The 60,948-nt window shown below is 39.6% G+C and overlaps 2 protein-coding genes across 2 annotated transcripts; both read left to right on the forward strand.

The window, feature by feature from the left end:
- The first annotated feature begins 34,490 nt into the window (after positions 1-34,490).
- Positions 34,491-60,612, forward strand: LOC129012932 (uncharacterized protein encoded by LINC01551-like). The gene is made up of 5 exons (XM_054449102.2): positions 34,491-34,559; positions 40,656-40,717; positions 41,215-41,288; positions 45,754-45,888; positions 59,786-60,612. Exons 2-5 carry the CDS (start codon positions 40,670-40,672, stop codon positions 60,063-60,065), a joined length of 537 nt encoding a protein of 178 aa, XP_054305077.1. The 5' UTR covers positions 34,491-34,559; positions 40,656-40,669; the 3' UTR covers positions 60,066-60,612.
- On the forward strand, positions 34,497-37,505 carry FOXG1 (forkhead box G1). Its single transcript, XM_054449101.2, has one exon. The coding sequence runs from the start codon at positions 35,120-35,122 to the stop codon at positions 36,587-36,589; it is 1,470 nt and encodes a 489-aa protein (XP_054305076.1). The 5' UTR covers positions 34,497-35,119; the 3' UTR covers positions 36,590-37,505.
- Positions 60,613-60,948: the final 336 nt, after the last annotated feature.

Raw genomic sequence — 60,948 nt, forward strand, 5'->3', positions numbered from 1 at the left:
AATTAAGTCTATAAGGCTATTTGATATCTTCAGATTAAAATTTATGGGAAGGTTATAGTCACAAGTTTCAATAAGCTAGAGCAAGAAAAATAATAGAAAAGGCTTAAATCCCAAGATGTGCAAAAATTTTGTAGTTTGCTTAGCATATCCCAAATATCAGGCACTTTATAAAATTTTCTACATTATTTATATTATTATTGCTTCATAAAACACAGTTCAGTATCATGATATATAAGCTACATTATGAAAGCCTTAAACTTTTCAATTACCTAGACCAGATCCTATTTTAATGAACATGTGCCAATGTGATTTGTGATGTCAAGCCAGACTTCTTGTTAAAAACCTAGGTTTTGACTTACACCAACAATGGATAGTGAATTAAAATAAGGAAATTTGATAAGGAGCTAAGGGGTTCAGTTTTGACTATGTTGGTCTGGAGGTGCCTGTAGGACATTAAGATGGGGATTTTCAGTAAGCAGTTGAATGTTCACATCTGAAATGCAAAAATAAGTTGGTCTAAAGTAAATATTTAGAATTCATTAAGAATTTATGGTAACTGAAACGAAGGAAGTAGTGAAGATCAGTCAGATGGCCTGTTCAGATGGGCAATATAGAGTGACATGAGAAGGCACTAAGACCAAAAAAAAGAAAAGAAAAAAAGAAAAAACCTGAAGAAGAAAAACTTATTATTTAATTCTTAGTCAGGGAAAGATAACAATTCTGGCTCACGCCTATAATCCCAGCACTATGGGAGGCCAAGGGGGGTGGATCACAAGGTCAGGAGATCGAGATCAGCCTGGACAACATGGTGAAGCCCCATCTCTACTAAAAATACAAAAATTAGGCAGACATGGTGGTGCATGCCTGTAGTCCCCAATACTCGGGAGACTGAGGCAGGAGAATTGCTTGAACCCGGGAGGCGGAGGTTGCAGTGAGCTGAGATCATGCCACTGCACTCCGGCCTGGTCAACAGAGCAAGAATCCATCTTGAAAAAAAAAAAAGAAAGAAAAAAAGAAAAGAATTCTTTATAGAATAATGACTTAAAGCAGCCAGGCATAGTGCCGTGCACCTTTAGTCCCAGCTACTCAGCAGGCCGAGGGGAAGGATTGTTTGAGCCCAGGAGTTTGAGTCCAGCTTAGGCAACATAGCCAGACCCTATCTTTAAAAAAATGACTTAAAGCTTCTCTTATATGAAAGTGCAGCATATTATTGGCTTTCATTTCAAGTTCATTTTCTCAGTACTTGCAAATAACATACACACACATGACATACACAGACACACACAAATGCAGACTTTATAATTGTAGTTATGGTACAATAATATCATAATAGCAATAACTTTTATAGAATACATAATATGTGCCCAGCACTGTGCTGTTTTATATACAGTAAATGATTTAATCTTCATAACAGCCTGTTCCAGTTATTTTTTACCATGTAATAAACTACTCCAAAACTTGGTGTCTTAAAACAACAACCATCATTTTATGGTTAATGAAAGTGGGTCAAGAAATTGAGTTGGGTTACAATGGGTGATACTAGTTCTACACATGAAGTCAGCGGAGATCACCAGATGCTATTCACCTGGTGGATGGGCTGTTATAAAGGATACCAGGAAGCTTAACACACGTGTCTCATGCCTTGCCTGGAATGGCCAAAAAGTTTAGCTCAGCTGGTAATGTTAACCAGAGAATCCACGCAAGGCTCTCCAGCATGAGATCCCATGTCTCATGAGTCTCAGAGTAGTCAAACTTCTTATATGATGGCCAAAGGTTCAGAATAGACAAATTTCTTATGTGGTGGCTAAAGGCTCCAACAGAAAGATTTTTAAGAGAAGCATTCAAAAAGAGATCAGCAAAAGCTTCAGAGCTTCATATGATCTAGCCTCAAAGATCTCACAATATCACTTCCATTATTGTTTATTGGTTAAGAGTGTCACAAATGCCAGCCCAGACTCAAAAGGATCACTATTAGACTCCATCTTTCAAAAGGAAGAGTAGCAAAGTATTTATAGCAATCTATATTCTACCATGGAGCTCTATTAGGTATATATGAATATTATCCCTTTTTATGGATAAGAAAACTGAGTCCACTGTGGTTAACAAATTGTCAAGATCTGTTAGTCAATAGCTAAACCAGTATTTAAAGATGGCAATTCTAACTCCAGTGCCTCAGCTCTAAACTGCTGTTTTAGAAATGCTTGATTGTCCAGCCTATTCAAGGAGCTATTTCATTTGTTAATCACTAAATTCAATGTAATTAGTAAAACTATAAAATCTTTGATAACTTGAAAGATATAAAGTAATTTCTTAAAAATATTAATGTATACAGAGCACTCACAGACTTAGCAGAAAATACAAGACTTACTAACACATAGCCCTCAAGAAGTTTATAATTTAGTGGATGGTATGAGAGGTATAAACAGTACAAAATAATTAAAACATAGTGTGATGCAAGTGCTGTAAAATAACTATACAAGGTCAGAGATGGAAAATATCCGTATTTGCTCTAATCTTTATAGAATGTGCTCTCTGCCATGACTATCCTCACAATTCACCACTCAGCCACACAAACCCTGCAAGGTTCAACCTCAAATGCCATATCCTACTGGAGGCATTCCTAAATTGCCAAACTGTGTACAAGTGCTCTATCCTTTATACCTCTATTGCACATCATTTACATTTATCTCAGGGTACTCTTTTACCACCTTATACACACTTGCCCTTGTCTAATCTCTCCTCTGTTCTCCAGCTCATTTGGCTTACCTTTGACTCTTGTTTAGCCTGTATCCTAAAGAAAAAGAATCAATAATTACTTACAAATTAAAATGACAAATGAATCTATTAAAGAGTTATTGGACATCCACTCAATAGTTATTTACTGTCTACTATACACAAGCACTAGAAAATAGCAACATTAATAAAATGGCTAAGCGTTTACAGAGTTGAAAATATAGTTATCTATTAGATCTAAATCTAAACATTAAATTTCAAGGATTCACAGCAGTAGAGTTACTGGTAGTCATGGTAATGTCTTAAATCAAATTTAAAGTATAAAAAAAAGTACCTAACACTTTTTTTTGTTTTTTTGAGATGGAGTCTCACTCTGTCACCCAGGCTGGAGTGCAGTGGCGCGATCTTGGCTCACTGCAACTTCTGCCTCCTGGGTTGAAGCGATTCTCCTGCTTCAGCCTACCAAGTAGCTGGGACTATAGGTGCGCACCACCACGCCCAGCTAATTTTTGTATTTTTAGTAGAGACAGGGTTTCACCATGTTGGCCAGGATGGTCTCGATCTCCTGACCTCGTGATCCTCCCACCTCGGCCTCCCAAAGTGCTGGGTTTACAGAAGTGAGCCATCGCTCCCGGCCCCTAACACAAATTTTTAAACTTCATTCTTTACAACTTACAAGGACCTGAACATTCAACTAATCTTACAAGCAGGGCCTATTTTTTGTCCAAATAGGGGTAAAGCTCTTCCCTCATCATACAGCCATGTTGTTTGCAATTTTTTAAAAGGTAGAACTGGTAAGTAGAAAACTAAGTAGTAGCTCAAGGGCTGAAAATGAATGATAACATTTGACTGCTAATAGCTTCAGAATATCAACAGTAGATCAATATCCTTACTAACACATGTAACTTAAATCCTATTTTACTTATTGTTTGAATTTATCACCGCTACATTTTTCATTAAAGTGCCATGAATGAAAAAAATATATTTCCATTAAAATGTTTAGCACAGATTTATAAAAATTAAATTTCACTATTTCCAATTCATGATGATTTTGTCGATGATGCTGTCCTTTATTTAAAGCAACAACAGTAATTTTCTGATTTGAAATAAAAACCAAAATATTCAGGGAATGATGTACATCTTTTGCACATAATATGTTTTTATAACGGTCATGATCAGCTCTATTTTTTCCTCTGTAAGTCAGGCAGAACTCAAAGTTCTCTCCTACAATGGAGAGAAAATTCAGAAATTAAATTCATCTTTTAAACAAAAATCTTTTTGTGTTCATTTCCATGGTCAGTGGACCCTCTCACAGCCACCTCAAGGATTCTGCTAGCTCATTTTCAAAAAACTCAACAACAAATTCAGCTAGAACAAAATATAAAATGATTATAAAGTTTAAACGGTTAATTTTTTCACAGATAATTGGGTTTTAGCAAGGTATAGCCTTAAGCCAAGATAAATAATTTCTAGTAGAGAAACTTAGACATCAGCTAGTAAGTGAGTATAGTAACAGGTGAAAACGGCCTTTCTGGATCTACTGGAGACTTGTGACATACAAAACCCAACATTACATCAAAACATAAGTGTGGTCCTAATAGAAAATTAGAAAATAATCACTATCCTACAAGAATGAACATTACTCTCTTCATTTTAAATATAGTATATCTAATATTAAATTGTAGTTGAAGAATTATTCATTAACAATAAAGGCAGCTTTGTTTAATTTCCCTAGTAAATTCCCTGTCAAAGTTATCTGTACAGGTTATTTCAAAAGAGGACACTTTATAAGCTATTTAGTAAGCAAAGCTTTTTGAATCTAATTCAGGAAAAGGGGAGATTAAAATGTATTTCAATCTACTAAGAATGTATTTTTCCTTGCAGAATTAGAGGTAGAATCTGGCCCTTTTCCTTCTAAGTGAAACTGACTAGAAACAGATTCACAAGGCGTAGGTAAATCACAAGAGAGCTTTAATATTGGTCCTATTTTCCCGAGACCAAATAAGTTGAAGAAAATAAGAATGGAGAGACTCTTATCCAATAAAAGATTATTATTTTTCACAGTATAGGCAGGTGTAAAACACAGTCTACAGAAAAATAAGGGTGGTATTATTCCTCCAATTTAAGGGTCCTTTCAGAAACCGTATCAATCTTTATCCTTTTCACAAAGAAAAGACCGCACATCATCAGGAAACTTCAATAGGGTCAACAAACAGCACAAATCGTAAAGTGGAGAGTATTAGCTGTCTACCAAAAGATACTCTCCTTTTATTCCTGCATGCAAGACTAAATGGAATATTCCAGCCTCCTTTTCATAGTTCACTTCTTTTCTCCATGGAATTTAATGTGATAGGTGTCCATTATGGACCTAAGTCTTAGGACCATGTGTATGCTTCCATGTTATCTTTCCCCTTATCACCAGCTGGAATGGCAGCTGACCCTGTCTCTGCCATGCAGAAGATGACAGTCCTAGAGGATAATACTGCAATCAATGGAAAGAACCTTAATTCCTGAATAACTTCATGGAGCAGAATTGAACCATTCAATTTGGATTGTTATGTAAAGGACAAAACCAGTTCTATCTTCTTTAACTTACTGAATCATTGTTCCCTTTGTTACACCCTAATTCAGACTAATATTTCCTGTTAACTGAAACTGTCAAAGAAATACCATCATCAGTACTTCCTTTCATTATCCTTGATCAATATAGGCCTGGCTCCAACTGGGAGTGGCCAAACATTCATATCTCCAAGTGTAAGCAATCTTTGAAAATGTACAGCTAACAGGTATTCCTACCAATGTAGCCCAAACATGGTAGAACAGCAGTTGTACATAATTAGGTTTCATATTTCCACTTTATATAAAAATTTGGAAATCTCTTATTGCTTAGGGCAGTCTGGTGACCAACTTTTTAAAAAATACTTATTAGAAAGTAACATTTGGCATTTAAAAAAATCATCTAGATCTTTTTCAACAGGAAAATATACATAACCAGTCTAGATTTTTTATTTTATTTTAGGGTTCATATGACATATAGGTGAATTGCTTCCAAACTAATTGATATTTCAGGAAATGCCTAGCTTTTCTTTAATAGAGTAAAATGTCTTTTATTACCCAATTCAAGTTAGCTTGAGATAATATTCTGAGAAGTAAAAACAATTTGAATTTATATCCAGTTATAAATGATTGGTTTCAGAAGTTCATCTGAAAACAGTTTTTAGTAGAGGATAGAGTAAGAGAAAAAGTAAAAATGAGACAGTTATTTCTTCAGATGAAATGGTATAATTTATCTACTATTCAATTTTGTTAGGATTGGTTGGCTCCACTGCAAATGAAATAGTAGTAAAAAGAAAAGAAATCAGCAGATAGTTGAAATAGCCAAAGAAGGGAGCAACACAGCATTGTTAACAGGAGATACATGATTAAATCTACAGGCTAGAATTGGCTAAACATTGGGTATACATGGACACAAAGAAGGGAACAACAGACACCAGTGCCTACTTGAGGGTGAGGTGAGAGGAGGAAGAAGATTGGAAAACTACCTATCAGGTCCTATGCTTATTACCGGGGTGATTAAATAATCTGTACACCAAACCCCCATGATACACAATTTATCTGTATAACAACTCCATATATGTACCCCTAAACCTAAAATAAAAGTTTTTTTTAAAAAATCAGCTTTATATGGAGGCAGTTAACCACCTTTTATGTTTCTTCTAGGACTTATGCAAGGAGCTCAGTTTCTTCCTCTGAAATTTATCCCACTTGATCATTGATAGCTGAAATTATTTTGTTAAACTGACAATAATCCAGGATATTTAACATCTCTAAGCCAGTTTTCCCATCTGTAAAATAACAAAAAATAACACCTACATTATAAATTCATTTTAGGGTTAAGGAAATTATATACGTGGACTGTCAACAAAATTCTTAGCCTATATTGAGAATTTTTTTTGTTTTTCTTTTCATTCTTTTAACATTACATAAAATGTAAAGATTTTCAGATACTTCCTTTGCCTAAGCCAAATACCAGAATCTAGCAAAATATTAATATATTACACAATTACTATGAATGCATCAGCTTTGTTTTGCCAAATTTTCATTATTATAATAAAGGCTTAACATTTGAAGTATGCTTACAAATTTATGCCACAATCTTTAAAAGGTTTTACAGATGCAGAAAGTGAAATGCAGATTCATTAAGAAACTTGTCCAAGGTCACACAGCTGGTAAATTGAAGAGCTGGAGTTTTTACATAGGAAATCTAACTCCAGAGCTCATGGAGATCAATTTTATTTTCATGATAGTCTATCTGGACATAAAATTGCACAGTCCTAATTCTATATTTGCTATCTCACCGTTCTTAAAAAGATCTACTCAGCCAGGCGCGGTGGCTCACACCTGTAATCCCAGCACTTTGGGAGGCCAAAGCGGGCGGATCACGAGGTCAGAAGATCGAGACCATCCTGGCTAACCAGTGAAACCCCGTCTCTACTAAAAATGCAAAAAGTTAGCTGGGCTTGGTGGCGGGCGCCTGTAGTCCCAGCTACTCAGGGGGCTGAGGCAGGAGAATGGCGTGAACCAGGGAGACGGAGCTGGCAGTGAGTGGAGATCGCGCCACTGCACTCCAGCGTGGGCGACAGAGTGAGAATCCGTCTCGTTAAAAAAAAAAAAAAAAAAAAAAAAAAAGATCCACTCTACAGCTGGGTGTGGTGGTGCCCATCTGTAGTCCCAGTATTTGGGAGTGAGACTGTAGTGCACTATGGTCATGCCTATGAATAGCCACTGCACTCTACTAGGCAACAGAACAAGTACTCACCTATTAAGTAAATAAATAAAGGTCTGCTCTGAACCTACGTCTTTATAATCCCCTTATTACACACAGCCTTCTATTCACAATTATTTTCATTTCATCAAAATATTGGCATTATTATGTTTATCAAATATTGCCACAATTAATCTAAGAGTCAACTTTCTTATTGTAAGTATAACAAAGGAGATGGTTTTGAAACAATTAAACTTCAGAACTGAAGGGAGTTAAAAACAAATCTGCAATTTCTCTTTTTGCTTCTAAATTGGGCATTACCCTTAACCAATTAGAACAGATTAAACAGCAAGGATTTAAATCTCAGTTACTCTGCCAAGCCCATCATCTTACAAAATTAACTATTTAAATGATGCATTTTATGGACATCAGGTCCACAAAATTATAAGAGAATAAAGTATTTTCTTATGTTTTCTTAATGAACAGGGGCATTTCATTAAGACAAAATATTGTCTTAATGAACAGGGACATAGTACATTAGGCAAAAGTAGACAGAGACTAGACTTTAATTATAAGCTGTGCCATATTTTATTTTAGCATTTTTAGGATTATCATTCTATTATTTTCTGGATTTCATTATTCATTTTGAGAAGAAAGGTAACACTCTTATTTTGCCTTTATTTGCTCCTTTGAAGGTAAAATATATTGTTTTATTATCTGTTGGCTGTTTTTAAGGTTGCTTTTTTTCATCTTTGGTTTTTGGAAGTTTTATTGTGATGTGACTACATGTGGTTTTCTCTGCCTTTATCCTATTTGGGGTTCTTAGCATTTCCTGTCTTCATATTTTTACTCAATTTTGGAAATTTATTCTGTACTATCTCTATTATTTCTGCCTCATCTTCTCTCTGATCTTTCTGCTTTGGATCAGATCTTTATCAGCAACATAAATTCTTTCAACAGGCTTCTAACTGTCCTCCTGGCCTCTAGTCCTTAAATATATCTTTTTGACAAGATCATACTATTTTCACAATTAGAACATTCAGTGCCTGTAAGATAAAAGTCCAGTGTCCTTAATAGAGTGTATCTACAAGACCCCCCATGATACGACACCTAGAAATTATTTCAGCAGGCTGGGCACGGTGGCTCACGCCTGTAATCCCAACACTTTGGGAGACCAAGGAGGGTAGATCACTTGAGGGCAGGAGTTCAAGACCAGCCTGGACAACATGGTGAAACCCCATCTCTACTAAAAATCCAAAAATCCAAAAATTAAAAATTAGCTGGGCACGGTAGTGTGTGCCTGTACTCCCAGCTACACTGGGGCGGGGGGGGCTAAGCAGGAGAATCGCTTGAACCCAGGAGGCAGAAGTTGCAATGAGCTGAGATAGCACCACTGTACTCCAGCCTGAGTGACAGAGTGAGATTTGAGACTCCATCAAAAAAATAAATAAATAAATAAATAAAGCAAATTGTGGCCCTACTGTTTCTAGTTTGTTACTTTAACCCTAAAACAACCTGTTGCTGCTTATAGTTCTGACTCAAATTCATACTAGGTCTTAGCAATACATCTTCTCTCTCCTGAGACAGCACTAAAATAAAAACATAAATGCACAAAAATAGAATTAATATGTAACTAAGAAGAATGTAGGAAATAAGTTTTCAAAAAATGAGGAATAATAACAGATCTCTAACAACTGGAAAATGCAGAACAAACTACTAAATGGAATTAACAGTAAAGATCTAGAAAATAAAGTAGAGAACTCTGCTACAGTGTAAAGCAGAAATGCAGAGTCAGAAAGCATGAGGGAACAGATAAAAGACCTATAGAAACGGTATGGAGGCCCCATATCTGAGTAATAGAAACCCAAAAACAACGTGAATACAGAAAATGGAGAAGAAGAAATCAACAGAGAACTGATAGAATCAAATACTTCCAAGTTGAAAGATATGAGAATTTAATGTGAAAAATGCCAAGTGGAATGATTATAGTAAAGACCCCTATCCAGAGATAATCATAAAAGCTTCCAAGATTAAAAACAGGTTATCTAAAAATAAATGAGTTAGCCAGGTGTGGCTTACACCTGTAGATCCAGCTACTTGGGAAGCTGAGATGGGAGGATCACTTGGGTCCAGCAGCTCAAGGCTGCAGTGGGCCATGATCACACCAGTGCATTCCAGCCTAGGGGACAGAGTGAGACCCAGGTTCTATTAAAAAAAAAAGAGAGAGAGAGAAAGGATTAGTTTAAACTTATCACCAACATTGAATGCTAAGAAAATAGACCAAAACCTTACAGTTTTTGAGAAAATATTTTTGACTTAAAAATGATATACCCAGTTCAATCACACGCATACAGATACACATGCATACACACACACACACACACCAGAATAAAAGCATTTGCTAATATGGTATGTATTTACCACATACCTTTTAAAAAATAAATAAAGAAATTAAAGAAAATAACGAAAAATAAGAAACAAAACAAGAAAAAAAAAGGAGTAAGAGAATAAAGAGAAGAAAGAAGAGGAGAGACAGGATAAAAGTGTCGGTCACACCCAGGAAAACAATGCAGGATATTCCTGTATGGCAGGTAGGCTGGATGGTGTCAGGAGGAAGGCATGTGAGAAAAGACCTCCATTTGAGAATCAGTGGGAGAATGTGTGAAAAACGCAATAAAGACACGTTACCTCTTTAAAACAATAATGTGCTAATATAGTGAAGCCAAAAAAGACAGAGACAGAAAGAAAGAAAAGTTGATGGCTAACCTAAAAAAAATAAAGGAAGAAAGTTGTGTAAAAGGCTATGATACAAATGGAAAAAAATTAAATCTCTGGCATGGTTTTAAGCAACTGATAGTGAGAAAAGAGAATGTATTCTGTCATAGCACAATGCATGACTCAGCATAGTCATAAAAATGTAAATTTCCAGACTTAATTCATGGAGAAAGGGTGAAAGATTTGGTTGCTGTTTAATTTCAAAGTACAAATTATAATAGTCTTAATAAAATAAAAATAGTTTAGCTAATAAATGGTGGGAACTAAGGGAGGTAAAAGGTGGATGAAAGAGTGGGGATGATAATATCTCATAATGTGTTAGGGTATTACTATTATCACAAAAGTAACCTGTGGAAGTCATGAAACGATAAATAACTCTAAACCACCCAAAATAATTATAATATAATTAGCATCATGAAGGAATCACAAAAAGAAATGCAAACGAAGTATTTAAAACTCTAGCCTGGGCAACATGGCAAAACCCTGTCTCTACAATTTTTTTTTAATCAGCCAGGTATGGTGGGCTGCACCTGTGGTCCCAGCTAATCGGGAGGCTGAGGTGGGAGGATCAATTGAGCCATGAGGTCGAGGCTGCAGTGAGCTGTGATCGCACCACTGCACTCCAAGCTGGATGATAGAGTGAGACCCTGTCTCAAAAAAAAAGAAAATTTAAAAAAGGTGTTTAAAAGAGTTCACAGCCAGGAATCCAAATAGCTGTTGAAGAGAAATAGTTCTGTTATTTTTATCATAAGCTCTTCTAAATTATTTGATTATTATTACATTTTCATGTATAATATCGATAAATTTTTAAGATAATTTTTGAAGACAGAGATTAAATGACATTTCTTCCATGAAACAATCTGAAGACTCAAGTGGCTTTCTTCTATACTTCCATAGAACCCACCCAGTACATACCTCCAGTGTGGCACTGATTTTATGCTATACATACGACTATGTGTTCATCTCCTCCACCAGACTCTGAGTCCCATTAGAGTAGGAACTAAATTTTATTCAACACTCTATCTTCCTCATCTCATATAGTATCTGGCACAGAGTAGATAATGATTAAATGTTTAGTTAATGAGTAAATAATCAACCATATTGCACAATCTATATTAAAGTTAATATTTAAATCCATTATGGGAATTAATAGACATTTATCAAATACACTACTGAATTCCTTCTTTACATCATTTCATGTTTTAACTTTCTAATAACAGTATAATGGGATAGAGATAATGTAAAGCTACATGCTTCCAAGCCACCAGCATTTTATCAGACACCCCAAACTTGAACCATTAATGTAATATTTAAAATTCTTCACAACTAGATTTTGAACATTATTCTGAAGTTGGTTACAAGTCCATCTGGTTTTAAATCAACTTATCGTGTTCAAAAATGTTAATATCTCTCACTAGCTCACAGCATGACACTATCAGCTTTAATTTGGTATTATTTCATAGCAATGTTGCAATTAAAATTTGGTCCACATTGATCAGTAAAAGTTAAAGGGCAAAATTAATTAATGGAAATAGTAAAAGGGCAAAATATTAATATGATGACAGATCCAAAATGCTTGGAGTGTAGAGAGGCACTGTTATTTTGAGATTATCCATGTTGATTTGCAGAAGAACAGAAGGAGAAATCTGTGAATAGAACTGAATTTCAACACACAAAATTGTATGTCAACATTTTTTAAAATAATTACTAAAAATGATGACCACAAGTAAGTCTCATTATAGATGTGAAACTTCTGACTAACAGACCTAACAATGACTAATGACATTACAAATAAGCTGTGAAGAAAGTGTACAGCAGCTGTATTAGAACTATGCCTTCCAGGTTGGTGTGTGGATTTATCTCAAAAACTAATAAAAAACCATGACTCATTTTCTATTAAAGTGCATAAAAAGTTTTAGACACCATATCATATCAAGTAGATAATTTTTTAAGTTTAAAAGATTTTTCTGACAAATTTTATTTGAATACATAAGAAACAATATAATATTCAAATAATTCAACATATTTGAATAATACATGGCAACTTAAGATCAATCAAAGCAGTTGGTGACAGGGAATATTCTTATTTTTGAAGGGTTTGTCTGACTTTCAGAGTTCCAACACAAACTCAATCCAGAAATAAAATTAGAGAGTCTTACATTTGCTATTTATAAACCTCCATTACTTACAGTTCACTTGCTCTTGAGAATAAATTTCAGGGTTACACCTAGCAGGTGTTTTGAACTTCATTTTAGATAGACGGAACATGAGAGATGGTAGAGTAAGAAACCAATGTCAAAGTTATTAAGTATTAGAATGAAGTATAGGATTTGGGTCTTTTGAAGTTCTATAGTCTTTCTACTAACTGCTAATTTCCAGCTCTTTTCAGCTACTAAAATACACATATCCTATCAGGTCTCAATTAGGAGTTATTTTGTAAAATACTTAAATGTGTTATGAGCCATGATTATAGCCTACCTGCATTATAAGCATCAAAAGCCCCTTTTATTGTCAAACTGCAGTCCATCAAACATTAGTAGTTGGTAAATAGCTTAGTGAGTCTCAACCAGTAAGTTTTTAAATAGAATAGAATAGAATAGAAACTATCAGAGTGTATCACAAGTAATAAGGGTATTTTGGAAAATTTTTGTTTCAGCTGCGTATGTGTGTATGTAGATACATGTATTTGTGACCTAGGTCATGATGTAACCTGTGTTTCTTACTGTGGGTTGAGGGAAGAGCATACTGAAAACTACCACTCTAAGACAGATAACAAGATGAAGAACTTAGGTCAAGTTGGAATTCATTTACCAAAGTGGTTAATGGGTTACTCAATAGAACTGAGAACCTCACAGGAAGTTTTCAATGAAGGAAGCCTGGGAAAAGAGAAAATTACAGTGCATGGCTGCTGACTAAAATCCTGAGAAGAAGATTGCAGTGGGGAATGTGGAACAACCGTAGGGCAGCATGAGTTGCTTGAACTGAGGAAGCTGAAAGCAGTCACACAGAGAAACAGTTATTTGAGTTAGCAATAATTTCATCTTCGTGTATTACAAAACTGTGTCAGCCGGGCGCAGTGGCTCACGCCTGTAATCCCAGCACATTGGGAGGCTGAGGTGGGCAGATCACAGGTCAAGAGATCAAGACCATCCTGGCCAATATGGTGAAACCCCATCTCTACTAAAAATACAAAAATTAGCTGGGCGTGGTGGCACACGCCTGTAGTCCCAGCTACTCAGGAGGCTGAGGCAGGAGAATCGCTTGAACCCAGGAGGCAGAGATTGCAGTGAGCTGAGATCATGCCACTGCACTCCAGCCTGGCAACGGAGCAAGACTCCATCTCAAAAATAAAATAAAATTAAATTAAATTAAATTAAATTAAATTAAAAACTGTGTCCAGGGATCCTCTCTTTACGCTTACCTCTGCATATCTACATATAAAACAGAGATGTTACATCTATATAAAAAGCAAAGATATTAGTTCCTGCCCTTGCCTCCTTCATAAGTGTACCAAGGGATAGGAGCTATGAAAGTGCTTTGAGTTTGTCAAAATAAGTCATTGTCATAGGAGTTACCTGCAGCTTATGAGGAGCTAAAGCTCAGGATCACTTGACCTGTCTACTTTATACAGTACAGCCTTAGAGTCATCAGAAAGCCAGTTTTAAAGAAAAGCTTGTATTAATTTATTCTAATAATTTACCATAATGCTTGGTAGGTCTTCAATTTATGCTTTTCACTTTTCTCTCCCCCTTCTCTCCTTTTTCCCCCCTTTTTACCAGCTTAAATTCCATGAACAATCATTGCAGTGACTCCTTTTTCATCCCCAATTCCCTTACCTGTCTTGTTCAGAGTCATTTGTCTGAATCACAACCCTGGTTACATATTATTTTCTGTCTTGCTAGTTCTGAAGGCCCTGAAACTAACATGACTTAGGAAAACATACAGCATGTAAACTGGTTTCATTTACATTCACAACCATGCATTTCATGTATGTCCCTAACACTGCCTGGCAATCATATTAAATTTGCCTGGTCTTTTACTCTCCCACTCTTCTTGATGGTGTTTTCATGCCTAATCTTTCCTACTCATATTTCAAGCACTTCCATTATCACGCTCAGTTTTAGCTTGCTTCCTAGTCCATTGAGAAAGCTGAAGTAATCAGAAGAGAATACCCACAACTTACAGAATCCATGTACTTTGCTGTCCCCACTGGAATGAAAGATGGCTATCAGTACTCCCACCTAAGTTCAACCCCTTCCAACTTGGGCACTTGATCCCATCTCACTTCCCTACTCAAACATATGCCTCCAGCAATTCTACTCCTTCTCTCCTATGCCATCAGACTCTACTTTTACCTCTCTACTGTATCATTTCCATCAGCAATTAAACATACTTTTCTCCCATTAAAAAAACCCTCTCTTGGCTCCACCTCCTCTCTAGCTAATGTTTCTTCTCTTGCTTCCCTTTCCACAAACCTGCTCAATAAACTGTATATACACTATCTCAAATTTTTCTTCCCATTCATTTTTAATCATCACCCAAGAGGCTCTTATCTCCACCATTCTAACAAATCTGTTCTCCTCATGATTAACAATGACCTTCATATTGCTAAATCCAGTCAATTTTCTCTTCTCATTTTACTTGGCCTATCAGCAACATTTGATGCAATTGATCACCAATACTCCTTTCTTTAGCTAATCAAAAGGGTGACTATTCAGATTATGATGGATGGATCTGTCCTATAGGAGCTGAGAGTGACCTTAGTTGAGAGGCAGCAAGAAAACAGAGGCCACAGTCCTACAATCACAAGGATCTAAATTCCATCAACAACCTGAATTCCAGATGAGAACCAGAGCACAGTCAATACCTTCATTTCAGTTTTGTAAGTCTTTGAGCAAAGGACCCACGTAGTTTGTGTCTAGACTCTTGATCTGACCCACAGAAACTGGAAAAAAATAAATTTATGTTATTTTAAGCCTTAAATGTGTAGTAATTTGTTAGGCACCAATAGAAAACTAATACACTCAGTGATCTCCCCTGGCTAACATATTTGAAATTGCAAGCACTTTTTTTGCACTTCTTATCTCCTTTATTCTTCTGTATTATATTTTTCATGATACTAATGTATTTTGTTATGGTTTCTCCATCAATTGCAGAAAAGCAAAGGTTTTCATCCATTTGTTCACTATCTTGTTCAACTACAGTTTCTGGCATGTAGTAAAAGTTCAACAAATATCTCTTAAATGAATGAATAAAACTAGTATTAAGTACATGAATAAGACATAATAGTATTTTTCCTCAGAATACTCAAGTTAATCATTTATATAATTTAACAAACTAGGTATAAAAATTCTTAGCTATATTTGATATTTAGTTAATAAAACTTTACTTAATATTTAACTTATTTTAGATATCTAAAATACTAACATTAAAGTAATAAAAATCTTTTTGCATTTGTAAATTTGAATACTGTAAACAATAATAAATATGTTCAATCTTAATTTTGGGCTTACCATTTGCCTGGTACACTTCGAAGTATATTCCTTATAAATTTAACACATTTTATCCTCAGAAAACATTATGAGAGAATTAGCATTATTAACCCCATCTTATATCAAATAAAAATAAAGTACAGAGGTTTAATAATTTACTCAAGTTCACATAGACAAAAAGTGATAGATTCAAACCCAGGTTTTAAGTTTCAACTTCATTACATTTTCAATATCTGAATATGCATAAAACATACACTTGTGTATAACTAAATATTGTAAATAGGCTAAAAAGACCAATAAAAACTATAAAAGATATTTAAGCCAGATGACAAAAGGTTAATATTTTTATCTAGAAAAGCCCTTAAAATTAATAACAATAGCACAAAAATTCAAATAAACAATGGACAAAAGACAACAGAAAGATCATAAAAGATGAAATTTAAAATGTAATAAACATTTGTAGAAACTTCTTTCAATCTTGCTGGTACATAAAGAAAAGTACATTAAAGCTAGTTATAGGTATTATATTTCTCCTTTTAAACTGGCAAAAGAAAATTTAAAATTTGGTGAGGGTTCATTAAGACAGATACTTTTTTTTTTTTTTTTTTTTGAGACAGAGTCTCGCTCTGTTGCCCAGGCTGGAGTGTAGTGGTGCAATCTTGGCTCACTGCAACCTCCGCCTCCCGGGTTCAAGCGATTCTCCTGCCTAAGCCTGCCGAGTAGCTGGGACTACAGGCACGTTCCACCACTCCTGGCTAATTTTTTCTATTTTTAGTAGAGACGGGTTTTCACTGTGTTAGCCAGGATGGTCTGGATCTCCTGACCTCGTGATCCACCCACCTCGGCCTCTCAAAGTGCTGGGATTACAGGCGTGAGCCACCGCGCCCAGTCAAAACAGTCACTTTTATAGATCACTGCAAATGTACACTAATACAATCTTTGTTGCTGTTGTTGTTGTTGTTGTTGTTGTTGTTGCCGGAGTCTCGCTCTGTTGCCCAGGCTGGAGTGCAGTGGCACTGTATCAGCTCACTGCACCCTCTGCCTCCTGGGTTCAAGGGATCCTCCTGCCTCAGCCTCCTGATAGCTGGGATTACAGGCATAGACCCCTACACCTGGCTAATTTTTGTATTTTTAGTAGGGTTGGGGTTTTGCCGCATTGGCCAGGTTGGTCTTGAACTCCTGACCCCAGATGACCCACCTGCCTCGGTCTCCCAAAGTGCTGGGATTACAGGTGTGAGCCACCATGCCTGGCCACAGTAATGTAATTTTAAAGAAATACAATTCACCAATATATGGTAACTGTTTATTACAAATTCATATTATGTGACCCCTCCCCACCAAAAAAAAAAATAATAAAAATAAAAATAAAAATAAAAAAACCCTTGCACTTAAAAAATCTATTATAAATAATCAAAGTTGGAGAAAAAGTTTATGTGCAAAGATATATATCTCAAGTCATTTTAATAATGAAAAATTAGAAACCACCTAAATGTGAAGCAATGGTTAATGGACAGTGGTTAAATTGTTTATCATTATCCATAAGTTAATATAGATATTTGTAACTATAGGTTTTAAAAATAGTTATGTGGAAATGCTCACAATATAACAATAATGAACAAAAGGCTGAACACAAAATATACCCACAAGATGATCCAAATTATTTAGAATATAGGTTTTACTTTACTAGATGATTTATATTTATTATCTTCTTTATAATATACTAGAAATTTTTTACAGCAAGTCTGTGATATATAAAATCAGAAGTAAACAAAAATTAAAGCTATTTCAAGAAATGTGTTGATAAATATTAACATTTCTAACTCATATAAGGATAGGTACGTCATATTCTTAACCCTGTGCTGATCTACATGGTTCAGTGAGATGGTGTCATGTCTGCCTAGCAGAAGCATCATAAAAACAAAACTGGAAAGTTCCACACAGAAAAATTATTCACGGCAAGGATGAAGCTTATCACCCAGCAACTCAAAATCAGTTTTATATTATAGGGTTTTTTTTTTTCTTTCAGAATTTGGACTATTTTATTTATTTAAATACAAATATATTACTTAGAAGCTGTGTATCTGTAATTGCCACTACCACTTGGTTATTATTTGATTAATATTTTGGTTTCTTCCAAATCAGCTGCATTTTACCTAGGACAAATACCCATTTCAAATAGACCTGGTAGTGAAAAGAAGATCAGGTGATTAAACCTCCCTAGTTATGATTGGTAGTTCCACCACATAAGAAAGGGAAAACTTATTCTATTTGGTCAGTGGTATCTATCAGAGTTTGAAAAAGCAAAAGACACAGTAAGAGAACAGAATAAAAACAAAGACAAAAGTAAAGAGAATAACCAGAGACCATCATCAACAGTAGCAATAGCAGCTGCTATTCAGTGGCAGCTATTACAAGGGGTGACAAAGTGATATTCCAACCACAAGGCAATTCAACAGGAGAGATTGGTATAGAATCAACAAACAAAACGTCTCTTCAGCTGAAAGGTTCAAACACTCATCTGCATCAAACACTTCTATATATCTACACTATAGTCACAAGAAATTTATGAATTCATCAATAAATAACACATCCAATATTTATAGCATGCATGGTCCCTGTATAAACTCTAGTTATGCCTCTTTAACTTTACTACAAATGTTCTTAAAAACATGGAATCGCGGCTGGGCGCGGTGGTTCAAGCCTGTAATCCCAGCACTTTGGGAGGCCAAGGTGGGTGGATCACGAGGTCAGGAAATCGAGACCATGCTGGCTAACACAGTGAAACCCCGTCTCTACCAAAAATACAAAAAATTAGCCGGGCGTGGTGGCGGGCGCCTGTAGTCCCAGCTACTCGGGAGGCTGAGGCAGGAAAATGGCATGAACCCGGGAGGCGGAGCTTGCAGTGAGCCCAGATCGCACCACTGCACTCCAGCCTGGGCAGCAGAGCGAGACTCCGTCCCAAAAAAAAAAAAAAAAAAGAGAGAAAGAAAAAAAAAATATATGGAATCGCTACAGTACTTGGGGTAGGAAATAGATATGGGAATGTTACATTCCCTTAAAATGTATTTTACTTATTTACTTGTTTAATGTCTATTTTCCTTAACTGGGAAGTTAGCTTAATAAAGGCAGAAGAGGTTTTTGCCTCCATTATCCAATGCTATATTCTTAGCACCAATAATAATGTCTAGCGTACAGTATGTGTCCAATATGTATTTATTGAATAAATGAGAAAGTTTACAAGTAATTCATGGGTTTCATATGATTCTCTATATCTTGTTTACACCAAAGACAAAATGTTTCATATTTCTTAAGATTAACTACAACATGTTCAAAAATTTGGTCTATCAGCTGAAGTGTATCTCAATTTGATAATTAAAGAAAAAGTTTACATTTTCACGTAAGCCCTTCCAAATACTCTAGCACACATATGAGAAAATCAGATATTCTTCTTCATGGCCCATCTGCAAACTTGTAGAAAGTGAGAACCTGGGGCATAAGTGGACGTGAATGGGCCTGGGTTCTATTTTTCCATGCTATAAAAGCCATACAGTGTGGTTAATGACGCTCCCATATCTGACTTGAAGCCAGAGTACAGTGAATTCGTGTAAATGCTGAAGGCTAGCTAGCTCTGGTGGCTGAACACCAGTTGAGGGCAGCAGAGAGCTACTTGAGAAAAAATAGATCCAGGAAGGCTTAACAGCTCTCAGCTGAGAGTAGAGTGCTTGGCTAGGTCCACAGTGTGCTGCTGAAAATGCAGCCGCTTGGAAAACTAGTCCACATGGTGGCCAGCAAGAATGGAGTAACCAAATGTATTAATGCATAAAGCCAAAAATCCAGGGAGTTGGGTAGGAAGCAACACCAGAGAACTCAAAATAATTTGGACTCCCATTTCACACAGTTCTCAGGAGCCATTGATTCGGACAATCATCTTACTCCAGAGCTGCTGAATCACAAAATATCTTAGATTCCCTCGAACTCTAAAATCTTAGTTTCCAAGATAATTAACAAAAATGTTTAGAGTACAACGCTTGAAAGAATATAAAATTGTTAGTGTTAAGAGGAGAAAATCATACATGAATGAGGAGTAGCAAACATTTAAAAGTTGAGATTTCTCAAATATATGCGGTGGAATCCTGGTGAAGTTTAATGAACAGCCTCAGCCAATCCCCTTGTTTCCCAGTGTGAATGCTCCAACCCTAAAAATGACCAAGTGTAAGTTGCAGCCTGCCCAAAGCCAGGATTCACACACACTCCTTTTCTGTGTCTTCCTAGTGGAGTGATCTTAAGCAAGTAATTTAGTCTGTCTGGGTCAGCCTCCTCACTTCTAAAATAGAATAATACCTGTGTTTATGAGGTCTGTGAAAAATCTACAGAAGAAAACATGTCTTGTGAACTTTACAGAGCATAAGGAATTTTAAATAAAAGTCCAAGTAGTAGGAAGAGTAAGAAGTGTTTTAGGGAACAACAAAAGGGCATCTAAGAAAGAAACCTTTGATATATTTAGAATTTTCCCTGTAATGAACTTGCTTTTTTCTATCAATCCAGGTCAATGTAGATATGATACTCCATATACATACATATATACATATATGTGTGTATATATATACACACAAACACACATACGCATGCATGTGTGTGTGGGGGGGTGTATGTGTGTGTCTTCAGCTTCCCTGAGGTCTATATTAAATGCTGATCATATTTGCATCACAGAGTGATATTTGCCTTCTGTGAACACTCTTATTGCTAAAAGTGTGTAATGAGGTTCCTAGTCAGATTGAATTTGGAGACATTTTATTGCATCCTCCTGAAGAAATTTATTCACAGGGACACAGAAGCAGAGAGAAAAATGTGGGCTATTTGCAGCCAGAATACTTTGGCTCTGGTTCCTAAAAATAATAATAATAATAATAATAATTAATCATCACCATGAGGATATGGGAACATGTTAGAAAACTTGAATACAGCTGCCTCAGCTTTGTGTTCAGTTTGGTCCTATCTCACATTATGATTTTTCTGGATGGATAGCAAGGGAGAGCTGAGTGCATGCCAATGAGTTAGTAAATGGTGACTAGAGTGTCTGAGATTTTTGTTATTTTTAAAAGCAGAAAAAGGGAAAGAACAAGACAGGAAGATAGAGAAGATGGAGGGCTGGCTCATCAATTCTCAATTCTGATGAGATGCCTAACTAGAGAACTCAGGAGTGATACGGAAGAGTTGCAAATAACAATGAAGACACCAGAGAGAGTCTTCTCAAATGAAGATTGATGATTTATTGACTTAAAAATCTTTTGAATTATAAGGGATAGCAGATTCAACTTTCTGATTTTGTGCATAAGAAAACTAAGGTTCAAGAGAAGTGTTGTAACTACCTCAAGTTCCCCCAAGTGTTAACAACTTGTGTATTTATCTTACTATTCTAGAACTAGCTAGATAGCATGCCAGTGACCAAATTTTATAGTAAAATCTAGGAAATATTGGTGAAAAATAAAGTAGAATAAACGAAATTGGTTTCCCTTAAAGTTACAAAACATGAATCCATATTCCAGTAGTCATCAGCTGCTTTGCTATTAGGAAATTAAACACAAACTTCAGCAAGTGCATGCACAAACTACACCCACGCACATGGCCAGCTTACAGTCACAGGGAATGAGAAGAGGTCTACTCTCTCTCTCTCTAACATGTTAAATGCCAAGCAAATGCTGAAATTGTTATTCTGAAAGGTTTGGGGCTCTGCAGTCTGCCATTGCTAAGATTTTTCCTGTGCTCAGATAGTTCATTTAATCTTTGCTGTAAGAAGAAGAAACAGAATCCATATAGATATAGGAATTCCATTTCTTTGAATTCTAAAATATTTTCAGCCAAGGTAATATAGACAGGGCATATATGTGATTACTTAAAACATAGTGTTATTTTTAGTATGTTCCCTGATATTCACTAGATAATTATCTCCAATCAAAGTGGTTAGTTCAGATGAAAGAAAATATCAAAAATTTCTTTTTTTCCAATTTTGTTAAGTATTTGTGTAGAAACACATTTAGTGGTAATTTTGAAAATTAGGTAAATAAATTGAAACCCCCCTCAAAATAAAATTACTTTTTAGAACCAGTTCCTTGACAAGGAATTTAAAGCATTGGAAGAATACTCATAACAAACTTTAATTGCCCTATGTGCAGATTTGAGGTAAAAACCGTTGTCTCTCTATGTCTTATTACCATAATCAAAGCTTAGAATTTTTTTTTATTATCAAAAGACTATTGTTTGCCCGACAGACAGTCAAGATTTATTAGAAAACCCTCCATGGCTCTCTCCTCCAAAAACTCAGTAAACTATTCCACACCTTCACTGCTACTATTGAGCATTATGGGCACTAGATGTCGCTGCTGCTGTTTGAATGAGATTTTCTTCCTGCTTCCCCCCCACCTCCCCAAAAATTTTTTCTACAGATTCTTATGGTTTTTAAAGTTATATTTTAGTGGTAGTGTTGTTGGGAATTTGATGAATGAATGATATTTTATATATTAGTGATTGCAGGCCACTTATTTTCCAGATTAAGAAAAAACTGGAAAGATGAAGTAATTTGCCTAAGGATCCATAGGAAAAGAGTGCTAGAGCCAGAGTCGGGAAAATAGTTCTCATGTCTACACTTCACCAGCTTTTAAGAAGTAAACGTGTTCCAGCTGTGAACAATGACGATATTCATCTTTTTAAATCAAAACCCACTGGGTAATATTTATTACCCTTTAAGTCAGTTTCACTTTGCATTGCCCCTGATGGTCTTCTCCTTGGACACTAGGTACGTATTAATTAATCATGAGGGCAGATGACTTTCCCAGGCTAAATTTACTTGAAAGAGTAAGAAGCCTAATAGATGGTCATTATCTAGGTTAAGGTGATTCCGTGCTCCAGAAAATCTCCCTATAGAAGAAAAATGTCAACAAGCTCAGGAGAGTCTCCCTCATAAAGTTATTAAAACTAAGCAAACATACACAACACCCACACACAATCCAATACAGAGGGGATCTCCAACCCAGCTTCCCTGTCAATACAAAAGAAAGCCAGTGGAGTTTTCTTCAGAAGCCTGGGGCTAGGAAGGGTGCAGAAGGACTGTGAGGGCAATCCCCAACTGCTTTCACAGACTAAGGTGAGGAGAAAGGAAAGTCATGACTGGGGGTGGGGGGGAAAAAAAAGAAGAAGAAGGCAAGTTAACTGAGAGAGGCAACCAATCTACACTGAAGCTTCCATAGTCCTGCTCTCTAGAGAAAACCAAAAATTCACCACCCCTCTTGATGGATTGGCAGGCAAGAGAAAGGGGGAAAACTTCACACACTCGCTTAGAGTTATTGGACCCCTTTTCCAGTCCCCATCTCAAGAAAAGAAGAAGGGGGCAGGGAGGAATGGACGTGCCCTGAAAAGAAAAGAAAAAGGAGCCAACATTGCAGCTAGCCTTGGGAAAATCTCCACAGATGAGCATTTTTGTTGCGTTAAGTGGCCGGCATTAGCAGCCTAAACACGTAGGGGAAGGCTAACATCGCCGTTAATATAATGCGGGAGAGGAATGATAGACCTGGGAGTTGAGAGTGGAAGACCTAGTTTTGCATAAAACAAAAACAAAACATTTCTGAAGACTTAAGCTCCTAGGGGGTTGGGTGGAGTGAATTTAGGGAGCGCCTCAATCCATAGAGGAAGCATGCACCGGGGCATCAGTTTCAGAGGCTTATTTTAAATATATATATTTATTTCAGCTGCCTTAGAAAATAATTTCAGTCAGAAAAATAGCTTCTTAGACCATGGTTCTGAGGTCGTCTCTGGGAGGGAGAAGAATCACCTCCGGGATGTCTTTCAAACTCCAGCATTGGGACTAAGAATTGACAATTAAGGAGGTTCTGGAAGTCAGAATGAAAATGGTCACCTCCATCACCTTCACGAGGCTTCATTTCTCTCACATTTAGGGAGGTAGATGAGATACAGTTAGACGCACATAGAGATAGTGAGAGACAGAGGGAAAGGGAGAAGGAGAGAGAGGAAAGAGAAAAGGGAAGAAAAAGCAGGGAAAGAAGGAAGCAAGGAAGGAAAGAAGGAAGGAAGGAAGGCGGGAAGGAGGGAAGGAGGGAAAGAGGGAAGGAGGGAAGGAGGGGACAGGAAGGAAAATTAGAAGAAATGAAACCCAATTGAAGTCTTATGATTAATAACTATTTTTTTTTTTTCAAAACTAAATCAACTCTCTCTACCTTCCTCGCCTTTCTAGGAAATCCTCAACTGGAACAATATTCTAAGTGCCCTAAAGCAATTAAAACAAAACTTTGGAGGAGTGGGGCGGGGAGACATTCCTGGAGGGCCAGAGCGGGGGGATCGCAGCAGAATCTGCAGCACTGGTTGGTGTTAAGGAGAATTTGAGCGCTCGAATGCTGTTGTTAAATTTCTTCCCAGAGCCCATGCTCCCTCGTTTAGCATCTCCCTTCCCCAATAATTACTTGAGAGGATGAGCTCGAGATTGAAGAGTGAGGTTGGCTTTTCTGTATGAGGAGCCGATAGGATCCACCAACACTAAAATCCAAAAAGGCTCCTGGTGCTTGCGAGTACAACCCCAAATTCTCTCGCACACTGCCCAAGTTTCTTGAAACTCGGAGGCTCAGCTCAGTGTAAAAACATGGGGGTTCTCCTGAGTCGGTCTCCCTGACCACAGGGGTACCCCTGCAAACACGGCCTCCTCTTTAATACCTTTGTAACTCAGTTCATCAAGCAACCCACCTAGGAGAATAAAAGGACCCACTGAGCTCCAATAACTGAGTAGGTGATTAAATAAAGCCGAGATCTCAGATCTTCGCGTTTGGGGTGTGGAGTGGGGGCGCTGGGGAAAAGTCGGGAATAGCCCCGCCGGTACCTGGGGATCCCAGTTGTTTTTTCTAAGAAAGCCCGGGGTTAAAAAATGCATTGGAATGTGGCGATGCCTCCATCAGCCGTCACTTTATAAGCCCCCAAGTCAGGCTGCTCTAGACCATTGTGGATGAAAGTGGATTGTCTCTCCAGAACCAAATATTCCCTGACCTGCTTCCCCAACGCGCCCTCACGCTTTCCTGGGAGAGCACAGCGCTGCCGGAGACGCGGCGCTTCTGTCAATTGTGCAGAGCAATTACTAAGAAAATATTGTGACGATGTTGTAGGGCGAAAGGGGACGTGAGGAGGAAAGGGAGGGGGAGTTAGTTTGGAGAGCAATTTGCAAAGGAATATTAACTTTGATTCCCGAGGTCACCGCGGGAAAAGGGGTTCTGGGCTGCAGAGCTCTTCCTCTAGGTGGCGGACTTTGGCACCAAACAACCGCTAGATGAGCGCTGACTTCAAACACAGGATTAAGCTTCTTGCTGGTTAAAAATAATAACAGTAATAATATAGAGGTGTGGGATTGTTTTTTCCCCCTTTTGGATATTTATTTATTGCAAGGAAAAGTCATTGATTTTCCTAAGCAAACTGTGTTTCTCCTTCACTTGGTGGAAAATAAAAACTGTTTGAATAAATAAGTTATTTCTGAACATTTTGTTGTCAAAGTGTTAAATGTTCCCGTCATTTTTATTCAAACACTAACATGATTACAGCCAATTATATATTCACCAGTGTTCTTTATTTTAGAGTAATTGTACTTGTCACTAATAAAACAGAGGCATAATGGATCGCTACTGTTCTAGATTTTCAAGCAATTTTGTGTAATTTGATTGAATTATACATCTTATCTGCTACTTTTTTATTTTTATATTTGGGGATCCTATTTTCTTGAAAATTGCAGCTCTATGCTTGTTTTGTTGTTTCTCCAGTAACGTACACTTCGGTAACACTGATAAATAGAAAGAGTCCCTTTGAAATGTCAAAAATCAGCTGTTTTTTTCCACACCTCCTCCCTGCACTTCAGCATGGGGAAGACCTGAACTCTGCGCAGCAAGGGAGTCTGAGCGAGTGGGTGCACTTCCCAGAAAAGTTCAACGTCAAGATAAATTCCCTATTGGCCCCAAAGGCAGTCACCTTCCTGCCTGGAGTCTTTGGGGGCTCTGTCTTTTTCCTGTAATGATACTGTTGGGTGTCTGGGGCTTCAAACATGCTAAGACAAGTAGACCACGGGTTCATTTCATGTGCAATATGTATCAAGGGAAAGAATATATACGGCGGAGCTAAAAGATAAACTGTATTTATTACTCCAATTACACAAACCCCAAAGGTCCTACCTACCAACCCACCTCCCCACCCCGACAATTAAAACAATTATCTATTTGCCTATGTTCTTTTGGTTCCAAATATACGGAAAGAACTGGGATCAATACTTTCTCCCCTCCCCCCCTTTTAAACCATTTCAATAATTGTTTTAAAAAGATAGGGGGAAAAGATGCACACATCTTCCCATTGTTCACATATCTGAACAATCAAGAAATAAATGTGACAGCAAGCAGACAGACGATATGATATGATCTTAAGGGACCATCTCCAAAACTGAAGGAGTGGAGAATGTGTAATTCTTTTCCCAGTAAATCCTTCCAGTTCCCAGGACAAGACTCAAACGTCCCGCTAGGAGCTGCAGCTGCGAGATGGAGCCAAAGGCTCTGACAAGTGGCTTGTGTATGACCCAATATTTATCAATAACAACAACGAAATCAAGTGAAACCAAGGCTGGGGATTTTCAAATGCTTCTGCAGCCCTGGCGTGGATATGCACGTGAGCAAAGTAAAAGTCGCTGGAGATGAGTTGGCTCCACTTGTCCGCCCTGGGGAGCAATCCTGGGGCAAAAATCCAGGGCTAATTGATCCCAACCAGCCACATTATCAGCTGTAAATGTTCAAGGAGACAAAGAATGAGCATTGTGTACTAAAGATACTCCAAGCATTTTTTCAAGTAAATAGGGACGTGTAATCAGTAGCGTGTGTATGCATATAAATAGGAAAAGAGAATTATTTTTAATTAATTAGAAAAATAATGTTTCATGTGTAATTCCAGACTTCTCTAGCGTCTCCCACTGTCCGACTGTTTTGTGATTGGGACTTCCTCTAGGAAAACCTGCGGGCCCTGTTTTGTGTTTCGAGCGAGAGAGCAGACATTCAGCTCAAATAGAGGCCTTTCTCTCGTCTTTCGGGTTGTTTATTCTATGGCCAAAAGGTAAGATGGCCAAGGCAGCGATCTGAGCGTGATGTCTGGCCCCGCGGGGGGCCCAGGAGGCCCAAGTTGGGACAGCTCCGGAGCTACCCCAGTGCCCCTCAGCTGGGGGAGGGCGCGCGGCAGCCGCCTGCCAGCCCCACAGGCTGCTCTCCAAAGGAGCTGGGCTTTTTCAGCGTTTCTATTTCCTTGTAGCCTCATCTATCTTATCTAACAAGTTCACGCTCCGGGAGAAAAGAAGAGGGTGAGAAAAAAAAAAAAAAAAAGAAAACCTCTTCACCGCGGTGATTCATAGTTCATAGGCTCCGGAGCCAAACTTGCCGACCCAGCTTTTTTCTCGAACATTACTTTCTCTCCTGCGTGCCTTAGGACAAACCCAGAAGGAAGACACTAAAATTGCTGAACAAGAATCTAGGATTGTTTTCAAAATAAAAGTGAGCCCCCACAGACACCTTTGATGTTGTTGATTCTGACACAGGAGTCGAGTTGTTTTGTTTACACATGATAACGGTAACTTGCTCCTGATGCCGCTCTACGCGTAGCTTAGTCTGTCCTCTCCTCTCCTCCCCGCAGGCGACTCCTTCCAAAGAGCGGGAGAGAAATACGGGTATTACTGTTATCCCCACTGGGTTCAATACCCCTTACATGTAATTGAATATTCGAATTAACGTCACCTGCATGCACCCCAGTCTTTTAACTCTGAAATGTGCTTTATAGCAATACAGACTTGAAACCTTTAACTGTTTTCTATATCCCCGCGTTTACCGTGGCAGATGACCTCTTAGCCCAAAATTGATTTGGTGTGTATCCGGTCTGATGTGCCAAAAAAAGAGACATCTAGGCTGAAAAGGCAACTTTAAGGGGGGACATCTAGAGAGATGACGCCTAGAATCAAGGCCTCTGGCTCGATTGCCTTCGGCAAGCGTCTGCAACAAAGGAGCGCCGGGCAAGCTCGCGGGTATGCGCAGGGAGCAGCGGCGCGCAGACCTGGGAGCCCCAGCTCCGCGAAGCTCCTCGAAAGGAACCCTCGCAGTTACAGCCTCAAGAGGCAAGGCAGGGGAGGGAGAAGAGCTGGGCCTTTTGAGAAACGCTGCTCCAACAGATTTTCCATGGCCTCGTGTTGGAGAAGGGGCGCGGGGGAGGAGCGGGGGTTGGGGTAGGAAGACCTACTGGAACCGACACCGGAGAGTGAGGGCCAGGTGCGTGTAAGATGAGCACAAAGTAAAAACTTGCCCATTGGTTTGTCCACGCAGGTTTTTTGAAAGAAGCAGATAGATCTGATTAGTAGATATTACTTTCCCCACGCAAAGGGAGACTTTGGGGTGAAGGGTTCTCTGCCTGCTTCCTGGCTTGCTTACCCCACTCATGAAGTTTTCTCTCCTCTCATTCCTTCAGACCTTCAGTGGGTGCAAGCATTTCCTATAAGACACTTATTAATCTCATATACAGACCTTATATACATTAATCTCATATACAGACTGTTCAGTGTTTTCCGTGTACATTTAAATATTCAGCGGTGACTAGTTCAAAGGTGACCGGCTAAAAATTGCGAAGGAGTCACACCTTTCCATCTTTTCTCACACAACTGGAATTTGGGGGACCATTTGGAGGTGTGTTTCAAAAGAGAAGTCTTGGTTCACCCGCCACCCCACCCCCACATACACACACACGCCCCTTCTCTAAAAGGTCCTGTAACACTTCCAGAAGAAGATTGAGGCTTCTACTAGAAATCACATTGAAGCTCCAACTAAGTAAGAACAGTGATGGGATAGTTAGGAGCCCCAGCTCTTAAGTGCTCAGCATTTTTAGCTGAGCACTTAAGTTTTTCTTTCAGCTTGATATATGTGTGTGTGTATATATATATGTGTGTGTGTGTGTATATATATATATGTGTGCATATATATGTGTATATGTGTGTATATATGTATATATATGTGTATATATATGTATATATGTGTATATATGTATATATGTGTATATATATATACAGTTATTTTCTTTTTTCCTCTTTTGGTGCCCCCCCACTGATGGAAAATCTGAGGTAGTATTGTTTTGTGGGCTAGCTTTTGCCAAGTCTCACTTTCTTCCTTATGGGATAGAGTTGGGGGTTAAAACTAAGAACCTGAGCTCTAGCCTCCTTCATTCTAGTTCACCAACACCCCTTCAGCTCTTTGTTTTGTTTTGTTGTGCTGTGTTGTGGTTGTTTGTGGAGCTTCCCCTATCTCCTTTGAAAGACTGACTACACCATTTCCTTGAGTAACTAGAGGAAAAATAGGAATTGGCCTCTCAGGGGCACTTCCCCAGGCTGTGTGGGACCATTTCTCACAACTGGATCAGGTCTAAAAACGGAACAGGTCTGCCCTCACACTATCAGGGACTCAAGTCCTTCAGCAAATTACTCACCCTCTGGAGGGCATTGGCAAAGAACGCGAAACAAGTAAAAGAGTAGTGGACATTATGTTTACAATGTTTACAAGAGACGTACAGAGTATTCGACTGAGAAGTTTTTCCAGAGACTAAAGTCCCTTGGCCCTCTGGTTGTATCTTATCATGGATCTTTCCACGCCTGGCTCTCCCTTGGCTAATGTCGGGACAAAGCTTCTCCCATGCACATTTTGCTGAAGATCACGGGACTTTTCTTTTGGCTGCGTACCTACTCGGCTTCAGAGAGCCTGGAACACCTGGCAGCGTCACAGAGACTTGCCTGGAGAGTCCCAGGGGTCTCTGTCAAGGCCTTCTCCCCATCCTTGTCTTCTTCCTCCTCCTGCTCCTCTTCTTCACCTTGGACTTTCTCGCTTTTAAAGTGGCTCCCTAGCTTATACAAGCTAAACATTTCCACTCTCATAGACGAGGCTCTCCCATAGATTTTTTTACTCGAGGTTCTCAAGCAAAATTGCCGGTGCCACAATGTTATGATGGAAGGATGCTGAAATGACAGGCCTAGTAGACGCTTGTCTTAATCATCGGCTTCTTAATTTAGTTTTAGTGCTCTGTGTGTGTGTATGTGTGTGTGTGTGTACACACACGCGCGAATGTGCGCGCCCCCGGGGACGTTGAGGGTGCGCGTGCGCGCGCTGAGAGCAGCCGCTGACAACCTGCAGCTCCCTAATGAGTGACTAGGCAGGGCTGCTGCAGAAAAGTAACACTTCCCTGGTGTGAAGACCTCTTACTGAGAAGTTTAGTTCACTACTGTTCTCGCAAACCTAATGGTATAACCTGTAACCAAAACCCACAGAACAAGGATACAACATGCTAAAGAGTAACTTCTAATCACTAAATGTTAGCACCATTACCTGCTGTTAGGAAGATATTATAGACGAGTTGGCTCCAGCGAGGGCAGACCTCACCTGCCACAGGATCTCTGGAAATACCTGGATGCCTCTGTATGGGATCTCCTCACTCCCAAACGTCACAAGGTCAGAAATTCTCTGTGCATCTGCAGGAAGAGAACTTTAGCTAGAGCTTGGCGCTGGGCGCCACTCCAAGGACACCCTGTCCAGGGAATGGACAGCAGAGTGGATTTTAGGTAAATGGGGCCCACCTTCCTTTAACCAGCAGCTAGCAAGAAGAAAAGAGGCGGATCACTGAAAACAGGAAAGAGGCCCTAAAGAATACTTAAATAACACCACCAAATGGAAAAATGAAATGTTCTGCTCCCTACTCGGAGGAAGTATGCTGTGTAGCCTTGGTTATTAATTAAAACTCCAGAAGGAATAATCTAATTCATTTCCTAAGCAATTCTTCCATTGGAACTGCTCACTGTTTACGGGGCCTGACCTCTTTGGGGGAGCTGGGGGACTGCAGACAGAGCAAGAGAGGTTTACTGTGATATATATCAGAAACTTACATTTCCTTTGACTTCTGCTTTTATTCATTAATAGTACACATTTGTAGATGTCTGTGTGAGAGATCAAGGTTAGATCCATCATGAGAAAAAAATTAGAATGATAGAGAATTTGTTTCAGGTCTGAGACAACTGAATTCCCTCTGTCTTCTGAAGGTAATCACGGTGACTGAGTGGGGCTGAAGATTGGGCTTCAAGTACTTAGGGAAGAGGCCCGAGGTGGACAGAGGCAGGCCTTCAAATCCAATTTGCACCCAAATTGGCTGGTAGCATATACAAAGCCCCATCCAGAGACTTTCAACTTGCACAATACTCTGTCCAGGACCCCCCTCCCCCTCCATTTCAGCTGGTAGCAGTTCTTTAAAAAACCTATTGCCGAGACAAACACGGGGTGCTGAGTAAACAGTGCATGTTTTGTTGAACAAGCTATATATATATCCATATATATACACACACACATATATTTGTGTGTGTGTGTATATATATCACCATCTCGACATAAAGTGCAATTGAAATTATTAAAAGGAATTAAAACTCACTCTTTGCCAGATTACAAATAACTTTTGTCATTAGGAAGAATAGATTTTTAAATATTACATCAAACTATATACTATTTATGCCCATAAGAATATCCTATTTTGAGAGACTTGCATTCATGCAATCCTTAAACTATATAACATAGTCTTAATTTGAATGAAAAACATTTTCCCAGTCAATATGAGCTCCTAGCATATAAAATCAGATTATTACAGTGCTCATTAGCAAACCCCAGTTTTTGTTGTTTGAAAGTAAACAGAAGAAAAACTTATTTCCACCTGCTAAAATTTTATAAAGATTACAAAACAATGCACGCTCAGATTTGACCTAAGAAACACCTTAAAACATTAAAAATTCATCAGTCAGAGCTGGTGGTGTATTGAAGGAAAGCTCCTCCAGTTTGCTGCTGAGCTCGGATTTGAATAAAATGTCCAATGTTAACAAACAATACCCACGTTTGGCACTTTGTGTATTAAATTGATCAAACAGATTTTAGGAGGCACAATGCACAATTTGTACAGACCTGATTGAGTTAATATAATATCAGCAAATTTTACATCGAAATGATTCTGTTTCTTTTCTTTGTGTTTAAAACCAGCACAGATTACAAATTTTAATGATCTGAAAATGTTTGGTATACAAAATCATGCTTATTTCAGTATTAGCAAAAACACAAGAAATTTTTCAACACAAACACCCAGCTGTGTCTATTTTAAAAGCAGTTCAATGACAGCTTGCACTTATGAGCATGCAATCAGCTAATTTCGTTTTTTTTTCTTCTGTGTTAATCAACACTTTCCTTCCTGCATATCAGAGTACAAATAGTATAGTTACTCCACATCAGTAAATGTTTACGTAACCTGTCCTTTCCCAAGAATCCGGTTACACCGAATCATTTCACGCTAGACCGACTACGAAAACGTACCGGGCCGTCCACCTCAGAGGGAGCCCTGTGTGCCATTATAAGTGGTGGTGAGAAGGGGGGCTGTAGGGGGAGAAATTGGGAGGAGTAGGTGGAGGAATGGAGAGACAGAGGAATGGAGGGTGGGGGGAGCTAAGGGAGAAGGAGGGAGGAGGGAGGAAGGAGAGTTGAGGAAAAGTAGGAAGAACGGGCCTGAAGAGGGGAGAAGAGTGGGAGGAGGAAAAGTGAGTAGGAAGGGGAAGGCCCACAGATCTCTCCAGCCGGTAGGCAAAGCCCATTAGCTCACCCGGCCCTGCGAGAAATCCAGAGCTTGGAAATCAATGTTTGGGGCCATGTCACTATCAACACTGATTGCTGGAACCCTTGAATTTTTCCACATGTAAATACAGTTTGTTTTAAAGTGAGAAGATATGTAGACATAGGAAAAGATACATACATACAGTGGAAGGACATTTGAGGTTAGTCCAATATTCAAAGCTCCTTTGTGGCATTCCTAATAGATGCATATTTAAAATTCACTAGCTATTTGTAATTATCTATTATTCTCTCCAGTTTCCCACCCCCCCCAACCTTTTCTCTCTTTCTCTTTCTTAAGACTGGGGGTGGGGAGGATGGAATAACCCCCTATTATCCTGAGTATTCATCAGCCGCATTCTTTATGTTACAATTTAACTTTAGCATCAAGCATAAGCACCAATTTTCCTTCCTTCGTTTTCTTAAATACCAAATCTGCCAGATATCTTAATGAAAATTTATCAAAGTGAAGAAATGCTTACATTTTATAATTATTTACCTTCTAGAGGAAGGAAAAGGTGCTTTTCATTTATGCTTCTCCTCCACCTCCCTCTTCTCTGGGGCTACATCCTCCGTAAAATGTGGTATGTTTCGTGCCCATGTGGGATGAAACAGCCTTTGATCAATGTGCTCCCCACTAAATTCCAATCCCTGGGAAATGCTGGGCCTTAGCCCTGCCCCTGGCCACGGGATCCTTTTAAAGCCCCCGATTCGCAATTTCCCCATTCACTTCAACCTCCAACCGAACCTTCCCAGTTCCAAAGCCCAAGAAGCTGGGACTGTGGGATCCACGTTCCCAAGGCTCCCCGGTGCTTTCCAGCAGCACTCAGGGTTGGCAAGAGCTGGCTTCAGTATACTGTTATTTCAGGAATGAGGCCCGCACAAAATAAAAGCATTTAAGAAACGGAAAGAAAAAAAGGGAGTGAAAATAGGAAGGCTTAAAAAAAAAAACCGGAAAGAAATAGACGCCCACCCTTATTTTCCCTCCAATGTCAACAAGCAAAACGAAAATATTTCCAGGGTGATCGCTCGCAGCTACCCGCTTCCAATTCGGATTAGAAGCTGAGGCTGGAGCGGCGAGGAGAAAACGACATCGAGTCACCCCGCGCGTGAGCGACGGTCTGGAGCAGGAGAGAAGCAAAAGGAAGAGACACACGTATATAGCATGTGTTACCTGATTTATTTCGAGATTGTTTGGTACTGTTTTCTCTCTGGGCACCTCTCATTTCGGAAGGCCATCAGAGGCGCCCACTACTGAGCGGCCCCGGCCTGCCGCAGCAGCACCCGGAGCCCCAGGCCCGGTTTCCCCGCGGCGCCGGAGCTCGGAGCTCGCCGCCGCCCAGGCCTCAGGAATCGAGTAAGTAACCCCTGTTTGGCCCCGCGCTCCTCTGCCCACTTCCTCCTCATCATCTCATCGCTCCCAAAGCTCTCCCACACCCTCCTCCCCCGAAGTAAAGGACACCCCCGCACACACGCCAGCGGTGGGCCTTCTCTCCCCCCTTATCCAAAGCTGCGCTAGACTATTACCTACAAAGGGCACAATTTTCCCGCTGGCTCAGAAATGCCAGACACTGGCCTGCAGGGCCGACCCGGAAAAGTAGTGCCTCGCCTCTACCTCCTCCATTTCCTGCCCTCTCGCATCCTCTCCCTGCACTCCCACTCTTCCCACTACCACCACCACCCCTGCTTTCAAAAATAAAATTGGATACAAACTTTAATCACTAAGGACAAATATTGACGCTTAAACGAAAATGACCCAGTACAATGAGGAGGAAGCCGGAAATGTGAGCTATTGGCCCTAGGAGGGGAATTTCGGTGGAGCGGAGCCGGCGGGGTGGAGGGGGTGGCGGGGGCGCAGGGAAGGGCTGCGGCACCGCGTGCTCCCGCCGCCGTATCCCTACGCGGCTCCGCGCGGCCTCGGGGTCCGAGGCCCGCGGAGAGGGGGAGGCGAGCGCCCGAGGGGGCGGCAGCCGGCGGGCGGGGCGGGGGTGGGTGGGCCCGGCCCCTCCGATTGGTCGACGGCGAGAGAGACGCTCCCGCACGCCGCCGGCTCTGATTGGCCCAGCGGTAGGAAAGGTTAAACCAAAAATTTTTTTACAGCCCTAGTGTGCGCCTGTAGCTCGGAAAATTAATTGTGGCTATAGCCGCCTCGATCGCTGTCTCCCCAGCCTCGCCGCGGCCGCTCCGGGACGCGCCCGCCCGCCGCCCGGCTCTCCCCCCCTTTGGGCTGCTGCTGCTGCTGCTGTGACTGCTGCTGCGAGAGGAGGAGGAGGAGGAGGAAGCAGCAGGGGGGGGGAGCGGGGGGTGGGGGGGAGACCAAGAAGTACAGTTGGGAGCGAGGGAGCTTCACCCCCGGGGCGGTGGTTGTTTCTTTTTTCTTTCTTTCTTTTTTCTTTTCCTTTTTTTTTTTTTTTTTTTCTAATTCCTGAGGGGTGGTTGCTGCTTTTGCTACATGACTTGCCAGCGCCCGAGCCTGCGGTCCAACTGCGCTGCTGCCGGAGCGCTCAGTGCCGCCGCTGCCGCCCGCGCCCCCCGCGCCCCGTTCGGCACCCACCGGTCGCCGCCGCCCGCCGCGCCGCTGTCCCGCTCCCGCGCCGCCGCCGCCGTTTCCCCCCGACGACTGGGTGATGCTGGACATGGGAGATAGGAAAGAGGTGAAAATGATCCCCAAGTCCTCGTTCAGCATCAACAGCCTGGTGCCCGAGGCGGTCCAGAACGACAACCACCACGCGAGCCACGGCCACCACAACAGCCACCACCCCCAGCACCACCACCACCACCACCATCATCACCACCACCCGCCGCCGCCCGCCCCGCAACCGCCGCCGCCGCCGCAGCAGCAGCAGCCGCCGCCGCCGCCGCCCCCGGCACCGCAGCCCCCCCAGACGCGGGGCGCCCCGGCCGCCGACGACGACAAGGGCCCCCAACAGCTGCTGCTCCCGCCGCCGCCACCGCCACCACCGGCCGCCGCCCTGGACGGGGCCAAAGCGGACGGGCTGGGCGGCAAGGGCGAGCCGGGCGGCGGGCCCGGGGAGCTGGCGCCCGTCGGGCCGGACGAGAAGGAGAAGGGCGCCGGCGCCGGGGGGGAGGAGAAGAAGGGGGCGGGCGAGGGCGGCAAGGACGGGGAGGGGGGCAAGGAGGGCGAGAAGAAGAACGGCAAGTACGAGAAGCCGCCGTTCAGCTACAACGCGCTCATCATGATGGCCATCCGGCAGAGCCCCGAGAAGCGGCTCACGCTCAACGGCATCTACGAGTTCATCATGAAGAACTTCCCCTACTACCGCGAGAACAAGCAGGGCTGGCAGAACTCCATCCGCCACAATCTGTCCCTCAACAAGTGCTTCGTGAAGGTGCCGCGCCACTACGACGACCCGGGCAAGGGCAACTACTGGATGCTGGACCCGTCGAGCGACGACGTGTTCATCGGCGGCACCACGGGCAAGCTGCGGCGCCGCTCCACCACCTCGCGGGCCAAGCTGGCCTTCAAGCGCGGTGCGCGCCTCACCTCCACCGGCCTCACCTTCATGGACCGCGCCGGCTCCCTCTACTGGCCCATGTCGCCCTTCCTGTCCCTGCACCACCCCCGCGCCAGCAGCACTTTGAGTTACAACGGCACCACGTCGGCCTACCCCAGCCACCCCATGCCCTACAGCTCCGTGTTGACTCAGAACTCGCTGGGCAACAACCACTCCTTCTCCACGGCCAACGGCCTGAGCGTGGACCGGCTGGTCAACGGGGAGATCCCGTACGCCACGCACCACCTCACGGCCGCCGCGCTAGCCGCCTCGGTGCCCTGCGGCCTGTCGGTGCCCTGCTCCGGGACCTACTCCCTCAACCCCTGCTCCGTCAACCTGCTCGCGGGCCAGACCAGTTACTTTTTCCCCCACGTCCCGCACCCGTCAATGACTTCGCAGAGCAGCACGTCCATGAGCGCCAGGGCCGCGTCCTCCTCCACGTCGCCGCAGGCCCCCTCGACCCTGCCCTGTGAGTCTTTAAGACCCTCTTTGCCAAGTTTTACGACGGGACTGTCCGGGGGACTGTCTGATTATTTCACACATCAAAATCAGGGGTCTTCTTCCAACCCTTTAATACATTAACATCCCTGGGACCAGACTGTAAGTGAACGTTTTACACACATTTGCATTGTAAATGATAATTAAAAAAATAAGTCCAGGTATTTTTTATTAAGCCCCCCCTCCCATTTCTGTACGTTTGTTCAGTCTCTAGGGTTGTTTATTATTCTAACAAGGTGTGGAGTGTCAGCGAGGTGCAATGTGGGGAGAATACATTGTAGAATATAAGGTTTGGAAGTCAAAATTATAGTAGAATGTGTATCTAAATAGTGACTGCTTTGCCATTTCATTCAAACCTGACAAGTCTATCTCTAAGAGCCGCCAGATTTCCATGTGTGCAGTATTATAAGTTATCATGGAACTATATGGTGGACGCAGACCTTGAGAACAACCTAAATTATGGGGAGAGTTTTAAAATGTTAAACTGTAATTTGTATTTTAAAAGCATTCGTAGTAAAGGTGCCCAAGAAATTATTTTGGCCATTTATTGTTTTGTCCTTTTCTTTAAAGAACTGTTTTTTTTTTCTTTTGTTTACTTTTAGACCAAAGATTGGGTTCTAGAAAATGCACTTGGTATCTAAGTATTAAAACAAACAAAAAGGAAAGTTGTTTCAGTTGGCAACACTGCCCATTCAATTGAATCAGAAGGGGACAAAATTAACGATTGCCTTCAGTTTATGTTGTGTATATTTTGATGTATGTGGTCACTAACAGGTCACTTTTATTTTTTCTAAATGTAGTGAAATGTTAATACCTATTGTACTTATAGGTAAACCTTGCAAATATGTAACCTGTGTTGCGCAAATGCCGCATAAATTTGAGTGATTGTTAATGTTGTCTTAAAATTTCTTGATTGTGATACTGTGGTCATATGCCCGTGTTTGTCACTTACAAAAATGTTTACTATGAACACACAGAAATAAAAAATAGGCTAAATTCATATATATCTTGATACTTTTGTCTCTTTTATTAAGTAGAGCTAATTTTTTAAAGACCAATCAAGTTATAGGGAATTCAAAGGCTTTTTCAGCCAAACTAAAATTTAAACTGCTCCTTTAATTTGAACTGACTCTAAAAATGAAAATAGTATTTTTCCCTTTGTGAACAAATTTTACAAGGAGCAGTCTATTTAATAAACACTAGCTTTAAACAAAGTATAGGCTTTTCAGCTGATACCTGTAAGTTTCTGTGGATATACAGCAAAAAGAGATATAATTTAATTTTCTGTGCATAGCTCTTTACCCTGTGTTTATTTCCAAATCCGTTAATAGAATGCCTTTTATATATTTTGTTTCAGGTATATTGTTAATAGAGCTTGGCAAATTATAAATAAATATATGTATATGGTTAGATAGAAGTGAATATAATGCACACATATGTAATATATATAGACACACAGAGCCCTTCAGTTCAGGTACAATTTGCGCTATGAATGCTGCAAACATTTTTGTTTAAATATTTGTATTTATACTTTCTAAGTCAGCATTTATTTTTGTGGCTGTTTACCCACAATGAAAGAGTTCTAATAAAGATGTGCTGAAGTTGCAATATAGATTTTGCTGAAGTGATCACCTGTTTAATGACTTGCAGATCAATGTTTATATTTTATTTTAAAATTATAACAATTTAGAATTCTAGATATTCAGAAGTAAAATGCCTCTTTTTTTAATTTTTACAATGTAGAGGTATTTATTTGATTCCTTTTTAAATGTCTGTGTAATTCAATCTAGAGATTTGTTCCTTTTGCTTACAGTCATAATTTTGTTTTAACTTTCCATATGCATATGTATGCATATACTGTATATGCGTATATATGTGAGACAAAATGAAAACATTTTTTGAATTGTTTCAGGCAGCCCAATTGCTATAATTGCAGAAAATAATTAGAAAACCCTAGTAAAAGGTTTAGCAACTAATTGGACCCTGTGGTGAATCTGTGGAGGACAAGTTGTTCATTTGTTACAATTGTATAGTCTGAAATGTGTTCTGCAGTATTGGAATAAGCTGGTTACTTCTTACAATGGGCCCAGTGAAAAATAATCTGGCCCTAAGATGTTATCAGCAAACACTTAGAGAGTTGCTGCAGGGGAGGGAAAAAAAAAAAAAAAAAAGCCTAAGGGAGAAGCAAGCTTACTGGAATAGATTTGAAATTGAAATGCTGAATACTTAATATTGGAAAACAGAAGGGGGTGGACTGTGAAGTGGAGAGAGGGAAAGAGAGAGAGAGGATCTTTATGGTGAAAAAATAATTACCACCAAAAAGAATGCATGAGACAGAGAGAGACATAAGGTGAGTGATAAAGAGAGAGAGAGAGAGAGAGAGGCCTAAGAAAAATATATAAGGGCCAGGAAAATTAAAAGAGCTGAAACCAAATATACACAAATGGGGAATGGACAAAAATAGGCCAAGACAGCTAGTTTAATTATCTCCTTTAAGCAATTAGACATGATTTTATTTTCTTAGTATAAAAACAGTTTCACCAGAGGTCCAAGTTTTCTTGAAATTTAAGTTCTTCAGAATGAAGCATAAAAACATTTCACAAAAAAATTATTGTGTCAAAAGTCAAATTTATGGCTGATATTAAAAATAGTAATGAAGTCCAAGTGAATGGTTTTAGGCAAAGGAAATCCCCATTACACATTTTGAACCAAAATAGCTCAAAGAGAGACATGTGTCCAAGCTGAAAAAAAGGTGATGATTTATTGTTTGCTTTTGCCATGGATTTTATTTGTGGAATAAGAATGTATTATCACAGGGGAAATATAGAATTTTGCTTACCAAACGTTAAAAAGAAAGTTGAACTCTTGTGCTAAGGTAAAGGGATATAGATATAGAAGAAAGTTTTCCTGCATGAGTATTTTTTTTGGCCACATTAAATAAGTATACTTATTTGTATTTATAAGTGTTTATTTGGGTGACAGATAAATAGAATTTTAATGGCAAACATCATACTTCGAAGTCAAGAGTAAAACTGATTTCTATGAATTCATAGAAACGAAGTACTGGAGTGGGAGTTCTGCTTGGACCCATGTCCAAATTACATATAATGGATATGACCAGAAGTTTGTTAGGTATACTAGACATGAAGGTGGATATATGGAGAGAGAACTTTGTAAAGGCTTCCTGAAGCCCAATATGAACATCTCATTTCCCTTGATCTATCCTATCATCCCTCAACTTATCTTCTCAAAAAACACATGACAGTCTGGCATGGCATATAATACATTTTTGCATCGAACGGGTTGTAATGTTGTGTTATTTGTTGTCTCCAACTTTGACCGTTAAAATTAGTTTATGTCAGAAATACACTTCCAAACTTTTGAGGATTATTTTCTTTCATATTATAATTGTTCTTAATAAGATGAAGGTTGTCCTTTGTGAAATTTTGGAACTGAAACTGATCACAACTTAAAACTTGAAATCCCAAATTAAAGTTTATTTCCAGGTTTGAAGTATTTTACTTGAATTTGTCTGTTGTAAAGTTAACAAAAAATATTAATATGTAAAACTGAGAAAATGATGTAATTGAACTAGAGGAGTTAAAGTATTATTTCAAATATGTTTCTTCAGCCTGTTACAAAATTGGGAACCAAGTGAACATGAAGTCTAGAACTAACAAGGTTTAATACAAATATCCTTATGGTCATGGAAGCCTTCATGTAGTTTATGTGACTTGCGTAAAATCAAAGGCAGAGAGGCAAAAATTTAGTCTCATAGTGTATTGATTTTAATATATATTTAAGTTGGTGCATATTTCACCCAAATATGTGGATAAATTCAATATATTTAGAAGTCTATAGAAGTGTAGTATTTTAAAAAGTGTATTTTCTCCAACATTGTTGAGGAATTTGCATGCATTGGGAAAATTTTGCTTTTGAGAAATTAATTTTTTGAATAGCTAAAGTGGCTGGTTGTGTTTGAGACTAAAAGCCTGTTGGAGAATTAGACTAACAAAGGGTGAAGGTGAAGATCATTAGAGGTTTTAGAACTGGCTGAGATGGGTTGCTGGGGTTGTGTAACTGTGCCTAGAGGGCGGGGTTCCTGTACATTCCTACTTCACCAGATAACCTGCCCCCAACACCACTTCAGCTTCTGCCAGACAGATGGAACTCTCCAGCATGAAAATCTGCGCAGCCATTCCAACAAGCAGGGTAGGTGAAACTTAAATTAAAATTCTCCCCTCTTTATTTTTCTACTTAAGGCCAGATCCTGGAGATATAGAAAGAATAGAGGTCATCTAGATTCTCTCTTTTGGGCGCACACGTCTGCATTCTTCCTAAGAGCTACCTACCTGTAAGAGTTAAAAGTGCTAGAGATCTTTCCCAGTTAGTACTTCATGCTAGATTTTCTTTTCCGTGCATTTTTTAAAAAAGATTTCTTTTCTCTATACCAATCATTCCCCTTTTCTATTCTCCCTTCAGGGCCCTTTCCCCTCAATCACCAGCAGTTACAATAACCCACCTCAGATTTTGGTTCCCAAAGGCACCCATTCCCCACCTTAGCGGTCAGTCCTAGGGACCTTATCCTGAGGATATAGGCCAAGGGGGCTCCAGGCTGGCAAATAGATGATGTATTGTTATGTTTTGTGCCTCTTGTCTCCCTCCCGATTTCTACTGTGTTTTGTTTTTGTTTTTCCCCACCACCTAAGGCTCTGCCTGAGGTCGTCCGAAGGATGCCGAGGAAAAGGATATCAGGACTGGAAGCGCTCTTACAGCAAGATCCGTAAGTGAAAGTGCTTTTCAGAGGGGAAGGGGTGGGATAGGGAATATGTGTAACTGACTGCTATTGACTGAGTTTTAACGCCTGACTTTGGGGTCCTGGCCTTAAGTGTTCATCTTTTCTTAGAAAATGTTAGCAGACTCGCTACCAACAGACGTAGCTGAAAGGATGCATAATTTTTTCCACGTTGACAGAAATCACGGTGAATCCCCAGGTCAAAAGGATGTAGACACGGCAAAGGAACATGGAGAGAAAACGAGAAAAAATTATACGGAGAAGGGGTAGTGGGAGACTGAAATAGGTCCTAAAGTGTACATTGATTCATTTCGTGGAAATATGATTTGTGAATCTTATGGTTGCTACAGGAACTTCCGGGACTTTCTTAACGCTCAAACACAGGGTTATTAGCTATCCTTATTTCAGTTAAAGCTCTTTGCTCCAGAGCCAAGAACCTGCTTCTCTCTAAAGTTCTTCTTCTTTGGATCGCCCTTCTCTATTTGCACACTAACATCGCCAACCTTCCCCAGAGCTGGCCCTCCGTCCCCAGCTCCTTGGCCTGGGTCACACCAGGGTCCCGGTCGGATTTAGCCGGGCTGCTCCGGGTTGGGTGAGGCACTGGGTGCGTGTGGGAGTCTTCCCTTCTGTCTCTTCGAAAGACTAGGGAAATGAACACCGTTCTGGGCTTGACTTTGTCCCTGCTGGGAATATCCCAGTTCCTGGCTTTGGAAATCTCAGGCAAATAATTGATTCTTAATGCACACTTAGGAGACGTCGGTAGTACGCTCGGGAGCCTCTCTGTCCCAGAGTGGCTGAGAGCACGCGCCAGACACAGGTTGGCTCAGCCCGAAGCAAATTTGGGACTCTCGTCGCGATGTCCTATTAATTAGCTTTCCCGGCGCCTCAGGGACTCCGGGGTGAAGATGGAGAGGTGGCATAATGGCAGGACTTGAAGTCGTTGTGGCAGGGACCCGGCAGCGTTGTTTTCTCGGGTTTTGAACCGGTGTGGAGAAGTAACTTAAGCTGCTGAGTTGAGGCCGCCCTGGCTGCGCGGTGGCGGAGGAGGAGAGGAGAAGCGCTCTCGGGACGTTGCGGCGGCGATCCCCGCAGAGGGTGAAGCCGGGCGCTGCGCGGGGAGCAGCAACATGAGGGCGCTCTTGCCCAGGACAAACAGAGCTGTACGTTTGGGTAGCTCATATTGGCTGATGCCAAGAAAAGTGACTTCAGAACCTTGGCTGGCGCGCTTCCCTACCTTTTCCCTTTCTTCTTAATCTTCTGTGTGCCACCACCTCCCCCCAACCTTTTTTCCCCTCCCAAAGTTGTTTCCTTTTGTTTACCCGGTGCGGTTTCAGATCTCAGCTCTTCTCAGCTAGTAGATAAAATTATTTGCTCTGTAATGGACATCTCTTCTCCTCTCCACTTGTTACCCCACTCGCCCTTCGCTTTCTACCCCATTTTGCTTCTCTCTGCCCAAGCCTGTGGTCCAAGGTGGAGGGGTCTCACAGGAAAAGAGGTAGCCTCGGGGTGGGAATTCCCAGAGCACTGAAGGCAGCCGGTTGTTGGCCAGAGAGAGGCCGGGACTCCGGTGGGCAGAGTACCCCGAGAGTGCGGAGATTCTCAGGCGGTAATATTCAGTCTGGGAAAGGCGATGGGAAGGAAGGGCGATGCAGAATAGAGGTGGTCCACTTCCGACTCCCCCCTCACCCGCCCTCCCCTGCAAGTAAGACTCAATTTCTGTGATTCAACACCGCCTTCACCAGCTCCTCTATCAAACCTTGAGGTAGGCAGACATTCTGAAAGCGTTGTGATCAGAAAAGGCATTTAAAATGATAACAAATAACTCACAAATTACGTTTGTGAGGGTGGGAGGGAAAATAAAATGCCCCATGTTTTTTCGTGGTCTGTTGCTTAGCACATGTAATCTTTTTCCCTATCTTCGGTCCTATCTTCCCTATCTTGCAGAAAAGCCGCATAGGAGGAAAGCATGTTGGACATTTACAGATTTGAGATTCGTGGTGGAATGAGAAGGAGTGTTTAATTAACAAACATATTTGGGTGTTCATTTTCGGCTTAGGTTGAATTTGCCTACTCCGCTGGCACTCCCAGAAACTGGAGTCGTCGCTTTCAACTTTATTCCTCCTCATCTCTTCCTATTGCCTCATTCTTTGAATCAATGCGTTTACGGTGAAAACATATCTTCCTGCGTAGACGTTTTCGATTCCGTTGATTGAGCACGAAGACTAAAATCTGTAATGGGGTTATGGAGAGTTGTCTCTCAGTTCTTTCATTTTCTCATTGCTCTGAAATTTAATGACCTGATCATTGTTGTTTGAAGTTAAATTATCTGTTAAATTAGCCCTAAATAATAACTGATGATATTTTCCTTTTGGATTCGGTTGCCCTTGAATTCTTGGCCCTGGATGGGAGAGAAGTCTGAGAGAGTGTTTTGTGATACAATATTATAAAGACAATCAAAATCAATATTTGTGTGCCAGTGATATCACACAGGAAAAAATCCCTTTCAAAGTAGCTGAATTTCATAAAGAAGACATTCTTTTAAAGGCTTGTGCTTGAGAAGCCTGGATTCAAGAATGAATGTAAATAAGCATCTTTGTTGATGAAGAAAAAATATGAACACTGTATTTTCATTACTCTCCAGAATCTAAATATTCAAACTCATCACATACTGGTGCTTGCTAATCTAAATCAATTCGGCCTTCCAGGGATACATATTCTCAAAAAGAAAATTTAACTTTTAGCAAAATCTAAAACATTGTTTTAGATGTGAATTTCTAGAAATCCAAAGTATGTTTATTTCTTTGAGTCAGATACTAGTTTGTTTTGCAATCATTATATGAAACAATATTGAAACAATGCAGTTTTTGTTCTCCTTGCTTGCTTCATGGTGCTTCCATATACAAGTATAGGTGTGAGAGCTTCCATAGTGTACTGAGGAAATGACATCTTATTTGTTTTAACAAAAGGCCCAAAGAATCTTTAAACCAAAATGTACTACAGTAGTTGAAAAAGATCTTTAAAAATAATAAGCACTATTGTGTGTTTTTCCTATTAAAATGTGCTGAATGAATAATTAGAGGCTGGGATAAAGGTTGAAAAATTCAGAGCAAGAATTAGGTGGTAATTTTATTATTTGATACTTTTACAATTTATATAATTAATGATGTCATTTTAAAGTTTGGCAAAGCTTTCGCAGAAAAAACAGAGTACTCCTCCCATCCCATCAGAAATACACTAGAAGGAATAAAGTAGATTCAGGTAGAAATGGCAGAAAGAATTTTTTTTCCAGTAGTAGTAGTATTAGTGGAGTTGAAAAATATACTTTTAATTATACATTGCAAGCCTGATTGCAGGTTAGAAAACTAAAATCGATCATTCCTACATCAATAGTGTTGTCTATTACTACATTGATTTGTGTTTATTTATGCAGAGACTTTCAGTTATTTACTTACATATTTCAGCATCTGCCTCTTGATTATTATCGTGAGTTGCTTTTAATGAAAGAGCTTATATAGGAAGCGAAACACACTTGACAGATCCATTTTAAGTAAACCTGATAGTGAATTATGGCAACCCAAGGAGATTATGAAATTACTTATTCATACTTGCTTTTTAGCAATTAGGAATCTGTTTCTGATTAAAACCTCATGCTGCTTGAAAACTTCCATTCTTTTCTTCATACATTGTATTGATGTGCTTCAATAAAATAGAAAAATAGATGATTTTGTGATGTCAGATATAATAGAATGAAACTGCTAAATGAACTTGGTTGTCTTTTTCCATTGGCATGATGAAGTTACCCTTATAACAATAAGCTGGCCATTGGGTTTATTAATGCTGTTTATGAAAAATCAAGTAGCAATCATTTGAATATAGACATAATACATGTGTTTTAAAACATCTATTAACTCTAAATTATGCCAGGGGTGCTTAGGCTGAATGAGACAATCTGGAGTTCTTGAGTATATAGTTTATATATATACTCATATTTTGTATTATTTAGCATTATGTGTGATTATAACTTACAAAGATAGACATTTCTCTTGAATTAATATCTCACAGGAATGTTATATATCAGAATTCATTTGAACAAATAGGAAAACTAAAGACCCCGTAATGTGCCTTTTATAAGCACAGAGCAACAGTGGGATATTGAGATGCGTTAATGTCTGTGCCTCTCTTATTACCATTACAACATATTGAAAGATGACTTTAAAATTGAGAGAAAAAAGTGACCTAATTTATTGAGGGCTATTTAATGCTCATGTTATAGGACTTTTATTGAAGTCTGGAGGAGTAATTCTTCCTTGTTAACAGTCTGGATGCATCTAGCAAATACTGTTAACAGCCCTATTCTTCATCTTTTGCGCCAAGCAACCACCCCCAGTCCGTGCAAGGAATATAACAATTTTTTTTTTTTTTTTTTTTTTTTTTTTTTTTTTTTTTTTTTTAGAACGATAGGGCCTTGGGAGATGGAAAAGGAATTAATCTTCTCACCCTGGCGAGTTTTCCTGAAACTACTTATCCTTAGCGTCAGCGCTGTAAAGACGTGGAGCCGCTCAGTCCCGCGGGTGGCTGCAGACAGAAGGTGGGCGAGTTCTGGGACTTAAAAAGTTTTGCAGAAGGTTGAAAAGAGGAGCAGAGGGAGAGTTTTGAGTGTATTTATTTTATTTTCCTTTTTTTTTTTTTTTTTTTTTTTTTGTCTTGTGCCAAGCCCTTGAAGTTAACGTAGCGACGACGTGGTCCTTGTAGGACCAAGCATTCTTGGCATTCTGTCGAGATTGAGATTCCAGAGCATCGGATGAACGGGACTTATAGCTAAGGCGTACTCACCCACCCCTCCCTTCGTCTTTTTTACGCACGCAGCAACTCGTCCTCACGTGCATAGGGGTAGTGGACAGTGTTGACTTGAATTGCTGTCCCTCGTTCCAAGCCTTTCCTGTGAATGAACCCGAAAACACTCGACAGGTCGTGAATAATCGTTTTAATGAGTGTGCAAAGCGTGCGACGGGGTGCACCGAGCTGTCGGGTTAAACAAACAACTTGTACCCTGACCAAATCCGATTGTTAAAGTGCAAAGTGATGTCAGTACCATTTCCATTGCCCTTCGGAAATCCACAGATCTGACACGCGGGAGTCCAATTTTCCCCATTAAAGAAAAATAACAATATTTTTCGACCGTGTATGTGATCTTCTTTAATATTAATCTGAGCCAAACAAAACCTCATTTGGAGAATCAGAGAATTAGTCGTGTCTCTCTCAAAGAACAAATTGGAAGAAAGGAATAAGGAGGAAGAAATCAGAACAAATATAAAATGTCTGAGGGATAATTTCTTCTTGATAGCTCACATATCACTGCTGATCAATGTTGTAAAAATCTTCCTTTTATATATTGCTTTATAGCTCACTAAAGGCGAATGTCAGGTTACTTTTATCTAAATAACTGGACTGGTAATTTAGTCTTGTACTAAGATTGAATTTGTAGACCTGTAAGGGATTTTCTATCAAACATTTATCGAAAATATTTGTTGTTTGTATATTAGCTTGTGAGAGAATAAAGGTATAAGTCGTTTGCACATTTGTGCTTTCAAGGAAAAGAGTTTGGAGGAAAGTAATGGAAAAGGAACCCTATTTGGCTATTATCTAAAATCATCACAAAAAAATACAAATGAGATTTTCACTGATTATACCCTCCCCTTTTTTTTGCAAAACTGCACTGGAAAATATTTTCTTTCTCATTCAGTAAGAAGACCTATTTGAAATCAGTCGCATGTTCTCCCTTCCTTGTTGATTCTTTTATCTTCTTTCATAATTCCAAACATTAAATATCACATGAAGATTAAGAAAAAACTTCAAAAGATTTTTATAAAATTTTTTACACATTCCCTCTAAAAAATCTGTGGAAAGAAGAAATGTGTAAAATATTTCCCCTACCAGCATTTTTTATATATTCACAATTCAAACAAAATGGCCATGATGCTTTGAAATCAGTATTCTAGTGCCACAGATCTAGCTTCTTCAACTCAGTAACAACATAGGGAGACCAAAGCTTATATTTTTATTGGATTAAGTATTATACAGTACATATTTTCTATATGAAAGACAGAAAATATATGATTCCCTGCAACCTGTAAGGTTATTTGTTCTCTTTTAATTGTAATCCATTTGGAGAAATGAAATTTTAGGGATACAGTACACTTGAATGTGGAAGCTCAGCATTTACTCACTTAACTCCTATTGGCCATAATGTTATCTACATATCTGTGTCTGTCTGTTGTGACCATCTACTTCACATACAAATATGTCTATATACAACCGATAGCAATTAAGAGAGTTAATTCAACTAAAACATACAGCTGAGGTATTTGATAGAGTAAGCAATTTTTTATGTAAGTCATTGTAGTTATGTTATTGTGGTTGCTAGTTTTTATACATCTGTCAATTTAGCACCAATTGGATAAAATGGAAGAGATTGAAATTCAATTTCCATCATCAAAACTTGGAAAAGACAACCAGGGTTTTAGGACAGTGTTTTTGTTTATTTTAACTGTTCTCTAGTAAATATCCATATCAGATTATCAATTCAGAATATCCTTTATTTTCTAGGAAATTTAACAGAAAAATTAGTATTAAATCCTAGGGGCTTACAATTTTTAATTGTTTTAAATATTTTTGGGTAGGCAACAGACTGTGCAGTTTTTACCTAAACAGATTTCTTCTCTGTGGGCTGGAGTTGAGGAATTTTAGGAGTCACTCAAAGAACTGCATCCATTTCTGCTTTAGATACACAAACAGCAAAGCTAGAGGGTATGTCTGTTTTTTTGTGTATATATGTAGTTAAAGAACTATGCTATCAAAACATTAATTATATTTGAAAGAGAACAGAGCATGTTGTGAAGAAAATTGCATTATTGAATTTATATTCCACAGAATCTGTCTGAGAGGGCTGAAATTGTATACCTGTCTTATATGATGCACCCTCTTCAGAGAGGTGCCTAACAAGAGCAAAGAGATGAAAGACTCAAACTTGGAGGGGAGTGATCTTAAATGTTTGGTTGGTCCTGAGCAGAGGGGAATCCACATGAAAATGCAAATCACATGAAGAACATACATGGGATCTTTGTTCCCTGTCAACAAAAACAAATAGATTTTTTTTTTCCTCTACCAAGCAAATACAGAATAATCTTAGCTGAATTTGGGGGAGGGGGAGTGACTGAATGACTAAGAAAATTTCAGTTATCATATTTTTTTATCCCCAAGTCCTATTTATTTCACAGCTGCCAAATTTTATGTCCAAAATTTAGGTTCTCTTCCTCCCAAATCCTACATTAGTATGAATCATCCCTGATCATTTTTAGTTTTTGGCTTAATTACTAGTTTTCAGCTTTAAATTACCAATAAACTAATTAATCTGACTAATCTTTCTAAACTTCTGTTGAATAGTATAATAGCTGCAACAACAACAAAAATAAATAACAAAAATTACAATAATGACAAAAATAAACTGTTAATAATAATAATGCAAATAATAGCAGAAACAATTTTAAAATAATTTATCTGGCTGACAGGATGAAGATGTAATCCATTTCAGTCTGAAATTTGTGGTTCACAGCTGCAGTCAGGCATTTCTCTGATTTCTTGTTTCACTGGTTAAATGGATGATCTATTCCAACCCAAGTTTCCTAATAGAGACTCCCTTGGTCTAATATGGTAGGTCTTTTTAATGGCACTGAGTATTTTTGTATCCACTCCCCTTTATTGCTATGGACATGCTGCCCTGCAGATGACATTCCCAAATAAACCAACCTTGGCCGGGGGTGGGGACGGGAAACTGGGTGCGGAGGCAGACATGTGAAGGGATTCTTGGGTAGAAGGACTAGGTGCCTTCTGACTGGAGCCCTGCTGGTGAGTGGGCAAGTTGTCCTATTTGGGAAGCAAGTTCACAAAGCTGAGGAGTTTGAGAAGGGCTGAGTCACTGAGGTTCCTATGAGTCCAAAGTGATCACTGGCCCTAAAGAAGCCAGCCCATAGGGCAAGACATAAGAAGTAGGAATTAGATCCCCCAGGATGAACTCTTTTGATTCCTTTAGGGATAGACAGACATAAAGAGGATAATGAAGTGAAGGGAGTATACCTGGAGGGAAGACAGCAGGTTAAAGATGTTAGTAACTGGTGTTGGTCTGGCAAGAAAAGCTCAGCCTATTTCTTCAGGAGAAGGGAAAAATGCTCTTATGAGCTGTAAACTTGCCAAGGTTTATTGTTTAGGTGAAAGAACAGCCACCAGTTCCTAGGACTAGGCTTGAAAGTATCTGCCAGTGAGTCTGTGTCTGCAGTAATCCAGCTCTCCTCTCAGCCCCATGTTCTTCCCATCTCATGAACCCCCAGGTACTATTATCCCCCCAAAAAGAAAATGAACGAAAATTTAAAAATGGATGGGGAGGGAATTAGACTCAATATTTATCAGGAAGATATTGAGGTGAAAGCAGGTTGTTTTATAACTAACTTCCTTCTTTTGTGAGAGGGAAAAGAAAGTTGGTTAGGAGAGGAAGGGTAATTATGGAAGAGAACAGAGACTGAGACAGAAATTCTTTGGCAGTCCAGCAGCTAAGGCCAAATGGAGAAGGACCTTAGCTATAGAAGGACAATTTTAGGTCAAGGAAGAGTAACCATTGAACATATTTTCTTTGTTCTGTTTTCTTGAAAAGTAATATAGCCTAGTAATGTATGTAAAAGCAAGATCTGTACACCTTAAAAATTACAAAGAGAAAGGCATAAATATCAATAGCAAGTTTTATCCTTTAGAAAACTTTAATGAAGATATTGTCTTCAAACTTATATATATATACACACTATCCCAAAACCAAACAGTAGTTGAAGGAAGAAAAGAGGGGGGGAAGGACGCAACTTCCCTGCTCTAGTACCATGCATCTGTCTTTTCACCTTTCACGGCAGGGAGGCTGAACAATCCTCTTCCATTTCATTTCTTCCTAGTCTTTTCATTGTAAAAAGTGTGAAAAAAATTCCAGCTCATGAGAATATTATTTCACTAAAGATCAGCAAAGAATGAGGAGCTTTCATTTCTGATGATAAATTCTCTGAGGTGATGTTCAGTCTTATCTCGCCTAAGTCTGCAATGGGAGAAATGCAGCTCTGGCTGTAACTATATATCAATCTATTCTTCAATGGTACCCCCAGGCTTTCTCACTGCACTAATCATAACTACTAAATTCACTCCAACTCTTCTGGAAGTACAGTTCTGCAACTTGAAATTAAACAGGAGCTTTCCATATAAAATGAAATTCTAATTAAAATAATATTTTAAGAAAAACACTGTTATTATGATAGTTTCTTCTTTGTTTGAATTGTTCCTTTGATTAAGAAACAATCATTTGTTTCAATAAGAAAATGAAAAGAAATCAGCACTGCCAGTAAATGTGGCCTTCAATCCTGTTACGTTTACTCCCGACTGGCTTTTGAGAATTTATTTTCCAACATTTTGGTTTTAATAGTATATAACTGAGAACCTCCAACTCAACAGAAAAATGCATAACTAAAATAAATTGTATAATACTTTTGTCATGACAGAAAAAGAAACAAAAGCAGTTATTTCAAAGTAGTAAGTCATGCAGACACTATTACACATGCAGTTTATGCACCCATTTAACAAAATTAATATGCTTCTATATCCCAGTATCTTAATGACTGTTTAGCTAACCAGATACTTAAACCATATATTTAAATGCTTATGCACCTATATTACATATACCATGCTGCATATGGTTCAAATATGTATGTTCTTTACAGAAACTGAAAGCTGAACAAATATTAGTATTTCTAAGTTTTTGATTACTCATAATTGGAATTTACATGTGATCTATAAACACTGAAGGAAAGCCAGAACCACTACATTTTGCTTAGATTACATTATGAATCAAATAAAGGGTTCTTTCTGTCTTGGGATATGGAAGAGTGAGGAATTTAGGGGTTGATAGAATTAAGATATATATTTTTTTTCAGTAAGTCAAGATGTAGTAATTTTCTTCTTTTAACATTCTACTACTAAGTAAAATAAACATATACAGTTTCAAAAGCAGGAGCCGTAAGCCCAAGTCAAGAGATGATATTTCAGAAAAGATATTCAAATAAAGCTCAATAACATTTTTTCCAACAAAGAAAATTTCAAGGCAGATACAGCCAGATCTGTTGCACAAGTGGCAAAGCAAAATATTTTAGTAATGGGCTGTAGGGGGATTTAATGGACTGACACTCTGAATATTTAAGAGTAATATTCCTTTGAAGAGGATTGCATAATTGTCTATCAAACTCCTTAAAAGAGGTGAGGGAAGGAAAGGTTTGCAGGGTGGATTATGCAAGCATCTCAGCTATTGCTAGTGGTGAAAAGATATGACCTGGGTAGAATGGGAAAGGTTTTGATGACATGAGAGGATCTGCAAGAGTCTATTGGCCCTATCATGTTTATTCTCTTTTAGGTACACATTTCAAAAACATATCCTTTCCAACAGGCTCTCGTTTGCAGTCGCGGCTTCACAGACAACAACCAGCTTGCATTCAAGTGTGGTCCAATGCATCAGTCTAGTTTTAAGAGGAAAACAATGGACAGGAAAAATAAAGTTGCAGTCTTATCAATGAAATTATTATTCTCAGTGGGAGAATAGGGAAAAGGGAGGCTCCAAAACAGGGTGATGGGAGGGGAGTAATAACTCTTTAGGTGAGTTTTGGGAAAATGCTAAGTAAAATGCTGTTCAGAAATTGGGATTAATCGAGCAGTTTAAATACAAATCTGCCGGAAATTGGAAATCGTGCTCTGCGCGAATGAAAATGAAAGACTTTATGCATATTCTAATTTTCTCTCTTTGGCTGCTATTTTGGAGGAAGAGACTTCTTTTGCTGATGGTGGGACTTTTTTGTTCTGCACAGGAAATGTGTAAATGAACACAAATGTTTTTTCTTTTGCCTTTCCATTCCTCTCTTCCATTCTCCCCTCCCCCTTTCAACAATCTGAAGTTGTTAGGGTCCGCAGTTCTGCCACCACCGATCCCAGTATTACTTCCCATTCCCAGGATGTTAGAGGGCAGGCAATGTAGGCAGGACAGGAGAGTTCGGGCTCCTCTGGAAATTAGACCTTTGGAAATCAATGCAGAGTTTCTATTACATTTCTGGACATTCAGAGAGCTAGAGGATGAGAAAGACTCTTGGTCGAATATGATGAAAAATCATCTAGATGAAAAATCGTCTAGAAAGCCATTTCCTCTCAAACCGAATTCTCAGTGACAACTAGGTAGAAGAGAGCTTAAAAGTATTTTATAAACCACGCTGTGAAAACCTACTGACGATCAGTCCCCTGTCCAAACACTTTTCCTCCCACTCCTTTGGGAACATACAGGGATGGTGCATTTTAATTACATTAAGACCAGCAAGAAACTCTTGTTTTATTCTGATGTAAATCAGTCACCTAATGCTGAGAAGGACTGAAGTGGCTCATATGGTCGTTCTGTGTTTTGTAGAATACATAGGGGACTCCTGAAATGTGTGGGATGTAGGCAGGGGCGGGAGCGACTCTGTGGGGAGAGAAGGGAGAAAAAGATTGAGAGAAGGAAAGAGAAGTGTATTTGCAAGGCAGGCTGACAATTTCTCAATTAATTTGGGGCAGAGACAGAGAGACTCCGAGTTTCTAGCTTCTTTTCTATACCCCAGATAAAAAACTGAAGACAACCTTATTCTACCAACTCAACTTAAAAAAAGCCCCCCTGCGTACGTCCCCGCACCCCTTTCGCCCCAGCGGCCGCTCACAAAGCGCCACCCGCGCCTCGGGCGTCCGCAGAGGCCGGAGCCAGTTCTCAGCCCTGATCACTGCCAGCCGCCCCGGCTTCGGGGAAAGAGGGAGGGGAGAATAATGCGCCCCTCTTTCAATAAACGCCACTGCCAACCACTCCAACAGACACACTTTCGGTGCCCCCGCCGGAGCTCCGGTGCCCCCGAGGGACCGCTTTCTGCGATCGCGTCCGCCGGGACCCCGTCCCTCTTTCCCCTTCAGTCTTCAGGGAGGGGGCGCCGCTCCACATTAGCCGGGCAGTTCAGCAACCCCGACCCCACCCGCGTGGCTCCAGGCCCCGGGGTCCGTTCCCTTCCCCGTCCGGTTTGGGGGACGCCAATTCGCCTAAGAAAACCCTGGGAGAAGAGCGCGGACCCTTCACTACAAACCTCACGTCAGGGTTACAGCCACATTTAGGAACCTCTTCGGAAAAGCTGAGAAATCCCTGTTTTGCAAAAAGCCTTCTGTACTGTGATGGGGCTTTGTGGTGAGAGGAGTCTCTGAGAGGCCTCGTGCGGCCGGAGTTTAGGAGTCACGCCCTGCCCAGGAACATTCTCCCGCGCACAGGAGAACCTGCACTTCCGGTCTCCAACCCTCTCGGGCCGCGACTCTTCCCCTCCCCCGCGCCAGGCCCTGCATTTCCGGCCCCCTTGCTCTCCTGCACTTCCGCCCAGTCACATGGATGATGGATAGCGTTGGGAGCTGTTTTCTCTGTCTTCCAGGTGGCTGCTGGGATCCTAAACTTGTTTCTTTAATTTCTCTTTAAAATTTGAACGTCCTTTAGTTTTTTTCACTTCCTTAAATTTGAGGGTCGAGAAAGCTAGAGGTGGAGAGAAAAGGCTCATTGAAGACAAATCTTTTTTGGCTTTTCACATCACTTGCCCCTTTCTGAATTCCCTGTACAAATTCATACCAGTAACTGAGATTTAGGCCTCCAGGGCCTAGGCCAGTGTCTGCACTTAGTAGGCACGCAATACATGTTGAAAGAATTACTGGATAAATGATATTCTGTCTTTAGGCATATTGTGCCTAGGGTTAATGGGTATCCTCAAATCAGGTGACTTCTGTTTTTGGCTGAATTCAGTTGAAAAGTTGATAAATACATGGTTTTTACAGGCACTTAAGTGTTATTTATTTAGGGACTCCCCAAAACAGGTGTGGGGGAAATCAGCAAAAATTGTTGGAGAAAAAAAATATATAGGGTTTTTTGTTGTTGTTTTTTGTTTGTTTGTTTGTTTGTTCTGATACAGGGTCTTGCCCTGTTGCCCAGGCTGGAATGCAGTGGCGTGATCTCAGCTCACTGCAACCTTTGCCTACCCGGCTCAAGCAGTTCTCCTGCCTCAGCCTCCCAAGTAGCTGGGATTACAGGCGCCCGCCACCATGCCCAGCTAATTTTTTGTCAGAGGAGTTCTCACTATGTTGCCCAGGCTGGTCTGGAATTCCTGACCTCAGATGATACGCCCACCTGGACCTCCCAAAGTTTTGGGATTACAGGCCTGAGCCACCGCACCTGTGCTGAAAATATTTTCTTGGACTTCTTTATACATATGAGGTAAAATGCTGTGATTTTTAGGTTTTTGAGTTTTATCAACTCTCACCCAGGCTGGAGTGCAGTGGTGCCATCTTGGCATACTGCAACCAACCTCCGCCTCCCGGGTTCAAGCGATTCTCCTGCCTCAGCCTCCTGAGTAGCTGGGATTATATGTGTGCACAACCACGCCCGGCTGATTTTTGTGTTTTTCGTAAAAACGGGCTTTTGCCATTTTGGCCAGGCTGGTTTTGAACTCCTGACCTCAGGTGATTCTCCCGCCTCAGCCTCCCAAAGTGCTGAGATTACAGGCATGAGCCACTGTGCCCAGCAGTTTGCTTTCTTTTAAAACAGCTTTATTTGATAAGAGGTCAAGACCTTATGAAATGAATTTAAATTCTCGTGGTGAATTTGAGGCAGAAACGACGACTCCTCATTTGTTTTTCCTGCTGCTGTATTATAGTTTAATTCACTTCCGTGTTATCTTCTGCCTCGTTCGGCAGTTCTTGTTCTCTATAATAACTTTTGTGTTTAAATGCCAAAAGAATTTTTTGTAACCAGTTAAGAGTTGTGAAGTTGTGAGACTGAATTCAGTTGCTCATCATGTTTTAAATGCATATCTACTCAGCACCGTTTGTGTAATCCACAGTCTGTTCCCTAGAGCATTTAATGACCCATGTTCATTGACTGTAAAATACTGAAAATATATAACCAGTGAGCTAGTAATCGTGACAGTAATTTGAAATGTTATAGTTGCAAGTCAATATAAAGCATATTTATTAGCATCATTATTAAGAGGTGTCAGAGGCATACAAATAAGACCTGCTCCTACCCTCTGGGAACTTACAATCTGGTTGGGCAAAATAATGAAATGTAAATTGATAGAAACAGCTACTAACCCATATTTGGTGTCTGGCATATTGAAGGCATTCAGTAAATAATTACCTCACAATAATTGCAGTCCTGTCATTCTTAGAGTAGAATATGATATTGATAAGTAAAGGAAGGAATAATTAGTAAAACTTTAGGAAATGAATTTGTCCTGTATATGTCACACATGGAGATTGGAATATGCAAGTTGATTGTGTGTAAGAAGAATAAAGGGGGCATAAATAAAGATAAGAAAGACGTTTGATGAGATGGAGTTTGGTGGTAAATTGAAGGAAAACTTAAAGACCATTCAGAGGAGTTTCTATTTGATAGTAGAGGTAACAAAGACCCATGGTGGCCCTACAAGCAGAGGATGACATTAGTAAAATTGAGTTTTATTTTAAAAATGATTCTAAGCTGGGCGCTGTGGCTCATGCCTGTAATCTCAGCAATTTGGGAGTCCGAGGTGGGCAGATCACCTGAGGTTAGGAGTTCGAGACGAGCCTGGCCAACATGGCGAAACCCTGTCTCTACTAAACATACAAAAATTAGCCAGGTGTGGTGGCATGAGCCTGTAATCCCAGCTACCCAGGAGGCTGAGGCAGGAGAATCGCCGGAACCCGGGAGGCAGAGGCTACCAGTGTATCCGAGATCGCACCACTGACCTCCAGCCTGGGCGACAGAGCAAGACTCTGTCTCAATAAAATAAATAAATAAATAAATAAATAAATAAATAAATAAAGATTCTAGCCAGCAACTGAATATAGGGAAAATTGCAGGAGAAAAGACTAGTGCAGTTCTGGAATGTGGTACTATTAGAGAATGGCTATAGTCAGAGCTATCATTACGTCCCTTCTCCTCAATTTTTATACAATTGAAATTGCATTGAAATGATAAAATCAGGAATGAATCTTGCATAGAACAAAAGCCAGAGTACCACTGGAATCATTATTACCCCCTTATTCTTCATTATTGATAGTGACAGGGGATGTTAGACATTGAGAGAAGGCAACTAACCCCAAACTATCTTCATCGCCAGTTGAGCTCTAGATATTTTTTTTTTTGCATTTAGCATATCCACCCATTATGCAATTGCAGTGGTTCTCAACTGGGGTAATTTTTGTCCCTTCCCTCCCCTGGGAGACTTTTCACAATGTCTGGAGACATTTTTTAGTTACAGCACCTCTGGGGCCACTACTGACGTCTGGTAGATAGAGGACCAGTGTATTGCTGAACATGTTAAATTCACAGGATGGACCCCCACAACCACAGACTATTATGTCCAAAATGTCAGCCATTCTGAGCTTGGAAAATCCTCAGTTATGGGAACGAAGCATGAGCTCCAACTCTGGAGAGCTGCACCATGAGTCCCAGGTCTTAACTTCTATTATGGCAACAATTTCAATCGAAGAAATGTTTTGCTTAGTGAGACAAATATAACTCTGAATATCCCAGTAACTTTGCCTATCCCTGAGGGCTTAGAAACAAGAAAATAAGAAGGGTACCTGCTTGGATTTTCTACTTTTTATAAAATAAAGTTAGAAATCTTCTTAAGGATTTGTCTTCATCTAAATGTTATTTATTAAATTAATAAAATTTGCCTTTGGAGTTGCTTAGCAACTTATGGAAAGCTTGCTTTTTAGAAGTTCATTTGTTTGTTTAAAACCTGGATAGGTTGCATATTATTAGCTACATTACATAAATCAACAAAGAAATGTACACTGAAAATGGAATAAGATGTTTCAACACATTTTCTTCTCTCCTGTCTGGCAATTAAAACACTCTAATTGTCTGGTAGAATTGCATCAAGTATTCGACAAACATTATTTATGTATGAAACTTCAACATAATATTGAGTATGTAAGAGAACCAAAGGGGAAAAATTAAACAGGTTTGTCATAAAGTATGTGTTTATCTTAACCTTTCTTCTTCAAAAATCTTATCTACTAAGTACTTTTATCAGACACTAATTATACGCTTTCTGAATAGAATTTCTCCAACACCCTTCAGTGCCTGCACCCTTTAATCATATCTCATTACATCTACCTAATCCATATCTTTTTCGCATTGCCAGGGCTCATTAACAGTTTTAAAAGCCAATCTTGGACATTATCACTCCTTGTAATCGAAATGAAAATAATGCCAATAATGTTGTATTTCTAAAATAAAATGGATTATTTAAATTTTGTTCCGAAGCCATTTCTTCTTTAAATATTAATGAGAAATTAACTTTTAAACATGCATTAAGCTAGCAGGACTGGTAAGATGTGTCTGAAAACCCTGAAGCACCTTTTCAAAGAAGTTATTTTTATAAGCTGTTTTAACAGTGGATCATCAGTCACTTTGAAGGGAAGTGATCCTTGATTAACAGTTGGCTGATATTGTGTTTCCACAGATGTGTGGCAGCAATACAGGTGCTATGCATGAAATAGTACAGGTAATTCACAGGATAAATGCATTTTCTTTTTCTGATTGAAAAAGGTGAAATGCTTCTTTGTCTTTATATATTGCCCCCATTTAATAGTTATTGACAAGACAAACCAAATGTTTCACTGAAATAATGAACTACAGGCACCGCGTTTCTCATAAATTTAAAGAAATCATTGTCAATTTGGCTAGTACTTTATTCCTTTTGATTTCCTGTTTTTAGAAAAGAAAACCCTTACAAATCTGCAGTTATATGACTAAAGTACAGCATCATGATAATGACTTTTTAGGACTTGAAAGTCAAATCTTGTCTCTCAGAATATAATTACATAGGACTAACAAGTTATTCTCTAAAATGGAAGCTTCCTCCACCATTATAATCAAGCTTCAGATTCTTTCTTGAAAGTAATCAGGAAAAGTTTACTGGCCCATTATTTATTTATTTATTTATTATGCACATACTATTAAGTTACAGAGTTCAAAACAACCACTAACCAAAAGTCATCGTCCAAAAGTACAGTTTTTTGAGGTGGTGTGCACCTGTGATCCCAGCTATTGCAGAGGCTGAGGTAGGAGGATCACTTGAGCCCTGAAAGTCAAGGCTGCAATGAGCTATGATTGTGCCACTCCACTCCAGCCTAGGCAACAGAGAGAGATCCTGTCTCAAAAGAAAAAAAAAAGTACAGTTTTTAGACAAGTATCCCAAGCTGTTGTTCATTAGTAGTGGAGACATAATAAAGTCTTCATTCTTCTTTGAGTTAGTTTCCCACTCATTAGTTAGCCAGATAGCAGTGATCTCTTATTTTGAGTGTTTTATCAGCTGTTTCTTCCAGTTTTTCTTTGGAGTATATGTATTTTTTCTTTTAGAATTTTGTGTTTCTTCTGATTTCTCTCCATTAATATGGTTCATCTTGTTGCTGACTACAGAAACTTTTTAAGCAGAATCAAATGAAACCATATAGTTGCTGAGTTTGGTTTGTATTGTCATATCTTTTATAGTTGTACAGTTGCTAATAATCAAATACAGTAATACAATTAGATGTGTAGAATCTGTAAGTTTTTTTTCCCAAAACTCCCTTGGAATTTTCTCTTTTAAATTCCTTTTATTTCCTTTTATTTATTTATTTGTTTATTTATGTTTTTGAGATGGAGTCTCGCTCTGTCACCCATGCTATTGTGCAGTGGCATGATCTTGGCTCACTGCAACCTCTACCTCCTGGCCTCAAGTGATTCTCCTGCCTCAGCCTCCAGAGTAGCTGCGATTACAGGCACCCGCCATCATGCCTGGCTAGTGTGTGTGTGTGTGTGCGTGTGTGTGTGTGTATTTTTGTAGAGATGGTGTTTCACCATGTTGGCCAGGCTGGTCTCGAACTCCTGACTTCAGGTGATCCGCCCGCCTCAGCCTCTCAAAGTACTGTGAGCCACTGCACCTGGCTCCTTTAATTTATTTAATCATATTTTGTGTGTGTGTGGGATAACATTGCATATGCTCAGTTATGCACAAGTAATTTACCTTTCTTTGCTTTACTGAAATAGCTTGAGTATTCAGAGCTTACCAAATTTTTATGGTGACATGATAGACAATACTTATTTAAATAAAATTTCCTTCATTTTATTATCAATTAAATTAACTCTATAATAAAAAAAAACTTGGTGAACTTAACAACATAGCAAATCACCATAACAATTTTAAAATTGCAAACATGGTATTAATATACCTTAAAATTGTTTTTGCTTTGTTTTCTTTGTTTATTTCTCTTATTAAGAAATTTTGGCTTTTCTATACTGATAATCTTTTTCCTTGTCCTTTTCACGTTGTTATTTTCAGAGGTTTTTCATTAGTCAATACAGTGAAGGCTGGCATGATCATCAGCTTCCCATCAAATAATATCTACTCATCAGTGTGCTGTTGTCAATCAGAGATTTTCAAGTATGAGTTCTCCAACTCAAAGAAAAGTAGCTGGATCCAGGAAGAAAGGCATTTGGGGAGGAACAACGTTCTTTGCAGTGCTCATGATGTGTCTCCAGAGAAAGTTACTTCAGCACTAAACAAACAAACAAACAACAACAATAAACAACTTTCCTCTACAGTATCTTCCAGGGCCTAAACTATTAGACAGGTTCCTAAGTTTATCCAGATCTCTCCTATGTCTGAATTCTTGGTCATCTTCCTTGCCTCTGGCTCCACAGGTAAAGAAGAAATAATAATAAAGGAACAAAAATCATATGTTTCTGTCGGGCTGACTCATTCCACTTTTGAAGCACCCAGTGGATTAATTAGTCTTATTATTGCATTTACTGTCACCTACACACTTGTTTGTGGGAAGGCACTCTTCTTGGCATTTGCCTAGTTGCAAAAAGGAACACTAAGACTATAGCCACTGGATAATGCTCTTGAAGTTCGCGGCACTGTGGCAGCATAAAGCTTGAACAGACCTAGTTTTTTTATTGATGGAGTGCAACTGATATAGCACCACCTTTCTCTGACCCTGTATATCAGCTTTTAGTTACGAACTACTTCCTTCCAGTGCAGCAGTTGTTGCCTACCATTGGTACCAGTTTGGCACCATTATAAAGAAACATTGTACCTCGTATAGGAAGAATTTGGAGAGTTTTGGTATGGTAATCAAGATGTGTATTGTAATAATTAACTGAATTCTGTGAACACACTGTTTCTACCTTAAGTGAAAGAAAAAGAGAACAGCTGCAATTATTTATCTTCACTCATTTCTCATAGATAGCCAGGATTTTTCAGTGTACATTCTGTTGTCCTGAAATTATTTTCAGTTCTTGTTGGTTCTTATAGATTATAATGAGAAAGGCATGAGCAAGAAATTTGAAATAAAGAACACAAAATGAGATTGCCCTTTGATTGTTAAAATTGCAGATGAACACAAAATAAATCAGCAAAATATGTGCAAAGTTATCTTAACAGATTAATTCCTATCCAGCAGGCTTTGACAAAAACTAATAGAAGCTATTACATATTTA

Source organism: Pongo pygmaeus, chromosome 15 (genome assembly GCF_028885625.2).
Source record: "Pongo pygmaeus isolate AG05252 chromosome 15, NHGRI_mPonPyg2-v2.0_pri, whole genome shotgun sequence".
Classification (NCBI taxonomy): domain Eukaryota; kingdom Metazoa; phylum Chordata; class Mammalia; order Primates; family Hominidae; genus Pongo; species Pongo pygmaeus.

Bases quoted from the DNA above. Each gene is read 5' to 3' on its own strand.
- FOXG1 (XM_054449101.2), top strand. From the start codon at position 35,120: ATGCTGGACATGGGAGATAGGAAAGAGGTGAAAATGATCCCCAAGTCC.
- LOC129012932 (XM_054449102.2), top strand. From the start codon at position 40,670: ATGGAACTCTCCAGCATGAAAATCTGCGCAGCCATTCCAACAAGCAGG. The intron at 40,718-41,214 runs GTAGGTGAAACT...CCACCACCTAAG, and splicing joins CAGCCATTCCAACAAGCAGG to GCTCTGCCTGAGGTCGTCCG. The intron at 45,889-59,785 runs GTGGGCGAGTTC...TGTTATTTTCAG, and splicing joins CGGGTGGCTGCAGACAGAAG to AGGTTTTTCATTAGTCAATA.